This window comes from Micromesistius poutassou, assembly GCF_964030765.1.
Source record: "Micromesistius poutassou genome assembly, chromosome: 12".
NCBI classification, from domain to species: domain Eukaryota; kingdom Metazoa; phylum Chordata; class Actinopteri; order Gadiformes; family Gadidae; genus Micromesistius; species Micromesistius poutassou.
Window position 1 is genome coordinate 2,735,773 of NC_140282.1, and position 72,089 is coordinate 2,807,861.

Sequence of the window (72,089 nt, forward strand, 5' to 3'; positions counted from 1 at the left end):
TTACGCTAAACATTTGAAGCACGAGTGTAGTTAGCAAAGTTTGAGTTTATTATCATTTTTTCACTTTTATTATTTTTAAGATTTGTGTTTATTTGAATATCAATCTAGGAGCGTACGTCTCATGACATGGACGTTCTCCTTGGTGATTGAAAGATGAAATCAAAAGAGGGAAACAATAATAAAAAGATTTGATGCTTTGATTAAATCCATACAGAGCAGGACTGGTACCCTATAATTGAGGATAATTACAGAGCGACCGAGACACATGACATGTTAACAAAGCTGTGATCTTTCTTTCGGAGCTGAAAATGGCTGAGGTAATATTGTCAAAGAGCTGTACGGCTCCAACACAGACATGCTGCTAAGAACACACACAGACACACAGACACTGAGAACGATCGCTCGCGCGCACACACACAGACACGCACAGACACACACACACACACAGTTTGCCAGACACCCCTTCAATGGGAGCGGAAACCTTAGCCGTGGCGCAGAAACAAAGTGGGTAAAACTGGAGGGAGAGTTAAGAGGGAATCAAAAGGAGAGCGATTTGGAAATTCAAGGGGATCAAATGGTGGCTTTATTAGGAGTTGGAGCCCCGGGGCTGGGCTGCTGAAGAAAGCCGTGTCTGTACCGGGGCCTTACCTGGCCAGGTCAGGTGAGACAAGCCAGTGAGAGGGAGCGCTCAGGCCTGGAGGAGCCTTCACACCATCAATTAAAACCTCAGAGGTCGCTGCGGCCCACTGCCTCCGCATAGTGCCCTGCTAATGCCTTTCTCCGCAGGTACAGTGAGTAGAGGGGGGCCCGGTAACAAGATGCTGATGGAATCACTCAGACGCTCTCTCAGAAGGTGCCAGGGGCGGGGGTGCGGGCGGGGGCGGGTGGGGGGGGGGCTGTGATCATCTCGTCGGTACGCCTGCGTTTTGCAGTGGCGAGCATTCAAGAGGCTGGGTGGGGTGGGGTGGGTGGGGAGGGGGGGAGGGGGGGGTGAAATGAATGGCGGATGCTATGCTCGGAGCGGTGAATGCAGGTGATAACAATACGGGTCAAAGATTATCTAGCCTCTTGCTGGGGCATGTGGAGCAAATCCAATTTGTACAGCAGGGGTACGGAGTGGGAGGCAGTCAAAGAAGAGATCATCACGTAATCACAGAGCGCAGCTAAAGCTACATCGCCCCACTTTCAGACGGAATAATGGCCTTAATTACATTCTTTTCCTCCCCCCCCCCCCCCCGCCATCCCACCTCAAAGTAAAAAAAACAACATGGATGACAATTTGGCATTGGAATTCCGATTCATGCTAGCTCTCTGCCAATTTAGCTTTTTTATGTTTTCCGGTTGCCAAGACAAATCATATTAACATGATTCTTAAGAATACTAAAACCTTTTTGGCCATGCGTCAGACTCCTCCCGGTGCCAGTAAACTTCATTAAGAGGCGAGAAATGCTTTTAGGGAAACCTTGCCTCTATCGCAATTATGAATAAGTTCCTTCAGAAGCCATCCCCACCCACATTGCCTCCACCCTGCCTCCGCCCTGCCTCCGCCTCCGCACCCCGTCATGGGTGGGCTGAGGAGCGAGGGACTGGCTGGCTGCCGTGCAGACCGATCACTACCTTGAATGGAAAGCAAGCCGGGGAGCCCGTCTCAAGTAACCGCTTTGTTACCCAATAAATGTCGCCGGCACCAGGGTTCACAAAGGACCATTTGTCGACATGTTTACAACATAAATGCCTATAACTATGGCGATGAAAGCCCTCACACACAAGAGGGGGGAAAAAAATATATATTTTGGCCCCCGCGTCGAGAACGGGTAATTTGAAGAAGCCTGGGATTTTGTCGTCGGCGTGACATCAGACGGACGACGACGCTCGGTAGGAGGAAGGAAGGAAGCGGGACGGAAGAGGGGCACAAAGGAGGTTCTGGCTAGCGCCGGATCCGAGGAGTAAGGTGAGAGGATCGGAGCGCAGCCGTTTCAGGAGACTCTTGTTCATGTTCCCTTTTTGACGCGTCATCAAATCCGAATGCCTGCACCCCGCCGCCGGAGACGCGAAACAAAGAGAAAGAAAAACAATCATCCCCGAGCCGCCGTCTCTAATTAGATATATCTTTGAAAAACAACCAAAAAAAAAAAAACGTTAAACCAAGAGTGATTAAAAGCTGGCAGTAGGGACGGTGGCTCTGGGCTCCCGTGAGCCAGAGGGGAACACCACAGGCCCAGGGATATTATTTAATCTTCAATTACACAAGTTCATCACTGCACTTATTTGCGAAGCAAACACTCCCTAACCAGCGGCGTATATTCTTCGTCAGCCCGGATACGTGGGATCCACAGAGACTGATAGGGAATATAAAACTATGCACAAAAAAACACAGCAGACGTTTGGCAGTGGAACCAAAACACGGTGCTTGACGTCAGGCTAAGAGTGAACGAGCCAGGAACAAAAATGAATGAACTTATTGTATAATCAATTCAGAGAAAACATTGCATCAAATTGTGTTTGAATAACTAATCCTTTGACTTTCATTGACGGTACTCTGCCTTTTTCAAATAAACAAAGCCCTTTACACTGCCTGAACTGCCTGCTAAACCTTGGTTGAAAGGATAATAGTTTAGCATAACCCCGTCCATCGCAGACCAAGTGTCACTGACTGGGTCAGCTTTCTTGACCCTGGGACAACCAGACAGCAATTAATAAGCTTCTGTTGGTTGTGATGTGCCCTGACCTATTACCAGCACTCAATGGTTCAATACATGCATTTATCAGACAATAAATCTATCTGCAAAATGTGTGTGTGTGTGTGTGTGTGTGTGTGTGTGTGTGTGTGTGTGTGTGTGTGTGTGTGTGTGTGTGTGTGTGCGTGTGTGTGTACGTGGCTGCGCGTGTGTGTTCCGATGGTCAACACGCAGGCGATACAGTATCAGAACAGGAAGTCGGAAGTGGAAGGGGCTACTTCTAGTCAAGGGGCTTAAAGCGGGCTCTCCTTCCCACATCCTCATTAGATAACAGCCACTACTACGAGTGTTGAAACTCGCTGGCAGCCTATTAGGACCTTTTCATCTGGGCTGGCCCCCAGAGGCCCCTGCTTGAGACAGCTCAATGAATGGGAAAGCTGTTGAGAGGGGCCAAGTAAGGTCCGGAACGCTGTCTCCTTGCTACTCCATCACTCAACTCTCCCCCCCCACCACCCCCCTACCCTCCGCCTCCACAGGACATGCCACACCAATCAGCGGAGAGCTCTTTAAAGAAATCACCCGTACCTGTCCCAGGCGATTGCCGGTCGGTTCCCCAGCTCCGGGTGATGGGCAGGAGGCCTGGGTCGGCCGGGAGAAAGGCCTCCGTTTCACAGGGGCCATTAATCTTTCTGTCCCCTCTCTTCCTGACACCTGACCCGGGGCTGCCCGGCGGACGGAGGTATAGGGAGTGTGGGCTCCTCCCTGGGTTCATGAGATATGATCACAGGGCTGAGACGCAGCACCCGCCGGGCACCCTGTCACCCACAGGAAGACACATTGGGGGTGAACGTGGGTGGAGGAGTGATGTACAGCATACTACTACTACTACTACTACTACTTCCACTACTAATCATTATCCACCTTTTTCCGCGACCGTTCTATTTCCCATGATTCATAGTGGCCCGTCGGTTTTCCATTTCCGGTCGAGTGTTGTTTACATAGCGGCTAGCACATTTCCACCGCTAGCGCATATCTTGAAGGCTACGGCAATAGTATTAAAAGTTATATATTACAATATTATTTCAAAATGGCAAGCCGACGGTGGCTACACACCGAACTCATCGTCTCACTAAAGTACTACCAGCTACGTATTCTCGCTTCAAACCGGAAATGGGAAACCGGACTGGTTGTCATGGCGGCGTGCATTGTTTAGCCTGGATTAAGGTGGATTGTTAGGATTTAAATGATATAGGTGGAAACACACACACACACACAGCATATACATAGTTTAAATATAGTTTTATATATACCAGCAACAAAATGAGTTTCAATCATTTTCAACGTGCAAAGAGCAACGTACGCGCACATGCCGGGCACACAAAGTACCGCAACAGTTGATGGCATGATCAGAGAGACAGGAGTGAAACCCAACCCATCTCTCTGAGCCCCTCACCCCCACCCGCACCTCCACCCCGACCCAGAGTCATCTGTCATCCCACGACCTGGGTTAGGTACCAACCACTCTCAAATAAATCATTAACACAGCCATGCCCCCTGAAGCACATACACACACTCATTTTATTCACACACACACACACACACACACGTATCTACAAACAAAAACCAAAATAAAAAAACCAGACAACTCAACCCCCAGCCCTCGTCGCCCTGTTGCGTGTGATCATTGCAACATTAGAAAAACGATGCGTTTTAGGAAGAGAGGGGAAGGCTTGGATCTGAGGACCGGCGTGTAAACATGGCGCCGCGGCTGTGATGGCTGACAGCGCGTCGACGCGTGCTCGCGTCGCAGCGACAGGCTGAGGCTCTGACGGCTGTTTAGAAGAACCGCTTTGACAACAACGCCTGGTGTCACTAAGCAGGTTTCGGCGCATCCCCGCAAACGCCGCCTTTCCTCTTGACTTTATTTCCCCGAAAAACGGGTTCTCAAACACCATTTAACCCCCCCCCCCCCCCCACCACCACCCCCCACCCCCACCCCAACGGGTGGCTGCTCTCAACGCCCTCGGGGGACATTTTGATTTCACTTTTCACGAGAGGCACCGCCAGCATTTATATACTTACACTGGATATAGATAAATATATATATATATGTATATTTATGTATCTCAGTCATCATCTGCTCATCCTTCCTGCGATGGGGAGGAAGTCTCACTGCCAGGATCAGAAGAGGGAAGAGACTTGGCTGAGCCAGGGGGTCGGGGTGGGGGGTGGGGGGTGGGGGGGATTAGGACCCTAAACTCTGCGTCTGGTGCTGCTTACTGAGCGGTCTTGACAAGAAGAGTGTGGTTGGGGGGCGGGGGGGGGGGGGGGGGGGGGAATGCCGGGTCACAGAGCAGTTGCTCAGCAGGCCTGCGGAGACGGGTGGCCCCCTTTCTCCCTTCTTTTGGTTTTTAATCCCCCCCCCCCCCACCCCCCTTATTCAGGTCAGACTCCAGTGGGGTTAAGAGGCTTGAGTGTGGGGCTGCGGGGGCCATGGTGGCTGCAGGGACCGTGAGGCTGGGGGGCCGTGGGGGGGGGGTGGGGGTGGGGGTTGGCGGACCGCTCTGCTCCTCCAGGAGGCCACGGAGCCGCTGCCGAGCAGCCGGCTGGGGGAGTGGGCTCCTAATGAGGCTGTTTACGCACACACCCCCCCCCCACCCCACCCACCCCCCGCCCCAACGCTGGGGCGTGCCGGGAAAAGAGCAGCGCTGGCAGCATCTGTTTGTGGAGGAGATCCTCCTCGGACACGGCCGTCAACAAACCATTGTTCTTTTCGCCAATGTGTGCGATGCTCATTTCGTGGTGACGTGTTGGTTTAGAGCGGTGAGAACGCTGTTTATTCCTTTAAAGCATGACGTTGTGTCACTTGAAGGCAAACAACAATGATTTATTTCTAAACGTAGGGCAATTATATGTATATAGCGAGTACCGAGACATCCCGACGTGAGGTTTGGAACGACGGCGGGAGCAGCCGCCTGCCGTCTCCTCTTCCATCTGCAGCGGCGGCGGCGGTGGCGGTGGCGGCGGCGGCGTGTCAGCCCCCCTATCACAGCCCTCCCGGAGGTGCTCTGGGCTCTGGGCTCTCGCCGGGCACAGCCAGGTAAACAGTGTTAACAAGCTGGAGCTTTCTGTGACCCAGCTGAACAAAACCGTGCGGCTTCCACACTCTCTCTCTCTCTCTCTCTCTATCTATCTATCCATCCCGCTCCTTTACCCGCTGAAACCACCATCACTCTCATCCCCGAGACGAGGCATCCGAGCCGCACACTCTCCTCTGATTCCTCCCCTGTTTGAACGCGGAGAGAGGCGAGCCCCGTCCGTGGGACTTCAAAGCGGTGGTGGGGAGAGAGACGCACATGGCTGCTAATTTCTCCGGGCCAGGCCTGTGAGGGGGGGCGCGCCGCACCGCGCTCGGATTTGAGGCTCTCTCCCCCCGCTCACTTCAAAGCGGGGAGGCACCTTAAGAGGTCGAGCCGTGTTTTGACGTGGATCGGCAGAGGTGAGCGAGACTCTGGCCGACGCTGCAGACGCCTCAGAAGTCAGGCTCGCTCTCTTTAACCCCCCCCCCCCCGCACCCCCCCCCACCCTGTTTCGCCTCCCCTACACACACACACAGGCTCACACATATCCACACAAATACACACTAGCTCATATGGACAGATCTACACTGACTCGCATGGTTGTGTATACCCACACACACACACAACTAGGCAAACTCATATGGACAGACAGACAGACACACACACATAGGCTCTTAGGGACGGACACACACACACACACACACACAGGCTCTCATGGAAACACACACGCACAAACTCTCACTCCTCCCCGTCTTGACAAAGAAGAAAAACAAGAAAATTCAATAATGCCTTTGAGAGGCAGGATTACCTGAGGAGACGCTGCTCTGCTATGCCGTGAGTGAAATCTCATGTGCACCCCCCCCCCCTCCAGCTCTCTCTCTCTCTCTCTCTCTCTCTCTCTCTCTCTCTCTCTCTCTCTCTCTCTCTCTCTCTCTCTCTCTCTCTCTCTCTCTCTCTCTCTCTCTCTCTCTCTCTCTCTCTCTCTCTCTCTCTCTCTCTCTCTCAGCTTGGCTAAAGACAGCCCTCAAAAAGCACATCAAAACTCCCCTTTGATGCCATGGCAGGCAATTAACCCACGAGGCCGGAATTACAGATTGCGGGCGATGTGACACATTTTGGATGGGTGGTGTGGGGGGGGGGGGGGGGCTCCTTTAGGGAGGGTGGTGTGTGGGGGGGGGGGGGGTGCTGGGGGGGGGGGTTGGTATTGTTTTTGTTTGTTTGAGCGCGCGCGGGCTACTTCTTTAATGAAGTGATGCGGTGGTGAATTTCAGACAACCCATTTCTGTCAGTTTGAAAAGTAAAGTAGGCTAAACCTCCAGAGGAAAGGCCAGCTCCACCGCAGGAAGTGTTTGCACTCGATTATTTGTGCTCTTGCTCACTTCTGAGGAACAATGCTGCGATACAGACGGAACAAAGGGAGACGGCGCTCCCTGCGCATTTTAATTAAGTCGTGGGCGCAGCAAACGCCGCGCGCTGGATCCCAATTTTTCCCGAATGCGTTTTTGTGTGTCACCCGCCCGCTCCCACCGCCGAGCTGCTTTGCATACAGATAATAATTAGGCTGTTTCTTGGAGAGGCCCCCATTGGACGGAGACGCATGAAGCGAGTCAACCGGTGAGGATGCGGTGAGTGTATCACACCACCACCACCACCACCGCCGCCGCCGCTGGGGGGCGGGGGGCGGGGTGTAATACTGTATAGTGTACAGACCTGTGTGCTCGGAGAACGCCTCTATCGGGGGGGGGGCGGTTGAGGGGGGCGTGTCTCGGGCAGGGGCCCGCTAATGTGCTGACGTGCCACACGATGCACGCTGTGACAGGAAGAGACCTGTCGATATATAACGGCGAGTGCCCCCCCCCCCCCCCCCCCCCCCCGGGGTTGTACTACAAAGGAGATTTCATTGGACAGTGTATTTGTGTATATTTGCATAACGCGATCTGATTGGCAGACGGATCCGTCGCTGCCTGAAAAGTTGAACATTTCTCAACTTTTTGACACGGACAAAACGGACGGACCCACAATGCATTTCGAGAGCGACCCACGCAAAGTCAATGAGATCCGTCAACAGGCACACACCAGGGGTCCGCCTGCGCTGAGAGCGGAGGGCATCATTCTGGGAGCTCATCAGTGTGTGTGTGTGTGTGTGTGGGGGGGGGGGGTGGTTGTACAGTTGTATGTTCACCGACGTACTGTACATGTTAACACATTCACAAACAGACAAAAAAGTGCGCCCACACACACATAACGTGTATGCATGCAAACACACACTCTCCATGCACACACTAGGGTGGTCAAGATGTCCCATGTGCGTTTAGGTAACATTGCCACATTATTGCTGCGTTAAAGTGGAACAGTCTTCAGGGCTCCTCAAGCCTGGGGTCATGACCCCATGTGGGGTCGTCCAAAATGCAGATGGGGTCGTGGGAGATTTTAGTTTAAAAAAAATGTATTGACATATTACGGGGCTAGATGTAATTATCTTTAACATTGTGTCAAACACGTTCCTAGTAGGAATATTTTGAGCTATTGCGATATTTTAAATGTTTGTGTAGTGTCAACCCTTAGACACACACACATACACACACACCAAAAAAACACTCTCTCTCGTCATACACACACACACACACTCTCAATATATAGACACACGATCGCACACACAAACACTCTATTTATTGACACACACACGCTCAATCAATACAGAATGAGAGGTTGCCAGGTGAGCTGTGGTACTCCGGGTCTGAGACCAGTGAGTGGCCCTGGCCCTCAGAGTCATGGTGTTTTAATCCTGCCTGCGAGCAGCCAGGGCCTCTGATCTCAGCGAGACGCTGTTCCACAGAGGACCGCGTCATCGCCCCCCCCTGGCAGGCCCTGACATTACACAGTGATTACAAGCAACTCAATATTGTACGACAGCCCTCTTCCACGTGAGGGACTTACAATCATGTTTCATTAATTCAGCTTGAATGAAGCGTCGTTTTAAGCATCGAGGAGCTTAAGATTTATGTGAAATTAATAACATAACAGATGTCTTCACAATTCTGCCCCTGTGGTAGGAATGACAAAAAAAATGCCTTCTTGTGAAAAGACGAGGCAGAAGACGAAGGAACAATGCCAAGGAGTTTGGAAGCTTTTTTCCTTTAACATCACACATGTTCACACGCCGGTGCAGCAGTAGACAGATTTGTTTCATGTATTCTTATATAAGTCTACCTTTTAGCTTTAATAAAGGGCACATCATTGGAAACGTCATGTTTCATATTCCAAGAGGATTTCATCACCCGGGGAACTTAACTGAAACATTTGTATGCATACATTTTTTTTATTTTTTTTTATTTCTACGAGTTGACATTACTTATCAGCTATTCTTTTCTTTCCTAACAAAATGTATCTGTGTTTTTGGAAAGTGTCTGCGCACTTTGTTGGAGCTCGGGGAGCCCCCGCGCAAGATATAGCCTCGGGCCAAAACCACTGCGCTTGCCTTTCCCTTTTGTACTGGTTGTCTATCCCTGCCTCGACTACATAGAGGGACACCAGCTTCACAGCCCACTCCGTCTTGGACTGAGAAAACAGAAGGAACTGCCCTCCCCAGGTGGATCTGCTCTCCCCAAAGCCCCCCCCCCCCCCACCCCCCCCTCCAACCAACACAAGCAGCCGAGGGGAGAACGCCTCTCTGCCTTTCAAAGACCCGAACGGGGGAGGCTGGGGGGGGGAGGGTGTGGGAGGGGTGGAGATAAATCATTCAGGTTGAGCTTTTTATTTTTTTGTGCCAATATGCCACAGACCTGCGATCACAATCCTCTTTTCTCCCCGCTCTCTTTGTTTTGAGACTAAAGCGTCTCGATGTGACAGTGATGCTGTTTTTTTTTTTTCATGCAGCTCGATCACCTTCATTCTTCAAATATGAAATGACACCGTTGATGTACTCGCTTTAAGAAAAGTGGAACTATGAGATCTCGGAATGGTGCAAGAGGATGGTTATTTGACAGTTGGGGGGTGGGAGGAGAATATGAGCAATACTATTGGACGCCAGGTATATTTAAACTAACTTAATTCACAAATGTATCTTATTGTTGGTGTGAAACAATTTTGGTTCATTGAAACTATAAAATAAGAGAGGGGGCCATTCTGGGAAACAGTAATAATGTTTAATAAATTATGATTAATACACATTAAAATCGTAGAAAGGGTTAGCGACTATTTCAAAAGCCATTTTACCAATGATTGGTTGTCATTTGTTCTGTACTTAATTCAATCACATAAATTTGCCCAAATCAAATGAACTATTCAATTTGACAATTTCAATCAATCAGTAAAGAGTTTTTTTTGTCATGCTGCATATTCAGTGTTGGTCGCGGACGTGATCATTACGCACGGCTTTGTGAGTGAAATCAGTGATATTCCTGTCAATGCACGCCTGCTCACTTGCCAGATGCATTCGTTTAAAGAAATACAATGGAGACAGAAAAAAAAACAATAAAAGAAAATCAGAGTTATTAAATTGGATATTGAGGTAATACATAATCTAACTTCAGCTCGACGGATCCTCGAGAAAGTCTTTGTTTAGCCAGCGAGAGCTGAGGCAAACCTTGTAATTGAAAAACCAATTTTTCATGGGAGCTGGGTCTATGCATAAGTGTATGGGGGGGGGGGGTATAAAAGGTGCACGGGTGCATTCATGGTTATGACATTATTCTTTTTTTTATTAATTTCTACAATAACAACTGTCTGCCCTATACCGGGATCTAATAAAGTCTAAAGAAGAAGAGGGCTCACAGAGTGTCAATCAAACCACTTTCTCAGTGTTTAATTCGCCGGGCTAAGTAGCTCCGGTTCTGCCGCGGCGCTGCTTTACACATCAATGGTCACGTTTGGCCTCCGCTGTAAACACGCCAAACCGTATCCCATCCCTCCGCTCTTAACGCATGGCTAATTCTGCGACGTTTCCGTTTTAGAGAGACATCGGGACAAAACAACTACGACTGACGCGCAACTTCTCGCGCTGTACGCGTTGGCGCGCCGCTCCGCTCCAACGCTGCGTCTAGGGCGCACTTCACAGGGACGCGCATCAAAGGAATGCGTCTGTACCACTCCACCGCCGTTCTACGCCCGGGTCTGACAGTGAGGCATTAGGGGTGGCGGCGGTGAGGGTGAGGTGGGGGTTGGAGGTTGTGGGTTCGAGCACGTCTCTGCCGCTGGGTTCATTTACTAATAAATGGGGCTGGGGGGGGGATGGGGGAGGTGGGGGAGGGGAAGGCCTGTGTTGGTGGAGTTGGCCCCCAGGCAGCAGAGGAGGGGGGGGGGGCTGGGTGATCTTTAAAGATGCAGCAGGCGGAGGGGCATTGGCCTCTTGCCAGCGCTAACTGTACTTCTCCCAGTCGGACGGCTGAGAGGACATCCATCTCCCTCTCCAGCCGACAGCCCGTTTATTCCCACATTCATTTGTCATGTCCCCAATCAGCGCGATGAATAGAAAGCTGCCTCCGTGATGGATGGGGTTTCTAATTAAGACCAAAGAAAAGATCGCCACTCAACTTTAGACGCTTCCCACACACACACCCCACCCCCCACATTTCTGTTCGTCTAATAAGAAAGGACCCACCTCCCCCCGTCATGTGCACACACACATTAACACACACACACACACACACACACGCAGACACTCACGGTGATGAGTTACGTGTTCCGCAGCTGTAGCCAGTCAGCTGTAGGTCATCCGACAGACAGCTCGGAAAGTGAAGTACAACACAACGGAGAACAGGAGCGGACTCTCAGGGAAAGTGAGGAAGAGACCGAAAGAGAGTGAGATGCAGACAGATGTTTGCATTGTATCTCTGCATCTATGTGTTCATATGTGTCTGTATGCTTGCAAGCTTGTGTGTGTGTGTGTGTGTGTGTGTGTGTGTGTGTGTGTGTGTGTGTGTGTGAATGTGTATGAATGCATGTGTGTATGGGTATGTGTATGTGTATTTTCGTGTGTGTGTGTGTGTGTGTGTTTTCGTGTGTATGAGAATGTGTGTGTGTGAGAAACAGCCATGTGTGTGTGTGTGTGTGCGAAGCAGCTTCTCCACCACCATCACCCACCGCGATGCATGTGTTTGTTTGCTGTGTTTAAAACAAAGATCGCATGGCATAGAGAATTCCATCTGAAGCAAGAGCCCCTCAGAGATTAGCTATTCAAAGGCATGCAAATGACACCACCATGTGCTGCTGTACAAGGGGGTTGTGTTCATTTTGGATCTGCACTAATTGCTTCATTTCTAAAATAACTTCTCTGTTGTTTACCAGCACCACGCGAATAAAGACTGTGTACAGCAGAGCTCCATTGTATTTGAATGCATTCAAATTCTCCATTTGTGTGTGTGGGTGTACAGTAGGTTTATGATGAATTCTCCATAAACCCTCTACGGAGAGGGTCTACTGGCTATGTATGTAAGGCATCTTGGAGGACACTTTCATTACAACAAAGGTGCATTTTCACTTGTGACACGTAAAATATGTTGGTGATTTGGTGATCGTTTTGGATATAGCCCAGTGATTAAATTACATTCGCAAACTCATAGCCTAAGGGGATCTATCCAAAGACGCGTTTCATATTTCTTTGGTTACACCACAACACAATATCATACAAGACTAGGCATCACAAACCAGGATACTCAATAATAATATTAATAATCTAAATAATAATACAGTTCCAAACCGAAGAGTGCGCACCAGAGAGTCTCGAGTAAACGCATCGCTTAACATTTATGCACAGGGACAACGGAGGGATTCAATTATCTCAGTCAGTTTTGAATACCGTAGATTCAATTACAGGTAACAGGCTTTTTTTTTTTAGGAATCATCATTATCGCTACCCCTGCAGTGCTGTTATGATGTAGAGTACAAGTCACTGATGCCTGGCCGTTTAAACATCACTGAAAAGAATCAATTGCTTTCAATGTATGAGAGGGCATCCATGCATGAAAACATCTCAGCCCCTTTGGATAGGGTGTCCATTGCTAAACATCTCAGCCTTTTGGATAGGGTGTCTACTGCCGAACATCTCAGCTATCTTTTGTGAGGGCTGGCATGGCAGGTTTTACTATCTGTATTATACAAAACTATGGCCTTTGGTTATCTTCTAGGAAAATTGATGCTATAACATTTACATAATATAATAATAAAAAAATCATATGAATAAATACATAGGCTACATACAAAGTTGTACCTTCCACAATGTCGCAATAGTGAATGTTTATTCTACTGCAACTATTATCAACAAAAACATTTGATATATTTTATTGAATAAAAGCAAGTACAGTATATTTTTGTTCAAAAGGTTAAGAACACAGCCCTATGAAACCAACAGATAACGTGATGGCGATTTTCAATCTCTCAAAATACCCCAATATTGCCTTAATATTTTTCACCCTGTACATCATATAACCTGCTTTGCCTATAATCTTCCCCAAAAAACATCCTTCAGTTTTACATGAGGAATAACAAGTGTAATCCAATGTTTGTCGGGATGGCGCGTTATCAAAACATCATCCCCCGGCCAGGCGCCTAAGTCCCTTTTCGATGTCCGTCCTGAGTGGACAAGTGGTGTTCATCACCGTCCAACAAGGCGGGGACAAGGCTCGGGGCTGCTCTCTGGGCTCCGTCTGAGGGCCAAACCCCTGTTTTCACGTCCTTTCCCAGTGTAAACACGCTGTAGACATGCAGTGGCTGCAGCTCGGGCCCTTGGTTAACACTTGTACCCTGGTTCCTCTCCTGATCAAACAGGGAAAGTTATTGATCGCTACACATCTCTGACATCGTCCGAACACGTATAGAACACCGTGACCTTGAAACGGGCCGGGCCAATTGTCATGCAGATTCCCCGAGTCCCGTCCCCATCGCTGGCCGGGTCCTGTCTCGGCCGACTGCGCCTGTGTGCTCCGGCGTGGGCTATTCCTTTTAGCTGGGGCGTCCTGCATCGTTCATTATTAGCTCACGTCTGTCAGGCAAAACAATGAATAGACTGCTCAAAATTGATGACTGTATAGAAGTGCATATGAGGAAAATGCCTTTCATTCAGTGCCCTACTCTTGGCGTAAGAGGTGACAGCCATGATGGATATGACACTATACACCAGATTTATCTTGAAATGGAATAATTAGGCTGAATGCATGGCTGGTGGTCTGCACACATACTGATAGCTAACAGGGCATTCAGTGAGATAAGGGAAAGGGGGAGGATGTACCGCCAAACCCCCAAGGCCTTGCAGCCCATGGCCCCCGTTGGAAACGTCCACCCCTATCGAAGAATGGATTTTCCTCGGTCAAGGTTAAGGTGTTGGTGTGGAGTATGCAAAGTGGCACTCTGAAAGTGTCCCCCCCCCCCCCCCCCCTCTCAAGGGGAGAGACATTTGCCTGGTGACCTTAGGGCAGCTAATATGAGGCTTTAGAAGGAAAATTGGCTCATAAGACACCACACAACCTTCAGATGAGGAATAAAGAGGCAGTGGCTTCCACCGATCAATGCTACATTACAAATTGCCTCGTGTACTGTATTTTCTCCTGGACGGTTGTTCTCTAGACAGAGGATCCGTTCTCGGAGAGACACAACGGAGGAGCATCAGAGAGTCGGTTTGTTTTTGTCTTCTACACATCTCCATGTTTTTTTGTTTTTCAACGCGGAGGTGGGACGTAAACAGCGGCCATGTAAATCGCTCAGTGTTTCAATAGAACGCGTTTCCATTACAGGTCCCGGGCTCGTCGGTTCTGCTCGGGGAACTGAACAAGCAGCTTTACATGCAGCACTGCCTCTATAATTGAGTGTGCATTTCCCAGACATCAAAACAGTCTGAATCTGCCAGCGAAGGACCCTCTTTTCATTTTACATCGGTCTGACTTCAGATGGGCTTTGCAGTTTTTTTTGCGGTTTCTCATCGTCAGGAGGGAGGACACAATTTCAGAAGTGTCGCGCGGTGTTTTGTATAAACACAAAAAAGAATTATCCCCTTTGCGCGGCGGAGGCGTGAATGAATTTTACAGGTATCCGTCATTCCGCTGTCAATCCTTGCCAGAGGATTTCACACACGGCCGGTGTCGCGGCGCCCCGCGCCTGCTCGCTTCTTGATTGCATAAATACTGGCTGCGCCACAGCGCACTGCATCCAATTCCACACCTGCTCAGACATCTCTTGCAAGTACACGCACAAGCCATCAGCGGGAAACACAACAACAAGTACGCCGAAGTGATGCATAGAGGTGTTGAGTGTCGGGAAGAGGGAGGGCGAGACGGGGGTCTGGTTTGAATCCTTGAGTGGCTTACTTCCCCATGCTAAATAATTAGCCAACATGCTGTTGCCTTTAGGCACTTTCAGGCATTAGCTGTGTTAGAGATGCTTGAGCAGCACCGTGTAACAGCAGGTACAAGCAGGGGGAAAACACAAGGAAAAGGTCAGTGCCTTTAGCTGAGAGCTGTGTACATGAACGAACCTCAAAGCAGTTTCCATGTGTTTATTTTTTCATCGCTTTTCCTAGTTTTATGCTGAAATTACTAAAGGCTTAGTTACACCCACGCTGTTGTATTACAGCATAATGAAAAAAGCACCAATCCTCACACTGTGATGTGCCATATCATTTAAGTAACGTTCAGGTATGCACCGATCAAAAGCAGCTCTAAATTAAAAGCTATATAACCCCGAAAATGTGAGAGAAAACGTCTAATGCCTAAAAGTCCTCCTGCCTCATCCCTATTCATCGTCTGGAGTCGAGGAGGAAGGGTGTCATGGCGGCGGCGGTTGGTAGCTTCGCAGCGCCGGGACTTTGATCAGCTGATGGAGACAATGCAGCTGTCCTCAGCCCCTGTGGTTGGGGGTTTACCTGCTGCTAAGTCAGGTATCGCAGCTCTGGGACCCCAAAGAGGCTTTTAGCCGGCGCTGGCTCCCGCTGACAGGAGTCACGCGGGCTGCCGCCGTGGATCGGAGCCCCTGCTGGGTCCTCGGAGCCTTTCATGTCGCGCTGTTTTTTTTGGGGGCTGTGCTGCGTGCTCGCGGGTGTTCCTTAAACCAGCGCTACAACCTCGGGCTTGATCCCCGACGCGTCGCGAAATCTACCTCTCCATGAATCTCTTGTAGCACACTTAATACCCGCGAGAACATGGCGCGCAACGACCCCTCATCTCGGTAACAGAAAGGAATTTGGGAGGAGATTAATAATATGAACAGTAATATTCCCCTGGCGGCATCTCTGCGCCGGGATTACAGGGCTCTGGGGTGATTACCGGCAGGGAAGAGAGGTTACAAGTCCAAACAGAAAAAAATACGAGAATATGAAAAAGGCAAAAAACTTTTCATCTTCACCCAGGGCACAGGGATAGCCTACACACATACACAAAAGGAAACACACGTTTAATATATAGGCGTTTTGTCTGCAATAGTTTCTTTCAAAATGTGTTTTTATTCTTGTGTTTTTAAAATGTGTTTTCATTTTTATTAGGATGTTCGGGAATGTTTTTTCCAGGCCTATTGCTTTTTTGGCTATCGCCATGACAACGTCATTCTAGCAGTCTGTTAGCTGAGCTATCAGTTATCAAAGCACACCTCATAAAGATCTGTTTATTCGTTCATCGTCATGTGAAAATGTCTTTGTAAAGACTGCAGTATCCTCCAAATGTTCTATGGGCCACGTTGGTTCCATTTTGATTCTAAACACAAGCGGCCGTCTTGGTTCTAAACACTAGCTTGGTGGATGCAGATATGAATGCAGAATTCCGCATTCCGTTCCTCCATTGAGCTAGTGTTAAGAACCAAGATGGCCGCTTGGTCAACAAGTCCCATTGCTCTCTCTCTCTCTCTCCATTCCTCTCGTGCCTTCTCTTCAGTTTCCAGTGAAGCCCGTTGATGGGCCACTTCTATCAACATCAACATCATCGTCATTGTCAGGAGGAGGAAGAGGAGGAGGCGGCCTGCCCCCCCCCCCCGCCCCCGACCTCTCCCGCCCGCAGACGGACGCAGGGCCGCGCGTGCCAAGCGAGTCCAGGAAGCACCCCCTCCAGGAACCTGTCTTAGTAGGGAAGACTCAGCAATTTCCTCAGCACCTCGGGCGTGGGGGGATAACACAGCCCGCTCTGTGGCCATGTGTAACCAATAAGCCCCGGCTAACGAAGGCCAGGCCAGACAGGGCAGCGCTGGGATTAGAGCGGGAGGGGGGGGGGGGAGAAACAGGCCTCTCATGTCTGAAATTATCCAGAGGAAACCGGCCTGACACGCCGGTCCTAGCGCTCAGCGGTGGTGTTCAGCAGAGAAAACAACACTGGTTCTGTTTAGAGTTGAGCCAGGATGACAGAGGCTCGCGCCTGCGAGCACTGGAGGGTGAAAGAAAAAAAAAAACGACGGACCAGCAGGACATTTCCCCCTACTTAGTCTCCGGTTCTGCGGACTCTGTGGACGAGCCGGGAGGACGGGAGGAGGAAGGAAGCAGGAGCAGCTCCGTGTGGAGAGGCTTTCTCTCCTCCCCCCCCCCCCCCTTCCCCCGCCGTCTCTTATCCTCCACTTCAAACCCCCCCGCCGATAGAGGGTCTGTGTGTTGGCTGAGGTTTCCACCGGTGTGTTTGGCATCGGCCTGCTCCTACAGTATGAAATGCAACCTTTGTTGTTCAGCATCCGTTAGAAGGACCACTATTCACGGCACTAGCTCTCAGTGTTATTCTCACCGCGTGGTTGGTTTGCTGGCATTTTTGTCCGCCACTCAAACTTCTTTTTAGTAATTGAATTAATGAATCCATTTCCAAGCTATTTACAAACAAATCTGAAAATTCCACTAATGCTGCATGAATATTGTCTATACTTTGTGTTGAGTAGTTATCACTCCAAGTTCATATGAATTTATAGCACAAATAGGGTTCAGCATTAAAGCATAGTATGCCCGTAATCCATCAAAAACATAGTTATTAGGTTACAACATTACATAAAATAAAAAACAATACATATATATTTTTTATTGTATTTTTTATTTACACAATATTAATACAATATCACATACATACATATATATTTTTATATTAATATCAAGTCCCTGTCTCCTTTACCACGGTGGACAGCCGTGCAGATTGCTCATTTGAATTCAAACAAAATGGCTCCTGGAGGCGGCCAAGGCGTGTGAAATTAAAGGTGAACCCACGACCCATTATCTAAATATAATTTAAAAACATCCAAAGCCATATGTCTTCAGATACATCATTATTGGGATAATGTGCTGGATGAATTACCCTGCAGACCAGAGCTGCCTGCTGGGTGACCAGGGGAAATGGTAGAGAGCACACGGCTACTGGGGGGGGAATTAATTTTCATTTCCCCCTGGCTGTCCTCATCAGCGCGCTTTTATTGTGAAGGAGAGCTCATCGATCCTGATGTTTTATGTTTCCTTTTGTTTTTTTTACAGAATACAGAGCCAATCCAGGACCACTAGGGTCTGATGGGATCATGTAATGGTACTAATATGGTCCGTAGATTATCAGCCAAAGCCTGTCCGAAAGTAGGACATCAGAACACATGGGCAGTTGTAAAGAAAGGATTTCAGAGACTAATATTTACTTTTGCTTTAGTGCTATTATATAGGTGTCAAGATCAACATCCCATCAAAAAAATTTTTGTGATCTGTGTGGCTCACAGGTTTTCTGCGTGGGACTTTGTGGCAAAACCATCTGTTCTGAATATGAACCGTGAGGCCCGATAATCTGCATTGATCCTCCAGCCATGGAATTTAATCAGATTTGAAGGAGAGATATCTACAATTTAATAAATAACTTATTACGCATTACAAAAAAAATAAGTTTTATCGGTGTTCAACAAACATGCTTACAAAAAATACAATTTTATAAAATATCACATTACAATATACTAAAAAATCCCACGATAAATTCTGTCGACTTCAAATTGCAGATACTCATTTTAAAAGGGGAGTCTTTCAAATGCCTGTTCTGCCTCGGCTCCAAAGATGGGGCGTTATGGATGCAGATGGAGACTTCAGATACGCTAAGTGATATGAATGCAGGACTGGAGAGGCTGCAGGAATCAATACAGCTTTCCATTTGCATCACTTTGATGGCGCACGCTGCGAGCGGGAGATTAAGCAACACAGGCCCTGCCTGACAGGCCGATCATTAACACTAGTTTGCAATCTGTCTGTGTACGTCCACAGCCTCTGTCTTTACACGAGGGGGCTCGCCTTGGGGAAGACAAGTGTTTCTACATAAGTGAATTTAAGAGGGCATGTGTAAGACCGCAGCTGGAGCAGGGCCCAGCGGTGAGGTGAGCCCGGAGTGTGTGTACGGTGACAGTTAGCTCATCAGTTCAGGACTTTAATCACCGGTTGACCTCGACTTAAGCAATGAAACAAAGACTGAGCTCAAACCGTTCAATTTCCGGCGAAGAAAGAAATTAAAACAATCATCGGGTCCTCGTGGCAAAAGATGGAGGAAAACTGGGTCAGCCGCGGCCATGTGGGAGTTTGACCTTTGGCCCCTGGCCTCTCAATCCAAACAGGCCTTAATAACCAGTCAGCCACACCATCGCTCTGTCCTCTGCTCGCCCGCCCACCTACCTCTCATCCACAGGAGGATAGCTGTTCTTAAATGATTCAACATTTGCTCAGTACTCAAGTTCAAGTTATTCAAGTTCACTCAGTACAACTTCATAGCCCATCGGTGCTGACACACCATGAACTCAGCGTGAGGGGCCTCCTGCACACACACACACACACACACACACACACACACACACACACACACACACACACACACACACACACACACACACACACACACACACACACACACACACACTAAACAATGCAACCCAAAGCAGATGCCATTATCGGTGGATGGTCATTGTCCCTAATTCATTAAAAATAGAAGATAATATGATGTGGTGGATTAGGGCTTCATTTCAGCTCCAATTGACTCTTCTGTCAATGTTAAAACACCTGCCCTATCCTCACTGGGATCAGCAGATTAATCTTGGTCCAATGTAAGACACAGATGGTGGGACAGAGAAAATTGGAGAAACATGGAATATGAATACATTTGTCTTGCGTAATATGAAATACGATTCGTCTATTGCGAAGATTATAGCCCGATGCATTAGCTGAAGCTTATGGCTTAAAGAATAGGAATGCATCAGTAAATAGGGAGAGGTTAATTTCTTTAAAGGCGTAAAAAAAAAACCTGCCAGCAAATCACAGAATAATTAATTATCCTTCTGAAAATGTAATATAGATTTACCCCATGAATCAACTCATAATGAGGACATTTTAGCCCTGCATAACAGCATTGTTGGAACAACTTGTACTATGAACTCATTTGTTGTCACATTACTCCGGTGGAGATGATATATCCACTTGGATCCGTTGTGTGCCAGCGTGTCTACACAGGGATACACCACCACCGGACGACTCCACTTATTCTACCCGTCAACTCTCACAAAATGATTCCAGTAAACATCCATCCAAGGCTGTGGCCGCGAAAGACCACATCACACACGCTGCCAACAGGTCCTCGTGTTAACGAGAGAGGGGAAGGCGATACAATCATTCAGGGCAGCACTGTTGCTGCCGCCGCCCCCAAACGGCCCGTGGGCCTCAATTCCTGGCAAAGGTCCTTTCCAATATCCTGCAAACATCCCTGTTTGGAAGGGGGTGTCGGGCGTGCGTGCTGTGCCGTGTGGATGTGGGCGACAGGGGGGCCTGTGGGCTACAGGCAAACCCCCCCCCCCCCCTTGAGGGCCAGACGAAGATCACAGGTAGCGGCAAACGGAGACGGCGTGGCTTCCATTTCCACAACAGTGCCTCATACATCGACACTGGTTTTCGGTTGCCGTGCATAACCGTCCACACTCGGCCCCTTTGAGGTTGGAAGCCGACCGCGCTGATTCCGGTAGTGTGCGATAGAGAAAAGGTGCCCCCTTAATATGGAGAAACAAGGTAACCTACAGTACTTTCAAGGGGTTCCAGCTGATGTTTATTATTACTAGGGAGAAGGGGGGGCCCCGGTTAGCTGTGAAAACAGCGTCATAATGGTGGGGTTGTGTCATTGGAGCGTGCCAGTGTATTGAGGGGTTATGTGTGCCTTAGATTTGTTCTAAAGGACGGCTCTGGGGGCTTGCTATAGGGCAACACAAACTGTAATTCTACTCTCAGGGACTAACAAGGTGACCGGAGGTCAAGGCAAGGAAAAGAGAGACAGCTTTATCGAATCATGCTACTTCACCTTCCGAGGTGACACCGAGGTTGTTACCGACAGGGAGAAGGAAATTCACTTTTGTCTGGAATTTGTGCAGGTCCGACCAAGCCATAATAATGCCCTATTGAGCTCTAAGGGTATTACTTCTTTCCAGGAAGCCGCTGCAATACGGTGAATGTCAGGATTCGTGTGAACCATTTCAGATGTGCCAAGGTTTGAATCAAAAAGAAAAAGAAGAAAAAAAATAAAAAATACCCAACTCATATTAAGCCCAGCTGTTGGAAATCGCTGTTTGATGTTAAGCACGGATCCAGAAGATACAGATCAAATCAAATTCAGGCGGTTTGTCTGTACACACGCCCGAGACAGATTAAGCGTGCTTACCTGGGCTATATTAGGTTATTTCTGAATGAGGGTCAGCAGAGCTTGCGGGACAAGCTGCACAATCTCTCACATGTGGAGCTTACCGCATGGACCCTTAGCTATGTGGGGAGATCCACGTAGCATGCAACACTAAAAGACGCATTTCATTTCATTTCTACGACTGGCGTGGAAACACAGAACTGACATTTTTTTGTAGAGGGAAAGGATTGGTGCAAATCCCTAAAAGTCGGCACTTGTTATCCAAGATGATTGGACCTAAACTAATCTGAATCTCAACGGCGGGTACTATTCAGTACTTACACCCACAACGTTTTCAAGTGTATCGTCAAAACACTCACATTAGGCTTAAGCAGCACATAAACGCTCCCTTCATCCATCCTCGAATAAAAACAACCGGTAGAAACAGAAAGAGTGACTACACCAAGAGATCTACACCATCCCGACATGCTCCAACCACGTCACGCCTCGCATGTGACGGAGCTTCTTTCAGGGGCTGTCGTCGTGCGGCAGGTAGACGGGGACGTCGTCAGCAGCCTTTCACTCTCTTACGTCATGCTGAGGGTGGAGGACAAGTGTTGCCAGATTTCGCCCAATCTGGCAACACTGGTGGAGGACAGGGTGAAGCTATACAGCACGGAGGGTGGAGGGTGGAGGACAGGCTGGCCAGATTGGGCGGGAAATCTGTCCCAATCTGGCAACACTGGTGGAGGACAGGGTGCAGCTATACAGCACCGCCAGGTAGCTCCACTGTCACTACCACCGCACCACCCATCTTGGATGGGCCTCTTAAATTAATTCCACGGCCATATATGCTGTATACCGCCGCGTGGCGAGGTAAAGGAGGTAGAGAGGTCTTTCAATATTTTAGCATTGCTGAGAGCAATCCAATGTAGCTCTTCATGTTTCATTGACACGTCCTTCCACACTTCCATGGCTTGGTGCGTGTTCAACCGATTGATTCACTTTTGCTCTGTGATTTAAGCATCCAAACACGCAGTAGCAGACTTTGCTTTGGTAACGCGTCCTGAGAAGCGTCGCACTCTGGAAACGGAAGCACGAGGAGAGACTGGCACTAGAAAAACAAAGTGCTGGACTGACCCAGAAACGTACTAATCAAACGAAGAGAGAAAGCGAGGGAAACAGGTGAATCAAATCAGGGGGAAAACAACATCACAACTGTGTTGCGAGTTGTGAAGTGGTGGACGCGTGATTATTTCCATTTGCTGTTGCCAGCCTCCGCCGCGAAGCAGAGCAGACTGTCTGCGGAGTGAGGCAGGGGCCAGCCCAGCCCCGTGTCCTATAAACACACACAAATCATTTACATGCTGTACTCATCAAACGCGCCTCTTCCCCGTCCCCGCCGAGATTCGCTGCTGATCTCGGCTTCCAATCGCATCTCGGTCTAACCTTTGCGACTGCCAAGAATGTGATTAATTTTTTAAATACAGCTGTTGACCTATTATTGAGACGGAGTGGGGCCACAGGAGACGCGGCTCCGCTCTGCTATAATGGAATGCATTATTGCATCAGTGTTTACACGGGCCCACTTGAAGAGGAGCCGCCGCGAGAGTGAGAAGAAGAAACGCTGCTGAATAAAAAGCCGCTCGCCTCGGCTGATGCTGTGGGCCGCGTGGATTCAAATTGTCAATCAAAAACTCACAAAAAAACGTACATCACAATTTTGTCCTGTTTTGTCTTGGCAATCGCATTCGGCGGGTACAAACGTGACACAATGAGCAACAATAATTACTAGTACCCGGACATGTTGGCGTCGTCCCGTGTCTCTCTTGGCACGCTCATAAATAAGAAATGGGCAAGATAATGGATTTATGTTCAATAATTCATCGTCGGAATGTTTGAAACGGAGCGATATAATATTTGTCGCAGTTGTTCTGTAACACACTGCTTAGCCAAATTAACTCTTCTTGAAACAGATTTATTGACGCCGTTGTTCGACGGATTTATTTTGCCGGCAAACGTCGCTTAATCATTCCATCGAAGTGCATGCGACAAACATTTCTGAGAGATTGATTCTAAACTACGCCGTGTCGAACTCAATTAGCGACAGTCGCTAACTAGCTACTTGGGTATGCGTGTGTAGCCTTACTCGACACCCATGCAAGACTCCAGCATACACAGCATGTGCCGCCTCAAACACACACACACACACACACACACACACACCAGCAAGGAAGATGGCGGAGACATGAGATGGCGGGGACATTAGCCATTCCTGGCCCAGATAAAAGCCAGATACCTTTATTTGGTTTGATGACCCATCAGAGAGCCCCTCACTGGCCCCAGACCCTATGGCGAGCCTGAGGAGCCCGAGGAGCCAGAGGACAGGGTATAAGCAGGGGGGGGGACACCGTCCAGGGCCAGGGTCTGTTCAGCTGGACTGCGGTCAATCGCCCGGGCCTGTAGATCCACGGCCAACTGGAATGACATGCCACCACCGGCCTTTATGTTCAGAATGTCCAACTCCTTCCCAGAGGGGAGGGCTGCATTGGCACGCCTAAAGATGTCACTGATGGTAATAATTCATGACATGAGTTGGTATGGCTGGCGACCAGAACCACCATATTGCAGTGTGGCATTTAGTTGCATTAGTAGTACATATAGCGTTGACTTGGAGTCATTAAACTTATATAGACAGTGGCTGTAATGATGGTAACATACACAATTCATAATGCCTGGGTGTAAACACAGTGATACACTTTAGCTAAATGGATGTAAAACATTTCATGAAAATATGATCATGTTTAAATAATCCATTTGCTCTCCCGAACAAACACAAAGGAAAGAGACACAGTTCGCAATCAGGGAAAGAGGGGCGACATTATTGGATGACACACCCATGCTCTCTCTCTCTCACACACACACACACACACACACACACACACACAAACAATTGTACGTGTGGATACACACACACACACAAACAATTGTGCAATTGGATACACACACACACACTCACACAAACAATTGTGCGATTGGATACACACACACACACACACACACAAACAATTGGTGCATGTGGATACACACACACAAACAATTGTGCGTGTGGATACACACAGGCACAAACAAACACAAAACACCCTAGGGAGCCCCGCAATGAACGCACTTTAATTCAAACGGAGCCCTGCCACTCAATGGGGGCAGAGCGAAGAAATCAATTTACATGCAAATCCAACTATATCATTTCAATCTCCCCGTGCCTGTTTGCCTTGCAGATTTGCATTTGTATGCATTAGAAGGGCATCACGCACGGCCCAACTTCTGGCATCTCCACACCTTCTCTCTCCTCCTTTTTTTCTTTTATTATTTGGAGAGGCAGACCTATGTACATTTAATGGGTAGACTCTGACTGTGTGTGACTGTGTGTAGGTGTGTAGGTGTGTGAGTGTGTGTGTGTGTGTGTGTGTGTGTGTGTGTGTGTGTGTGTGTGTGTGTGTGTGTGTGTGACTGAGTGTACGTGTGTGTGTGTGTGTGTGTGTGTGTGTGTGTGTGTGTGTGTGTCAGTGTGAAGGTGTGCAGTGTGTATGTGTGTGTCAGTCACAAGATGGCAGCATGTACATCAGTGCATGAAATAAATCCCCTCTTTCTGACATGCTCTGGATATTGTTGTCTGCAACCAGCAGCAGCCCTGCCACTAATAAATTAACTTACTCGGACTAAGAGTAGGAAATTGCTTTGCAAAATATAGTACAAAATCATTTCTGTGAGCTATCCATCTGTCAGATCAAAACTTTGTCTCTTTTTATTTAAAACTCCTTTCTTAGGCGCTGCGGTAATCTATGATGGAAGAGTTAAACAAAGAGATGCCAAAACGATTTAAAGTAAATCATGTTGAACTTGGTAAATAAAAAAAGGCGGAAAAAGGATCAGGGAAATATACTGATACAATACTTGATTCAGCCACCAGAGGGTAGCAATAGTGACGGCATTATTCTATGCCTTCACACAATCTTCTATGCCTTAACACTAGTGAACATCTTAAGTAACCCTTAAGATGTCCACTATATAAATTGTACATCCATGCAAATTAATAACCAAGAAAATATTTACATTTCGTGATTGTAGCTGTAGCCTACATTATTTCTTAATAAATCTTTGAAATAATATTTAATAGGCTATTATCCATAATCTATCATATTTAACAGTTACGGATTTTAATGTTTTATAATTGTTATAACATTTTTAAGCTTAGTGCCAGTTAGTTAATTATTAGTATTTGGATAGTACTTGGATTGAACCGTACAGTAAAGGCTTATAAATCATACATTTGGTTCCCTTCAGTGGGACTGCTGGCAGGCTCGATGAAGTCGAGTTGTAACACCTTTCTGCCGCAAGGTGGCAGCATTTACCTTAATATCGCTCTGCAAATAGTTGCTCTACTGGCTGTAGCTGTTCGGGGGAATAACATAACACTCACGTAAATACACACAAGTAAAAGGTACATTACAATGAATACCAGACTCCAGCTGCTATGTTGAACTACAATTGAACGTATATATCAACTGAAATGCCTCCATCAAGAGGCTTAAGTGTTTTTGATACCATTGAGATATTTTTGCAGATGACAGGTCCCCAGGATAATTTATCAGGAACTTGGTGGGTGCTAAAGCAGTTGACGATGTAGACTAAACTTGTCAGGTAATGCTTAAACTTACATTCAACTACAGCAGGAATGAGACAATGTCTCAGCTGTGTGTTCTTTCTGCGTAATACGCCAGCAATGTCTTCTGTGTGAATAGTAAACCCGTTGTATTTGTGCAGCCAAAATGGGCTTTGCTTCAATAAATCCTAATAATACACATTTTCTTGTGCCTCGGAGCATCTGTGTCGCTTGAGTGAAGCTAATGTTTGCATCGTGATGCTTGACCTACAAACGGGGCGGAGGGGAAGACCTGCCACAACACAATGCACAACATTGCACACACTCTGGGCTGCACGACTCCTACTCCCCGACCTGGAGTCTGCGCAGGCTCCCGATTGCGAAATACTCAGAGGAAAGTGCATGTGCAAGCAGAACTGGAAAAGTGCATGGATCTGAGGTTAAGGATGTGCCGCTAGACAGGAAGAAAATTTTATCTTCAGAAGGAGCCGGAGGCTGGAACCGCAGTGCGCGTCGTTATTTAGTTTGTTTACCTACATAAGTTCTCCTTAGTCTACAGACATGGGTATCCCTTCGATATTTAGTACGCATTTAGTGTTATTGTTGCAATGCATTGCCCTTTACAACGTGTATGCTGCCCCGTCGCCCATTATCAGGTTTCCAGGAGACGACAGCACCCCAGGTACAGACAAAGAAGTTGCTCTGGTAAGTAATACTTTTTTATTAGGCTATTTTGAAAAACCTTGAAGCGACGCATGCACAACATAATGCTAAAGAATTGCACTTAGTGGAGATTTCCATTTAGTTTTTTCTTCGTGCAAATAAATATATTTGTACATGCACATTTTTTTCTCCAGAAATACTTGAACAAGTTTTACGGATGCCCTCAAGACAGATGCAACCTCATGGTGCTGAAAGACACTCTGAAGGAGATGCAGAAGTTCTTCAAACTGCCCGAAACGGGAGAGATCGACTCCAAGACGGTGGAGATCATGAAGAAGCCCCGCTGCGGTGTTCCAGATGTGGCCAATTATAACTTCTTCCACAGGAAGCCCATGTGGCAGAAGAACGCCATCACGTACAGGTCAGGACTTTACTCACACTTTTCACATATGGGAAAGGATTCGTTTATATGCTTGAGTTCAGAGCAGGATTTTATTCTTAGGATTCTTTTTTTAACTTGAAGATTTTGCATGTAATTGCTGTTAGGGGAGATTAATGGTTTTGACCATGTTAAGCCAAATTAGATTTTCCAATAGATAGTTGTTTTTTTTTACCCAACTTCTGTTTTCTTCTATCTATAACTTCTTATGTTATTGTAGTCTTTTGTAGTCTTTATTGTATTGTAGTGTTATTGTAGACTCTCGTCCTGCATAACAAACTCCTCCCACTTTCCAAAGCCTTCACGGTCTGCTGCTTGCCTTGTGAGATGGGCGCAACATCACCTATTCTTGCTTTTTTAAAGCCATTGCATCGCTGTTCTTGCTTACACAAGGCTCTCCGTTGCACAGTATCAGGCAACTTGACCTGTGCTGTGCGAGGTCAGTGTGTTTGAGGCCGCGCTTCTGTGATTCTAGAACAATAACGACTAAGGAATTCAGGGTGCATGTTCAGGAATGTACAGAGTAGACAGACAGACGTATATCAGAGTCAGCTGCTGACCGCGGCTTCAGCAGGCTGCTCTCCCCCGCGACTCAAAGCCTGTTATTAGACCCTGCCGGCTGGGTCTGTCTGCATAAACACATGACCAGAGATGTATAAATGTTGGGGTTTGTTTCGTTTTCTTCATAACACAATCCCATAGTCAGACTTTCTGTTGTAAAACATCTAAAATCTTCTTAAACATGCATGTAAAAGGTTTCAAATGCATCACATAAACATAAAGAACATGCATAGATGACTCCATAAAGTTCCTCCTTTTAGAATTGAATTAGGAGGAAACATTTCTAGACTGAGACTAACAGTCGATTTACATGCCATGATCAAAGTATTTGAGTATTCAATTATGTTATTATTAGATCACGCACTAAACCAACCTCATGGTCCTGTAATGACACTGCTAACGTCTGTTTCCTTTGGAGACCGTGCATGTCAGCCTGTGTGGTTAAGCCCTTCACCCGGGTCTTTATATCTGCTCCCTCAGGATCCTGGGACACAGCCCGGACCTGGACGAGGAGACCATCAACGACGCCTTCTTCAGAGCCTTCAAGGTGTGGAGCGACGTGACCCCGCTGACCTTCACACGCCTCATGGACGGAGAGGCCGACATCATGATCAACTTCGGCCGCAACGGTACGCGCCGCCTGGCAACAGAGCCTGGGTTGGAAGCCAAAAAAACGGCGAGAGGGTGGAGTTATGCCTAGTTTATTCACATTGTCAATGTTCCGCAACGTTTTTTTTCCTGACTATGTGGCGAGCAGAGCACGGAGACGGCTACCCCTTCGACGGTAAAGACGGCCTCCTGGCTCACGCCTTCGCCCCCGGGCCTGGGATCGGCGGGGACTCCCACTTTGATGATGACGAGCAATGGACCCTAGGGGATGGCCAAGGTACTGCCTGAATGAGTGTCGGTTCTGATTTTACTCTTTGTGGTTTAAAACCACACCCCGCTGGAGAACCTGACGCAGGACTGACCTAACGTTCCACCACCTAACGTTCCACTGACCTGATGTTCCACCTCCCTACCACGACCTGATGTTCCACACCTCCCTACCACTACCTGATGTTCTCCATCCCCCCACCTCCCTACCACGACCCGATGTTCCACACCCCCCTACCACGACCCGATGTTCCACACCCGCCTACCATGACCTGATGTTCCACACACCCCTACCACGATGTTGCAACGCTCTTCCCGTTGTGCTGACTAATTCTGATTCTGATTTCCTGGCAGTGGTGAAGGTCAAGTTCGGCAACGCAGACGGGGAGTTCTGCAAGTTCCCGTTCCTCTTCCAGGGTAAAGAGTACAACTCCTGCACGCCGCAGGGCCGTGATGACGGCTTCCTGTGGTGCTCCACCACCTACGACTTTGACAACGACGCCAAATACGGCTTTTGTCCCCATGAACGTGAGTTTCAGACTTTTGTCCTGTTCCTTTTGGACAGAACCAGTGAGTTTGGCACATGTATCACTTGTTTATTGTTTACAATAAATAGTATCAACTGTTCATGTCCTGGGGGATATTAACTATTTTCATGAAGCCAAGCCACAATTTATAACCCCATGATTGGGTAGTTATCCCGATTTATTGGATTGTGATGCATTTAAAGTTTGAGACATTAGGCTTCATTATACTAGAATATTAGGTATGTGAAAGTATAACCGATGCAAGTTAACCCTAGCCTGGAAATCCAGACCCACAGCTAGAGAGCTGTAGGGTCTGGTAACGAGTAATGAAAATGGCCCAACTCGAGGGGCGGCACCAAGCATGCATTTGAAAATATCACTGCAGGCAAAAGGATAACACTACGACCAATCAGAAGAATACAAGGGGTGACGTATCCAGACCAGCGGAGCTAACCAATAGATAAGACTCTTGCTGTATCCGGTCCTGTGGCGTAACTATCGGTAAGCAGGTACTCTTACGGGCCCCGATCAATCAGGGGGCCCGTCAATCTTCGGAGGGCTCCACCCACTCCAGCGACTTCATCTTATCGCCCGGGCCCTGCATTTAGCGCTAGTTCCAAGTTTCAAATTGAGCTGAGTTGCTCCTGAGTTGCTCCCCTCCCCCCCCCCTAAACAATTCCACCCGCGGACCGTGTTATAATGTAAGCATTATCAGATTCTACAGAGTCTCACTCCGGCCAAAAAACAAAAATCATCCTGCTTACGGGCCCGTCGTTGGCTTGTTACGCCACTGATCAGATACACAGATGTGATTGGTTAATGTTCGGATCCAGGGGAATCAGGGAGTGAGTATAGTGCTCGTTCAAAGAGTGACTCACTGAGCAAATTCAAATTGTGCTCATGCGAGGACTCTGGGTTTCCAGGGTAAGTTAACCCTAGAAGAAAGACAAATACAACTTCAGAAGAATGTGTGTATGTACTGTATATAAAGATCCTCCAATACCGAGCAGCCTTCTGAACGTGTTCCTGCAGTGCTGTTCACCCTGGGGGGCAACGCCGACGGCGCGCCCTGCAAGTTCCCCTTCACGTTCCAGGGGACGGTTTATAACGGCTGCACCACGGAGGGCCGCGACGACGGGTACCGCTGGTGCGGAACCACGGAGGACTACGACCGCGACACCAAGTACGGATTCTGCCCAGAGACCGGTGAGTGCTAGATCCATCAAGATGTACGCATTTAACTGAATTGTACTGTATGGTATTTTACGTTACCTTTTGCTTAACCTCATACCACTGTCCCCTAGTAGGACATGTTTAAAACGTTACAACATTTCTGCGTTATATTCAGGTTTTTGTTTTTGTCATGGTTGTGTGTGCATTGTTGGTCAAGAAGTGTGTTTGAATGTTAACTTGTATTATCCGTCATTGTCTCTGGACGAATCCACAGATGTGTTCCAGTTCTGGTTTCATATTCACTTGTGGTCTACTGCATGAGATGACTTTGAATATTTTCCATCTGGTCTGTTGCATTTACTGTGGAGTGTAATATTTTGAGGTAGAGAGGCAGATACAAGGAGAGCGAGGAGAAACTAAGTAATTCCATTACGGTTCTCAGTTTGTAGTTCAACTGCAATGCAAGACGCTTGCCAATGCTGGGTAAGAAACAACATAAGACTGACCAAAACAACCACACAATACAATAACAAAGATGCCGGAGTTCACTGAGCACAAATAATCAGAACACTGAACCCGCCCAATCGTAAAAATAAAGTACCCCCATTTCTTCCTCCGGCATTTGGAAGAGTGTCTGTCAGTGTGGCACATCTATGTAGCACATTTTATCTTTGAGTCTCAAGGTTGGCAAGTAGGGCCTAGGCTACAAAATGGCTGAAAAATAACACATACACACACACACACAGTGGATTGAATCACTGAACAACCCCTATCAGGTTAACCCGATGTCCCCTCCGTGTTTCAGCCATGTCGACGGTCGGGGGGAACTCCGAGGGCAGTCCGTGCGTGTTCCCCTTCACCTTCCTGGGGGACACGTACGAGGCCTGCACCTCCGCCGGCCGCAGCGACGGCAAGATGTGGTGCGCCTCCACCAAGAGCTACGACGACGACCGCAAGTGGGGCTTCTGCCCCGACCAAGGTGGGGGACCGACGTGGCGTGTTTGAAACAAAAAGCGGAGGATAGCGATGCGCCGCTGGATTAGGCTCGGAGCTGCAATGAGCAGAGCAACGGTGGACTGAGTCAAATCACAGCCGTCCGCCGAGCACTTCTGCTTCTGCTAAATCATTTTGGATAATTTACAACATTTTAAAGGATAACTTATTATACATATACTTATTATACATACATATATTAGATGGTGCACTCTGTCCACCAACGCTAAGAATGTTGCGGATTGTGGAATCTCGGACAAGGCCAGACAGTGAATGCATTGATTTGTGTTGTATTTCTTGCTAATCAGCAGCAGCATTGTTACGCATGTCATTTAAAATCTTCACATTATTTGTGAATATCAACGGCAGTTTGACCTTGACGTCGTATTGAGACTCCAGACGGGAGTCGTTTTGGCACGTTAACTTGTGACGCCTCCCCTCTCCCAGGCTACAGTCTGTTCCTGGTGGCCGCCCATGAGTTTGGCCACGCCCTGGGCTTGGAGCACTCCCAGGATCCTGGGGCACTGATGGCCCCCGTCTACACCTACACCAAGAACTTCAGACTGCCCAACGACGACATCAAAGGCATCCAGGATCTCTACGGTAAGAAAGCAGGAATCTTTGTTTTTGTACGTCTCTTGGTAGCAGACGAGATAAGGAGCACTTGCAGAGATTGTGAGATTGATTTATATTTAGTCTTGTCTGTATTTATATGTATATAGCAAGCAATAGTGTGACTGTTTTCACTGAAACACTCATTTGAGGAGCCAAAGTGGACCCTTGTTCAAGGTTAAAAGTGCTGTACTTTATTACTTTTCAGACATTTTTTAATAACTTTTTGCGCCAAGGGTTGCCTTCTCTCGAAACCCAACCTAAGTTGCAGCCTAGTCAGGAATGCAACCTTTTTGACCAGGCTGCAACTAAACGGTTGTATGGCTGGAATACCTGTTCTAATCCGCCTGCATTTCAGTACAGGTCGATAGACAACAAGCCCTTGAATGCCTTGCGGCTGAATGCTTGTGTCGTGGTGACCTTGTCGTGTCGTGTGCTATGCATCAGCAGCGTATCTCTCCCTACCCCAGGAATTAAGGCCGGGGGAGATCCCCTGCCCCCCACCCAGGGCCCGGTGACCCCCATGGACATCTGCTCTGAGCCCGTGGTGTTTGACGCCGTGGCTCAGATCAGAGGAGAGACCTTCTTCTTCAAGGACAGGTAAGGCAGCCCGACAGGTCTTTACAGTCGACATGCATCTGAACAGTTGTCGTGATTCATGTCCAGCTGGTATGAATGGTCAGTAGACTGGGAAATATTCAGTAGTCTCATAGTTGTACTGTTACGATTAATTAATTGTGATATCTTCTTATGGCTTATTTAAATGAAGTAACTGTTAATTGTGCATGTATCATTTCCTAACCCATCAATAAGAGTTCATGAAGAATTCACAGTGAGAGCCAGTGCTTAAAAGTTATGTTTTTCTGTCTAATGTTTTTTTTATATTTCCACACCTTTCAAACTAAAAATCTAATATGTGTTCTGCATTGTCCTTGGACTTTGCATAACACTGACATGTGAATACATTCTCCTTTTCATCACGTTGCAGCCTCTCGCAGACCTCTCGATCCGTCATTATCATTCATAAAGGAGACATCCAAAATAAACAGGCGAGCGCACTCCTTTACCAAAAGAGTGAATGCATCCAGTTAGCTCCTCTGGCCTCACTCCCCAAAGAGTATTTATGAAGACCTGAAGCCACCCTACACAGCTTGAGCACAAATGCCCCTTAAAGATCGGAATGCTTCTCCCTTTGCCGTGGTTGCGCTCCAAGTACCTTGGTAAAAGAGCTTTCCATGGACATGGAACTGGATACGGATATTAAACCAGATCGGTATGTCTTAAAGTGAAGCTGAAGTATAAAGCTCTTACGATCACACGATGCACAACTGCTCTGCTCCAAGTAAGTCATGAGCAGGCTTGGATAAATTCACTTATTACTGATTTAAGGATTTAAGGGTACAGATGCAATTAACGCCAGTGAGCGGTAGAAGACAGTTGACAGTGATTCCAACATAACAAATCAGTCTTCAATCACACATGCAACTTTTACTCAAAGGCTGAAGACTGATGCTCTAGTACTACCGATATGGCTAACATGACATAAGAATAACAAATTGATCTTAAAGTGTTAAGGTGTTAGTTTAGTGTAGAATGGGAGTGTTTTAACTCTGTCCTTCCCCTGCACGCATTCGTTTCTTACCAACATTGTGATGGGATTGCTCCAGTCTAGTTATTCGCGGCTCGACGTCAACAAACAGATGTTCAGACTATTAAAAAAAAATAATAATAACTACATGGCTTCTCGGCTCGATCGGCTAGACAGTGGTATCAAGTTCGGTGAACTATGTAGATGAAGGTTTTGCTTGGCCACAAAGACAGATTTAATGTTATGATATGAATCAGTACTTTAAAAATAGTCTTTGCAAGTTTGTGTTGTACTTCCATATTGTAGTCAACTTGTGCTGGGTGCGGAATGGGGGGGGGGGGGTTGCTCTGTAAAGTCAAGATAGACCGCAACGTGAAGAGTTGGAGGAAAAATGTTTCTCTGGCTGGGTAACGTATCAGTAAGGGCCAGTTTCTCAATCTTTCCCAGAATGATTGTGTTTCCTGAAGCGGATACCCCTACATTCATTCATATTAACTACAGCCATGCAAATTATACACACTAAACAGACAATGTTAAATAGACCTGCAGAAACTACTGATGCCTAAAGGGTGTCACAATATCCAAATGATTGGAAAGCAAAAAGCTGAGTCCAATCTGCGTCAGTCACATTTCATCCTGATACTAAGTGTCCTTTTTAAACTATTTGAAAAGGGATTTTGAGACAATAGTTTTCCATTAGTCAGTGTTGAGTAGAGCTGCTAAAAGTGCCACAAATACCTTTTCCACATCGCTACAAGAAATCATACCAAAATACCAATGAAGATTTAATGACATTTTTGCATCACACATTGCTTAATTTAGATAATTATGAACACATTTCACAAGAGTTCTGGCAAAAAGCCAACCAAGACCAAATACAATTTGTACATTAGTTAGTGAGGACAAATATGTAAACATTTTACACTGACTAGCCTTAAACTGAAATGGACACCGGGTAGAGACCAAGGGACAAGTCTGATTTCACGTTTAGCTAAAGCTCACAACATTGTTGTGACAATATTACGGATGGTTTGTCATTTTAAAGTTTGAATTAGTTGCGCATTTAGTTTGCGAATACAGTTGGGGGACTTGGACAAGTTTAGGAGTTATTATAGAGATTTTAGCGCAAAAGGTACAGCATTGTATATATGGTTAAGTTAGAGATGGTCAAGTTTAGGCTTCTGGTTGGATGGAGTATTTTTAGGTTCTAGTTGGTCTAATTTAGAGATTATTATAGATTGCCACGTTCAGGCATGCGGTTAGAGATCGCCACGTCTAGACATTCGGTTAGAGAGCGCCACATTTTAGGAATTCAGTTAGGGGTCGCCATATTTAGGGGTCGCCATATTTAGGCATTCAGTTAGAGATCGCCACAGTTAGGAATCCGGTTAGAGATAACCGTATTTAGGAATGTGGTTAGGGATTATTATGTTTGAGTTATAGATGGCCAAGTTTAGATATTTGGTTAGGGTGAAGGTAAGGAGTGTGTTTAAGATCAGCCAGGTCCCTTTAGTCTCTCCCCTCAAAATACAGGTGTTATAGTACCATAACTCAGCCCACAGACATAGTATACAGGAATACAAGTAGGCATATCCAGCGAGGTCACGGGTCCGGTAGACTGCCGTAGATCCACTTGTGCTCTGATGGATTGATACAAAAAAAAAAAGAAGTCAGTTTCACTAGTAAACATTTGGTGTAGAAGACACGTATATAACCAGGTAGACCTGGGGGATGTTCCCAGCAAAGACCATCTGACACGTTTGATGCTCAAGAGATAATGCAACTTTGGTTTAATACATTTAGTCTACCTTCAAGTACATATTTAATCACAGCCATCCCAGGGCCACTCGTCTGCTGCTCCTCCATCTGCTCCTCCATCTCCACCTGAAAAAAAAATATTTCAGCCGAGAGTCACAGCAGAATAAATGGAGTCAACACATGCATCAGGCTGCAACCATACATCGGTGTATGATGAAAATAATTAACATATCAGCAGTACAATAAGTGATATAATCAAAATAATGCAAGGTCTAAAAAAACTTTTATCTAGCAAGAATGGTTGCAGAATAAATGAAAATCGGGGGCCAATATAGATATTTTATATTCACCATCTTCCTGGGGTCACAGCATGGAGCTTCTGAGCCGCTGAACTGCTCCAGGCCTTGGATCCATCCACAGCTCCGTCTGGGGTTTAAAGAACATAATTTGGTAATTCACTGAAGGCTTTCATCCAAAGAAACAAGGTGATTAATCAATTTCTTCATGCTGCAGGTGCAGGTTTGGCAGCTTGTTCAGTAATGACTTTGGGAATCAAACTCTGCATATTCTAGCTGGTTGGTGACTACTAGCCACTACAATGTTTTACATTACAACAACAACAACAACGTGGATTATACAGAACTCCCACCTTTTCTAGTTGGGGAGGGTTAGAGGGAGGGGGTCTTCACCTGAACCTCTCCTGGAGGAGGATGGCGGCGTCACAAAGCCAGTCAGCGTCAGGACCCCCAGCGGAGCTTCTGAAAGTTAACACATTGTTCTATATATCGTTAGGTAGTCGTAGAATACGTAAATACTCTTATTTCATCAATGCAAAAGCTCACTTTGATTTATCTAACAATTTATAATTGCATTACTCAATCACCATTACTGAAACTAGACCTAGTGAAGGAAAATGCTTGTTTAAAGTATACCACCACGCAAACTTATGTAGCAACATTTCTTTTAAGACTTGTACCCTTGAGGCTGCTAGTGGCAAAGGCAAGCCAAGCAAGAACCTAAGAGTAAAGCTCTTCAGTAACTTAACCTTTTTTACGTTAAGCCTTCTGCTCCGGGGCTCCCTTCCACAATTTTGAGTTACAAACTAAATTACACTCTAGACCTCAAACAACTCTGCTGGGAGGTTGCCTTCAGAGTTCAATGGAGCCTTTACCTCCCAGGTGGAGAACTTCAATGGCGTGGTCTTCTGGCAGGAACACCAGTTGATCCGGAGAATGCTCTGGCACCATCAGTGGTGAAACACTAGTTACAACAGACTGAAACAAGCAGGGTCACGAGTCACAAAAGATAATTCATGATAATAGTTACCATTTCGGGACATTTTGAAGTCTTCCGTGTGCAGGGCCAGTCTGGGAAGGTGCTTCTCCAGGAAACCTGACAACCCAAAGCAGTAAATTGTGAACACGCATTTGGCCATCTTAAAACGGTTTTAGTTTATCCTTTAAGTGGTACACTACTTGCCTTTTTCGTCAATGCTTGTACAAATCTTCCAAATGGTCTTCTGTGAAATTGGCAAATTATGACAAAAATAAAAGTTTCATATTTAAATTAGTGCTACTGTCGCTGATTTGCATCTTTCGATTGTTAGGGTTGCCAAAGTTCTAAAAGTAAAGCATGTGTACCAATATTAGACTACAAATACAAAGTTCACAGTACAGATGCGTTCCATCAAACCATTTACAATTACCACAAACCAGTTGCATGTTTAGAGGATCCTGCCAGGGGCAATATACTGTTCACAATTAATCAGGCCACAGTAAACAAACAAAAAGTAGATTAGAACTAAGTGTTGTGTGCATGTGTACATCAGCATGTACAACAGTAATCCATGACAAAGTTTCCAAATTAAAGCATGCCAAAATGATACTTGGTTCACAGAACCAACCAACATGGGACAAAACCTTAACACACCCAGTCAGTCCGGTTTGAGGTAGAGACCGTCAACTGAAGACATTGTGATGCACTACCACCAAACAAGCTCGGCCAGAGTGGGGCCTTAAGTCAATGAGGCACTGCACATGTGGTCCTTTCTAATCCAGGGGATGTCCTTTGAAAACCAAAACAAGTTACAAAGTAGCACACCATCGATGGCAGTCACGATACCTCGTGATGCCATTTTTCTACTTACCTCATCTATGAATCTGAGTCATAGATTTTGAAAGAAAAAGCTCTGTGGGAATTTGAGAAATGTGCAATATACATTGACCGGTAGTTGATGTTTGACCCTGTTGAAACCTGCAATATACATTTACCGGTAGGCCTAGTTGATGTTTGACCCGGATGAAACCTGCAATATACATTTACCGGTAGTGATGTTTGACCCTGAACGTTTCAGACGCAGTTGCCATTTTCTGACGTCATGGCCAATTAAGCCCACAATGTCGTTTTGTCACCGAAGTTGCAGCAATTTCTTGGTCAAAGTTACCAGCGAACACATTGCCTCGTGTAGTAGGCCTAGTGCAGGTTACACAAGACGGCCTGTCGCAGGGTTTATAGTAAAGTCATATACAACAATGCATTAGAAACACATGGTACAATCAGCCAAGCCCGCGTTGTTACCGGCGGTAACAACGCATAAAGAGACTGTTTGGAGAAAGAACAGGGATAACCATATATTGTGTCTGTGTGGGAGGAGATGGGAAGAGTGCTATCACAGCATTGATAACCTGAAGCCAACAGCCCAAACATCTCCAAACAAACCAGCGCGTAAAGGATCACATCGGGGGACTGAGGACTCACTGCGGGGTTCCTGGTCGAAGCTCTCCCGTTGGTGGCCACGTTGTCCGGATTGTTCAATGAGAGGCGCACAAAAACACGCACACGCAACGGGTCCTGATCAAATAAGTTCAGCAGCGGACGAAAAATAAGTAGGCCTACGACGCAAACTCGTTCAGCTACTCCCAGACCTCAACTTTCGACGTTCACACGCGTATCCACGCGCGGCTTTAAGTAGTTACGCAGGTGAACCAATTATTTAATATTTAATAACGGATTTGTTCAAATGAATGCTATGCTTTTGATCAATGTCCCACCTCCCAAATATATGTTATCTACGGAAGGTGAGGGTAGAATGTATATGATCAACGAACACATCTTTATTCGGGTTTTTCTCCTTTATTTGAGACTACCAAATGTATGGTTTTGCCTCAACTGAAGCCATAAGAACATTCCATAGCAGATAATCGGAGCATGATGAACATTAATAAATAGGCCCTACGGTCAGATTTCCTCATTGGTCCGCTGCCTGGAGATTCTTTGTCCAGCTTAAAAATTACTTACTTTTACTTTTTTTTTTTTTTTCTAAGTATGATCGCATGGAATGTGGCATCGGGTTGGGGCGGGGAGGTTTTTTTTCCACCAAACCACAGTCAATCCAGCTGATCATGCCACCACCGCTATCGGAACTTTTCAATCGGCTACATATCGGGCAGGCATATGGAATGACTATTACTCTAATCAGCCCAGCGCAAGGCGCACCAGCGCCACTCCACCGTGGAACCGCACAGCGCGGCGATTCGCCTATTGCGCGGAGGTGTAGCGCTCGCCCCCTCACACGCCTCTTATTTTTTATTTAACCTTTAATTTATTCAGGGATTGCCATTGAGAACAAGCTTTTCAATGACGCCATGTCATCACAACATACAAATAAATACAACAATACAAATGGACAATATATATAAACAGTAGGTCAAACAACCAGAAGAACATTTCAATACATATAAATAATACAATGATAATAATTACGCACTTATGTATGTTGTACGTCCTGGCACTTAATGTATGCACTTTTTTTTTTTACTTAGCAATGGGTTGCATCTTATCCTAGCAATCTTTGTTGTACACAGGGAATTGGTTAACCTAACAATTGTTAGTGCTTGGCACTTGGTTCTATGAACATTCTTACTCTACCGACAGCAATGTATTGTTTCTATCTTTATCTTTGGATAAAGCATCTGCTAATTGTCCTGAATGTAAATGTAAAATGACTGCGCCCTCCCTGGTTCTAATGACCTAATGGTCATGCCTGGCTTTTCTGGAAAACACTAGCCTGTGGGCTAATCCATACAACACAACACTGGATATATAGAAACCCGCCTCACTGCTAAATACTCATCAGTTGAAAACGGTGCCCTAGTCTTCAGTTTGTTCTGACTATCCGATCCCCGACCCCTGGCTCAGCAGAATTGAGATGTCCGACACATCTAGATATGATAGGTACAATGAGTAACCCTCGGGGAACCAGCTGAGCTCAGCAAACAGAAAAACAGTGTTTATCCGTCTAGAGGTTTCACATTACACTTAAGTAGTCTGCCTCCAAGCAAACCTGTGTCCAACCCAGCAATTAAATAAGAGCAACGTGTGGGTTTTCGATAATGTCATTAAAACAACTATGGTCATTCTAAATTGCCTCCTTTTCTTCACTACTGTGTGTAGCATCTCATAAAAAAAAATCTCTGAAGCAGACGTGCTGATGTGTTTTGTCTGCGAGATGCAGGGCCTAACTCTCTGGCCCCGGGTCTTAATGGCTCTGACACCGGTCAACAGGGCACTGGGAGTGTAGATGTCTGTTTAGTGTCCCAATCCACCTAGGGCCTGTCGTAAGGACCTCCTTTTCTCATGAAGAAATTGCAGGTCAGGCAAGCTGAGTTTGGGGAGCTGTTGTGTTTTGCAGTTGTGCATTTGGAAATCCGGGCAAGATGACTCTTGTTCCGTTGGCGTCAGCAGCCCTAACCATAACGAGAACCAGATGCTCATGAATCAGAGCATTGTGGCCTTGGTTTGGCCACTAAAGTGCTACTCCTCTCTCTCTCTCTCTCTCTCTCTCTCTCTCTCTCTCTCTCTCTCTCTCCCTCTCTCTTTATATCAATCTCTAACTCTAACTCTCGCATCCCCCATCTCTCTTTTGTTTAACTCAAACTCTCCCACTTTAATTCCCCCCTCCCACACTCACACCCACAGAGCTTGTGTAGCTCTGTGTCGTTGCCCCGCCTCTCATCTCTGTCCTCTCCCTCTCCCTCAGGTTCCTCTTCAGGTCTGTTAACTTCAGGAGCAAGCCAACAGGCCCCATGCTGGTGGCCACCTACTGGTCAGACCTGCCGGCCAAGATCGACGCGGCCTACGAGAACCCTCTGGAGGAGAAGACTGTGTTCTTCGCAGGTACGGTGGACAGACAGCAACACACTAGTAGAGGCTGTTCCTCTGTGTCGATTAATTTTTCTTGCACGAGCATCACATTTGTTTTTTTTGCCGGGAGTAGCTTGGGGGGAAACAGATGCAGTTCCATTACAGTGAAGTCATGGAAGACTTTTCTGCACACTCACATCGCTGGGAAGGGTCTTCCTGCAAAGGTCCATAGTTCATAGGAACGTTCGTGCTGGAAAAACGTCTTTGTTTTGGCCGATGATAGTTCAGATGGTGGGTTCAGTCCCAGTCATCGACAGAATGACCGGGACTTCATCTGTGGTTCATAGTGCATAATCTGGATTGTAGGCTCAACGCATCTTGACTCAGGAGTAACAATTATTGCCTGGCTCGCCCACGCAGAAAACAGACTGCTCCCATTAGATGTTCTTTGTCTGAGTTTCATCCCTAGTCTGTAATGTCACGTATTTGATTATATTTAGTTTTCCCTCTCCAGCTGCCATCTTGTTACTCATACACAACATACTTCAATATTGTAATTATTATTTCATCTCTCAGTGTGTGATCCAATATATAAAGCATAAAAACGACTTTTGCATGAGCCGAAAAACATAAATGTGGATCTATGCGTCCAAGCGCCTCAATGTCTCTGACGTCGTGCGTCTAACTGCCTCATGTTGTCTGTCGCCGTGTGTAGGGGATCAGATGTGGGTGTACCGGGCGGAGCAGCTGGAGAGCGGCTACCCCAAGAGTCTCACCAGCCTGGACCTCCCCTCCGACGTGGCCCAGATCGACGCCGCCTTCAGCTTCAGGAAGAACCAGAAGACCTACCTGTTCAGCGGAGACAAGTTCTGGAGGTACCGTACCTGAGATGACTCCCGGTTCCCTCGGGCAAATGTCTGTGGGAAATGACGTGGGGTTTTTGAATGATCGTACGTAACAAACTCTGTAGGTGGCGAAGAAGTAAAAGCTGCGTCACGTTTTGAACTACACCCTTTTTCCATCTAGTTTCGACTGGGTTTTTGGATTGCCGTGCCGTTAAAATAGTAAACGATTATTAATGCTACTTTAACGGCAGGAGGCGGGACTTATTCTTCAGAGGTCTATTGACAACACAACTCAGAATAAAAAATAGTTAATTATAATAGAGGGTAAAAATAGAGTAAAAGTAGATTCTGTGGAGGCATCCAACACCATCTGACACAGAGTTTCGTTGTATATTAAAATCCTGAAGTTTATTTCTTAGCTCCAAGTGTACAACATTTCTTCTAGGGCTGCTCACCGCTAAAGAACCGCTCGGCTCAGAACGTCAGCCCTGCGTGAGGATCTCCTCTCGCCTCCCTCTCTCCGCTTCCCTCTTCCTCTTTCTCCAGTTACTTTTCAAAATAATAGTCCTTGCACCTTTTCAGTGCTACAATAGTTGCACTGATAAAGATATCAGTGCAACTATATCAGTGCAAGATAAAAGTAGTCTCTGTGCAGAGAGGCCACCCAACACAACAAGCAATACAACGGTTGGAGTGCTGCAGTGAGCCCTGATCAGTGGACACACCTCTGTGTTTGAGCGGGGAAACGTCCTTGAGGGCACAGCTGCAGATAGGGATGCAACTACTCCCACGACCAACCATGTCTTATGGACATTTTCCGTTACACGTGCGACTCACGCAACTCACTGGAGTCATTGTCTCTCAGTAAAATGGGGTTAGACTTGTAGATCGATCGTAATAATACCGTGTGGTTCCGGTATGTAGAGGGGGTTGTCCTACCAATCCGATATCCTGTTATGTATTTTTGTCTCCAGATATAACGAGGAGAAAAAGAAGATGGATGCCGGCTTCCCTAAACTCATCGCTGATGCGTGGAACGGCATCCCCGACGGAATGGACGCTGCCTTCAGTCTCAACAATATCGGTAAGACACAGAAAAAGAGTGGGTGGGTGAAGATGAAAAGCTTTAATGAAGTGTGTGAGTGTGTACAAACATAACACACACACACACATACATCAAGAACCTTTTTTCTAAACAAAGAGTACATTTATGATGCAGTGAAGACAATATACAAATAAATACTAAAACTGTACTTAGGAAGTTAACAAGGTCAAGATACTTTTCTACACCTGACTTCCTTGTAGCAGACCCTGCACTGGACAAACGCCCCAAAAGAGCATTTTCAAAACATGGTGTCTGAACGTGATGAACAGAGCCCTTATAGAGAACCAGAGCAAGGCTAGCCAGAGCTAGCTTCAATTAGCATATGTTGCCTGTGCCAGTTCAACAGCAACAAACAAGACATTCCTTGCAGTCTAAATCCACCCCCCCCCCCCCCCCCCCCCCCCCCCTTCATCAGGCCTGGCGTCTTGCCACTAACAATAAAACTCTGCTGGAGCCCAGAGCACTGCTAGCCTGGCTGATCCCATCTCCACAGAAACCATGTCTTAGGAAGTGTGTGCATAATCACATGAGAAGGAAAAACAGGAAAAGGGTGCGGCCGCCCAGCCTGATATCACCATCGCAGATAATTCACCAAACACAACCATTTGTTTTGTTGGTTTGTTTCCTAAAGTCATGTCAGCATGAGTTACAGTATAAGGACTCTGGCAGGACACTTTTAGCTGAGACACACTGAGTTGAGGCCTATGAAACGCAACATCAACAATTTATTTATCCATTACTTCTACTCTTCCCTTATTATCCTGCAATACATTGTGTAAGCATAAGACGGCATAACAACACCTGCAGCGAGCAGTCGTTTGATAGGGTTGGACGTTCCTTGTCATCTGTCCGATCCACATGTGATGTCACTGCCGACTGGACATGTGCGCTGGCTGAGGTCAAAGAGTAGAAAAGGTTCCTCCTTTGCTACTCACCATCACTATGTACGCGTCATTAAGCAGAAGGTTTAAGGGGACTTGCGCTGAATTCAGATCCTGAATTCAGATCCTGAATTCAGATCGATTCAGGAGACGGTAGGGGGGTCAGACATCTTGCCCAAGGATGCCTCCGGATAGGTGGCAGACATTGAGGATTGAACCCAGTGAGTAACACGTCTCTCGTCTTGGTCTTCGCCAGATTACAGTTACTTCTTCAAGGGCGCCCACTACTTCAAGTTGGACGACAGCAGCCTGAAGATCGTGAAGCTGGGCGACATCGGGAAGGACTGGCTCGGCTGCTAAACCCTCATTAGTCATGCATTACGCACAACCGCCCTTCCCGCCCTCTGGCCTGTGATGACCTTTGTTGTCACGGTAACCCCGGAATGGCGCAAGACACACACACACACACACACGCGCGCGTACGCACGGCCACGATTGGGCCTGGTAATTGCAAGGCCACATGAGAGACATGTTACCGTCCAGTCCATATAACCTCGGCCTTTAGCTTAGTAGAACGAAGCTGTCGCCTCCTCTCATTTGCTGTCCAGGCGACTGGATATGTTGTATTACTGTGTGATGTTGGATACTTGTTTGTTATGCCGGTGCATTTGTAGCCCCTGTTTGTTGTTGGTTTGAATTTGTGACATTTGTTTTAAAGAGGATAAGACATCAGGTATGTCTACAGTACATTGATGCTGGCAGTGACGTATTGTGTGTGACATTTTGCCGTTGTATTGCAAATTAGGTTTCTGAAGAATGTTCCAAACCATGTGTTTTTGTGATCCTGAATCTTTTGATTGTGTATGAAGATGGATTGGTTTCTTTAGAACGTGTCAGTAAGTGTTTGTTTTGTTGATTGTGTAATGCTTTTGAAAAAGGAAAGAATTTGCACAATGTGTTTTGACCGAAAATGGTGCTTTAGAAAAATCGCTTCTTACATAGTCCTACATATAGTTTATACTCCAGACGTGTATCTTATAAACCTTACTTTTGTTCTGAAAGCCAAAAAATTGTATTCATAATCAATATTTAGTTTGGTTAGCACTTTGTATAGGAATTTAAGGGAAATTGAAACATGGAGACCAAATTATTAAAATGACTACGATTTCGGTAGGCATAGAGATTAACGATTACAAGGCACAGGTTGCTTTTACTAGACTGTATAGGATATTACAATTTTTTGTTGTATAATGTCTTCAGAGTGCCACAATGCAAGGAGGAATCTTTATTCCATGCATTTCCTATCTAGGGAAAAAACCCAATCAGTATACATTGTTTTGGTTCTGTTTTGCTTTTGCACTTTGTCATCTATCATCATTAAAGATGAATGGTCAACATAATTGCGTAATTGCGTTGTAACGTCAAGATGTCCTTGTTGGCCAAAAGTAAACCGATATCTGGAGAGTATAGATAGAAAATATATAGAACAGTAGTTAGTCTTGGGAATATGCAAGCTGGAAAATAAGTGCTGAAGAATTAATCTGATACAAACATATGTCTGATGATAGGGCGCCCTCTTCTGGACACTTTTCAGCACTGATTTGTAAATCTTGAATCAATAGCGTAGTGATATGTCCTTGAAGCAGATTACATTATCTTCATCATTTATCACTAGTTCCTGTTTCTGGAATTAAACTATGCTTAAATACTCGGATACAAGAGGGGGCAAAAGACAAAGGGAGACACACTGACCATTGGTAGAAATGCAACTGTCTCGTATCCATATGCATATATGAAAATATTTTTTATATTCGAGTTTATTTTTTTAATTTCAAATGTTTAATCGCCCATCGTGGAAACCGCCTTCATTAAACCAGAAACCAAAGAAATGTAAAGAAAGGCGTCTCGAACCCGAGCCCAGATGGTGGGCGTGGCCTAACACGACCAGTAGACGCACTGGGGTCGTGCCAGTCCTGGGCCGGGACGCGCCTGCATTACGCGCCGCAGACCAAAACATGAGTAAGCAGGGCTCCTATCGAGGAAGTAACCTGCAGGAAGACCCTCAAATCGGCCGTATATGGTGTCGACTTCACGCGTTTTAATCCGCCAGCCGCCAAAATGCCGCCGCAGAGAATATTCGCTCTCCCGAGGCAGCAGTCGCTGCTTCTGCCCGCCGTCATTAATCCATTCGTGCAGGAGACGAAATTGAGTAAGGCCGATATCATAAAAGTGAGTATGTTGTTGAACCGAATCAGTCGTGCAAATATGTTGCAATACGACCGTGCTCGCATTTAACCCATCAATTCGCGTCATGTCTTCACATTGAGCCATCCTGCGTGCGGCTCTTTGTTGATGTTAAAACGCAGGTATGCTTCTCTGCAGCCCAGGGCCGTGCAGCCCCGCTGTTATCAACCGAGGAGGAATTCCGTGTTTAAACGTCTAGTAATGCGTGCAGTGCAAACAAGAGCAACCATTGTTTGGTTTTCCTAAAGCTCCAGGCGATGTGGATTATCAGACGCTTGTGAGGTGTCGGTTCCAACCAGTTCTCCGTGTGTTAGAGACCTTCAGCATGAATGAATGACCTAACAAGTCTGACTCGGTGTGTGTGTGTGTGTGTGTGTGTGTGTGTGTGTTTGTGTTTCTGTATGTTGTGTGTGTGTGTGTGTGTGTGTGTGTGTGTGTGTGTGTGTGTGTGTGTGTTGTGTATTTATGTATGTGGGTTCTCGTTTCAGTGTGTCCTCCTGGGTATCTTCCTGGTCCCTATCCGAGGGATCCTCCTGACCTTGGTGCTGATGATCACCTGGCCCGTGGCCGTCATCACCACCTTCAAGCACCCCCTGAAAGGCTCTGTGGAGCCCATGACGGGCTGGAGAAGGTAACCGCAGGGATGTAAACAAAGCAACACAGGGGAGCCAACCGTCTCACACATTAACATTTACATTTAGGGTGTATGTGTCGCTTTTATCCAAAGCGACTTTCAATACTGTGATCAGAAGAAAGAGAAACAACAATATATCGCTGACACTACAGTAAGGATGTTCATAGAATCAAGTGCCAAGCACTTCCAATATTTAGGTTAACCCATTCCCCGTATCCGACAAAGATAGCTAGGATAAGATGCTACACAATGCTAAGTACTATTTTTTATTGGCAGGACGTACAATATACATTAAGTGCGTAAGAGGCCCATGGGGGGGGGGATAAACGGGAAGGCTATGCTGAGTATAGGTGAACTCTGCGTTGCCTCAGCGTTCAGAGCCGAGCTTCAAGCAGCAAAACTATTGTACATTGGAAGTAATCAAATGCATATTGAAGCAGATTAAGGCAACGTCGTTAACATGAAACACAAGCCACGTTTTAAGGCAAAACAATTATTTAAATAAAATGACCCATATTTACAGAATATTCTGTTCCCTGTAAGATCATTTCAATATACTGTAAGGATCAAATAGCAGAAACGTTTACACATGGCCCAGAACATCTGTCATGGACAGCACAGAAATCTGTCTCTCAGGAAGAAAACATTGAATTGCATCGTTATGGAAACATATTCATGTTTAGGTCCTAATCGTTTAGCATGAGACACCACTATAGGTTGTACAAAACCTTACATTTTGAACCAATGTATGTTGAACATGTATCTTAACCTGCAGTTACGCTCCCATCATAGCAGAAACTCCCTTCATGTTGCGTCACTTCGGTCTTTTATTGCTTCGGTGTTTGGTAAGGGCGAAGGACTTGCTCAAGGGGGAATTTCTGAGGTCCTCTTGTGTGTTGACTAAGAGGTATAACAAACCCACTATGAAACACTGTGCATGATTACCACCTCTTTATCTACATGAAGTAAATCACATTGTTAGTATATCAAATCAGTCTCATTCTTGTGGTTGTCCAAGCAAAGCTCAATGTCATGTCCTCACTTTATTTATTATTAGTATAATGCCGTCGTTTTTGTCATGTTATGCAGATATACCTCACTATCACCTCTGCTTTATTGAATACTACATAACCTTTTACTATTTAGCAGACGTAAGAAGCTTATCCACTAATATTTATATTTACATTTATGGTATTTAGCAGACGCTTTTATCCAAAGCGACTTACAATTAGTACATTTGTCAGAAGAAAGTGAAACAACAATATATCGCTGTCAGTCAGTGCAGTAAGGATGTTCATAGAACCAAGTGCCACGCACTAACAATCACTAGGTTAACCCATTCCCCGCCCGCCCCAACAAAGATAGCTAGGATAAGATGCTACACGACGATAAGTGCTATTTCTTAAGCGCAAGGACGTACAACATACGATAAGTGCCGTACATTAAGTGTCAGGACGTACATCATACAATAAGTGTGTAAGAGGGGTGGGAGGGGGAGGCTGTGCAGAGCCTAAGTGAACCCTTAACAAGTGAGTCTTTTGCGGGAGCTGGTGAGGGACTTTGCGGTCCTGACATCGGCATTGGAGCTCGTCCCACCGTCGCGGTGTATATATATTAAATATCTATACAGACGTATGCCTGACGTCTGTCCCCTGTCCCCCCTGTGCCCAGGTTCATGTGTCGCCGGGTGATGGCTCCGCTGGGCCGGGCCTACTACTTCTGCATGGGCTTCAGGGTGGTGGTGAAGGGGAAGCAGGTGAGCAGCAGGGAGGCCCCCATCCTGGCCGTGGCCCCCCACTCCACCTTCTTCGACGGGATCGTCTGCATCGTGGCCGGCCTGCCCTCCACCGTGTCGCGCGTGGAGAACCTGGCCACGCCCATCTTTGGCCGTGAGACATTCTCAGCGCCTCTGCTGTTCTTACACTTGGTGTGTGTGTGTGTGTGTGTGTGTGTGTGTGTGTGTGTGTGTGTGTGTGTGTGTGTGTGTGTGTGTGTGTGTGTGTGTGTGTGTGTGTGTGTGTGTGTGTGTGTGTGTGTGATGTATGATTATGTCATTGTTGTGAGAGCTTCGTCTTCCTTCTTGATCACCACTAATGTCCAAATAAGGAAATTGAATGTGTTCGAGACCTTCAGCATGAATGAATGACCTAACCAGTTTGACTCTGTGTGTGTGCGTGTGCGTGTGCGTTTCCTGACACAGGGTGCGTGCGTTGTCTCCAGCCGGTCCTGGTGTCCAGAGAGCGCACCGACTCCAGGAAAAACACCATCCGAGAGATCGAGAAGAGGGCCAAGTCAGAGGGTCTCTGGCCCCAGGTCTGTCTCCCACACACACGCACGCACGCACGCACAGACAGACAGACAGACAGACAGACAGACAGACAGACAGACCCCTCCCACACACAAACACACACACATAGACCCCCCCCTCCCACACACAAACACACACACATAGACACACACACATAGATCCACACACACACACACACACGCAGTGGTTTGCAGAAGGTGGGTTAAGAAGGTTTAAGGAAGCTCTGTGACAAACAGGATGTGGTCATTAGCCTCTCGAGCCTCTAGCCGCTGATCACAAGCACATCTTCCTTATTTAATCTTGGTCATCAGCACAGAAAACATTCAGTGCTTCCGTGCATGTTGATCCTCGCCTCCATGTGAAACCACTAAACCATCACTCAATCATTTTCACTATCTGAAATGTGAAAGGAGAATGTGGTCTATATTATTTTGAATATGTGCTTATTACAACATACGACATCTGTTTATCTGATCATTTGTAAGTAGGTTTTTGCATGTACGGTAAATCCATAATAGTATTTATATGGAATACTGTTACTGATATCCTAACGCTGCACTTGTTAATTACCAACATTAATAATGTTTTTCATCCGTTTCTAAAGGTCCTGATATTTCCAGAAGGAACCTGTACAAATCGCTCTTGTCTCATCACCTTTAAACTGGGTATGTTTCATTCTACTTTCATGAAAAATCTATATTTATATTCTGATTAAAGCCTTTTATGGAGAATTTACTGCATGTACATTTAGCATTTCCTTTTTTTCCATGTTTTGAGTCATACCGTGCAAAACTTTCGACTTCCATGTGACTCTGGAGTTGGGAAATGAATCAGTTTCACTCTCGTTTTCACCAGAGCAGAGTTCACAAAGACAGTACAGTTCCACACCAAAAGCGACTATACAGAAAGGCAAATGACAGGCACATTAGACACGTAATCTATTTGTGTCCGCGAAACCCTTCTCTATTTACTCTAGCACCCATGGACCTTGTATCCTATCGGAGCATGAGTCAGCCTCATGCAAATCCACAACACATGTAGGCAAAAGGCCACTAATGTGGTCTGGAGATACAATGGCTCTTTTATGAGCCAGCTCTTGGAACAGTGTAGCTGTGAGCTGCACACATGATTTGTTCTGACACCCAGTGAGCTGCACATTGTTAAAGCAAACAAACGTATGGAAATATCTGTGGCTTATGCTTAAATGTATGGAAATGCATGGAGATAAAGGATGCGGCTGGGCTGGTGTGTCGATGAGCATCCTTGTGTGGTGGTGTGAATGTGTCTCTCCTCTTCTCACCCCCTGTAGGAGCCTTCATTCCTGGGGTCCCTGTGCAGCCTGTGGTCATGAGATACCCCAACAAGCTGGTGGGTCTTGTTTAGTTTCCGACTTCATGTTATATTGATGACCCAACCTGCGCATGCATTAGATCTCACAGCTACAGGGCGTGTCCTCTGTGTTCCCATTCACCTTAATCACCTTCAGATCTAGTTCTTTGTGAGGCTGGATGTTTAGCCGGTGAATTTAGCAGTAGAACTTGTCTGAGCATGACTCGACTTAAGACCTACGTGGTAAGCTGCGTTCAACATACCTCTGAATTCACACTGTGTATTATCGTAGGCTGATTATTGTGGGCTGACCTACAATAACGTTTGTGTGTCCTCTCACACGTCCTCTACCGATGGCCCCCCCCCCCCTAAATAAAAAGTGACTCTTTTTCTCCCTCTGTTAGGACACGGTGACCTGGACTTGGCAAGGCTTCAGCTCGTAAGTCTGACACCGGCAAGGAACGTTTATTGTGAAGTCCTCAGACCTACTCACCCTGTTCTCATCGTTTACATTTTCATTTATTGAATGTTTCTCTCATGCATCTCGACTGTTGTGTGGAAACAAAAGTCTTTACTTCCTTATGCCAGTTCTCCTTTAGTGTGAGAGGGGGGGGGGGGTACATAAGAAGAAAGCCATGATTGTATCGTATTTGTGAATATAAAAAAACTGCATGCTTGGGTTTGTACATAGTTAATCATTTAACTCCTCCAAATCCTGTATGTGTACACATATAGGTGTTTCTCAGTTAAAATATTAACTCGCCTATTTCATGTTTCAGGAAGACCTTGCTTCTTCTGACGTTGTGTCAGTTGTACACCACCGTGGAGATAGAGGTACAAGGCTTTTACATTTTTCACTGCCTCTCCCTTTTCTATTCATTAACTAACCTTCATTCTTCCATACTGACCTTTGTTCCTTGCGTTGTGGCAGTTCCTTCCTCCCCAGATCCCCACAGAGGAAGAGAAAAAGAGCGCGCCCCTGTTTGCCAGCACGGTGCGCAGAGTGATGGCCCAGTGAGTGGTTGGTTCAAGTTCTCCATGTGTTGGGAAATATGTGCTCTAAAAGAACGGCCTTGCCACATGATTGTAGTATGCTGCGTCTCTCTGATGTTGGACATGAAGATGTTTTTGTCAATATAATCAGAGCAATTTAGGCTGAAAATATAATGTTCTTATTTCTAAATTAAGTCCATCAAAAACTCCTGCCGATCTACTTTTTAACGGGATCTAGAGATATACATTCATTCAGTCCTCACCAGTTTAGAACCAACAGTGTCAAATGTTTTTGCTCCGTTCCTTTAAATCTAAATTCTGGTTCCTCTAGCGTTCTGTCTGAAAAGATCCTAACCTTAATACACGACTCTTGATGTGATTCGCCAACGCACACGTCATGTGACAGACCCCACGTATGAATAGTTCATATCATGTGTCATGTGCCAGCAACAGACCCCATGTGTTAAGAGTGAAGAGTGAAGAGTTCATGTCCTGAGTTGTGTCCCAGGGCCCTGGGCGTTCCTGTGACCGACCACACGTACGAGGACTGCCGGCTGATGATCTCCGCCGGGGAGCTGACGCTGCCCATGGAGGCCGGCCTGGTGGAGTTCACCAAGATCAGCCGCAAGCTCAAGTAAAGGCACCCACCTCTTTTGTCACGCTTTACCTTGTGTTATCATGCCATTCAGGCAGAATGACATGCTTGGATGGGCGTATTACTGGCCTGCGACAGCCACAGATACCTGATTAGTTTATTTTTATTCATCAGAGCATTACACTTTTTGATTGATGTCGGGATGTAAAGAGAATTTCAACAAATATGAAAATCATTTTCACCGTGGACACAAAACCCTATCTCAGCAGCAGTGGGTGCATGTGTCCTGTGGGTGCATGCGTCCTATGGGTGCGTGCGTCCTATGGGTGTGTGCGTCTTATGGGTGTGTGCGTCCGTCCAATGGGTGCCTGTCTCTGAGCCCTGTCCTCTGTCCCCCCCGCAGCCTGAAGTGGGAGAACGTGCAGAAGGAGCTGGAGGGCTTCGCCGTTATGGCCAGCTCCTGTAAAGGAGGCCGCATCTCCATCCAGGAGTTCGCCGGCTTCCTCAAGCTGCCCGTCAACCCGGCGCTGGAGGAGCTGTTCGCTCTGTTCGACCGGGTGAGGAACACACGGAGTGTGTGTGTGTGTGTGTGTGTGTGTGTGTGTGTGTGTGTGTGTGTGTGTGTGTGTGTGTGTGTGTGTGTGTGTGTGTGTGTGTGTGTGTGTGTGTGTGTGTGTGTGTGTGTGTATTTCTGCGTTTATTAGTAAGTAGAACGAACACTAACTTTGCCATCAACACATGCAAATATGTATCATAAGAAGCAGAGGCTTCCAATCGATAGTCCTATACAAAAAATCAAATTTTTGTTTGTATGTATTGCAAGTAGGATTGCTGTTAAATAAACAAACGCTTGTGTGATTGATGTGCGTGATCGAGTACTCCTACCACTTGACCTTTGACAGCCAGACCGTCTAAACAACAGCACATCCACCCACACACTCCACCATGTCTCTGTCTCTATCTCCCTCGCTCCGTCTCTGTCAGTGGTTTTCTCTGTCTGTCTGTCTGTCTGTCTGTCTGTCTGTCTCTGCCTCTCTCTCTCTGCCTCTCTTTCTCTTTCTCTATCTGTGTGTGTGTGTGTGTGTGTGTGTGTGTGTGTGTGTGTGTGTGTGTGTAGCCGCTCAGCTCGTTGCTTGCGTTGACCTTTGACCCTGTGCAGGACGGCGACGGCACCATCGACTTCAGGGAGTACGTCATCGGCGTGACCATGCTCTGCCGCCCGGCCAACACCGAGGACGTCCTCCGCATGGCCTTCAAGGTGAGCCAATGAGTAGATAGACCTGTGTGTGTGTGTGTGTGTGTGTGTGTCCCTGTGTGTCCGTGCAGGAGTGTGCGTCTGGTAAAATTAGCATCTCAAGAACTTTACATTTACAGAGTGAAATACTGTGGTGATAAATATTTGTAGATAAATAATAGATATTATAGATATTATAGATATTTTCCCATTTTGAGAAGAAAAAAATGCAATTGAGAAATCCATTTCTCAATTTTAAATGCTGCATGGTTCTAGTGGCGTTGGTTTTTAATATGGGACCACCACAGTTAAGTATTTAGTTATTTTAACCAGGGACTGACGCTCAGTGACAGACTCTGCATATGAAAGTGATCAACAAAAGTGATTGTGAGTGCTGGAACAGAGCCCCAGCGTATGCTAACCCAGTCCAGAGGAACAGGGAAGGCATTCTCAGACTCCAGCGATAAGGTCACGTCAACAATGTGATCCTGTCTTTGTTGGCGTACTCAGACACGGGCCACGTCACTCTGAGCCCTCGTCTTCACTTTAGACCCGAGGAACAGTGTGGGGTTTACACTTGTTTGTTTGTGGGCTTTTTTCATGTTGGATTTTTTTTGCAGTTTGTTGTCTGGTGATGTCATTCATCTAATTAGCCTCCACACTATTCTCTCTCTCTCTCGCACGCTCGCTCTCGCTCTCTCTCTCTCAATGTCTCTCTCGCTGTCTCTCTCTCTCTCACGCTGTCTCTCTCACTACCTTTCTCTCTCTCTCTCTCTCTCGCTGTCTCTCTCTCTCCCACCCACTTCCACACACACACCTCCATCGCCTGCTGCTGAACTCCCCCATCTCTCTCTCGTGTCTGTGAGCGCCCCCCCCCCCTCACCCCACCTCCACGGTTTATAATCCCTACACCCTTCCCATCTTCCTTGTCTCCTCCAATCCCAGCTGTTCGACACGGACGAGGACCAGCGAATCACGCGGCTGGAGTTCTCGGCCCTGCTGCGCTCTGCGCTGGGCGTGTCCGATCTGAACATGACCAAGCTCTTCAAAGAGATCGACGCCGACGCCTCGGGATTCATCACGTTCGGTCAGTGCAGGCCTGCTTCTGGCTGGGCGGTGTTCCGCTTATCAAGATCGGGTGGAGGAACCTCCACCACGCTCCAGGGCTGACGGATGTCGGCTACAGGAGATGAGATTGTGGCCATTCCGGGTTTCATTTGATATTTGTGTCACTGACTTCAGTCGGTAGTTGTGTATGATTTTTAAAACCTGGTCTGTATGTTGTACAGTACGGATGAGAGGTTTTGGGTATTGGAGAGCCGGGCCGGGATTCTAATTCTGTACGACAATATGAGGCTATATCTGGACTCTTGGTTGATGTACGTTATGGTCATAACTAAAGTGATAAGGGTTTATCTAATGGGTTCTCAATACAGGGAATCGTGAACTCAACACAATGGTTCGTCACATTCTCTCGTCTCTCAGTAAGGCAGTTTAATTAGATTTAGAGTAAAATTAAATAAAAGCACCAATAAAAAAATAGAATAAAGTACCAGAAAATTTACCACAGGTTTTTTAATCTATTAAACACCTTTTATCAAATTGTTATTCATATTCATATTATTATTATTATTATTATGATGACGGTGTGAGAGTGTCGAGGTGTCCCTGAGCAAGACGCCTCACCCTAACTGCTCCCGACGAGCTAAAGTGAGCCTGCTGTCGCCTCGCTTGGATGACACCGCCGTCGGTGTGTGAATGTGTGTGTGAACGGGTGAATGTTTGGCGATATTGTAAAGCGCCTTGAGGGGCCACTGGTTAGGAAAGCGCTGTATACATGCAGTCCACTTACCGTGACCTCGTGTTTGTGTCCCTGCCAGCCGAGTTCGAGGCGTTCGCCCTGACGCACCCGGAGTACGCCAAGCTGTTCACCACCTACCTGGAGCTGCAGCGCTACCAGGCCCTGCAGGGGTCCGGGGACGAGGGGCCTGAGGGGCCCGAGGAGGAGGAGGAGGAGGAGGCGGCGGCCTTCCTCCGGGGGCCCGGCCCGGCCGACCAGGGGTCCGACAGCACCTCGGACAAGAAGGACGACTAAGCTCTGAGTTTGTCCGAACGGGGGGGGAACTCTGGGACTCTGGAGAACCCGACACTCCCAAAGTGTGACATTGTTCACCGACGAGTAGCGCGCGCGCACACACACACAGACACAGACACAGACACAGACACACACACACACACACAACACACACCCTCACCCCCCCAAGACCGGTCCCTTTGCACTAACTAATACTCTTTCTAGATTAGTGCGTTTGTCAAAACCGTTTTGGGATGACTGGGACGGTGTAAACACAAGAGAGGCCAAGTGGACGGACGCCTGCACATCCCGGGGGATGTCACGCGCCGCTCTTCCTTAACAGTGTTCCCAGAGCGTCTCTGTGTCCTCGCCTGTTTTTTGTAGTGCCTTCGAGAGATTAGTCCGAGCCACTGCACACCGAACAGCGCTCCCATAGGGCTTCGCGTGGGCTTTTTCTTTCTCCCTCACTAAAAGAACAGCGTTTCAATGGGGGGGAAGGGCGGTAGAGGGGACATAATAATAACAATAATAATGATGATGATGATGATGATAGCATGTATTCCTTCCTCGCAGATGGAGCTTCATCCAGGCTAGCGGTGTCCTGTGTGTGTGTGTGTGTGTGTGTGTGTGTGTGTGTGTGTGTGTGTGTGTGTGTGTGTGTGTGTGTGTGTGTGTGTGTGTGTGTGTGTGTGTGTGTGTGTGTGTGTGTGTGTGTGTGTGTGTGTGTGTGTGTGTCCACACAGCGATATGCGTTCAGTGCACTACTCCTCACGTTGCATGTCGGTCGTAATGTGACCATCTCCAGATCCCTATTCAAGTCCATCTTTTACGTTTTAAACCTCACCAGCACAATATATATATATATATATGTATATATATATATATATACCACTTCCGCCACTGTCGTTGGTTTTCATTCACAGACTACTATGACATTCACCCTTTTAAGCTTGGTGGACGTTACAATCCTGTGTAGATAACCGAGAGAGAAAAATAGAACAAATAAACCACATTGCCAAATATTTGTACGTAAGCATCCTCTTCTTTTTAAGCAGTGAATTAATTAGCATGTGCTTAATTAAGGTATAGCCAATCAGGCCCAGTAACCCCGCTGGGTACCGTGCTTATGCTACATGTGCAGAGGGAGAGAGCGCACACGCTGTGAACTCTGGGCTTGGTTTCTCTTCCCGTGCTCAGGGAGACAGACCTTGTTAGACGGCTGTATAATTAGCCAAAGGTTTTGTTTTGCATGTGTTTCTATTTGCATTTCTACCGAGGAGTTGTTATTCGCTGAGGCAGCAGAATGGCGCGCTGGCTTTACAGCTACAAACGCAGAACAGCGTCTGAAAATAGGGCAATTTGTGAGCAAAAAGGCAGAGCCACTTGTTTCGCATGTTCCACGGGGCTCTGGTTTTAGATTAACTCGCAGCATTGCTATTAATTTAGCGGGTTGCAAGGCAATTATGTGATTCTTTTATTTTTTTTGTTAACACAGCAAAGTTTGCTTTCTGCAATGAAAAACAAGCGTACCATTTTTAGCTCTCTCCACTTGTGTTTGTGTCACCGCAGGGGAAAACTTGTTACAGGAGTTTGGGCAAGTTTGTAATTGGTTTTAATGAGGCTTGAAATGTATGCATAAATGAAAGCCCCCTTCATCTTCAGTTCTGTAAACCGCCACCAGGTGTCACCAGTCATCTGTTTCCTCGTGCATATGTTTGTGCGTGATTCAGAGATGTGGAACATTTTTATATATGGCCATTGGTTGAAGGACCCGGCCCTGAATTACATCCTCTTATGTCTCCTGATCTATTGCTGGACAGAAAGAAAGGATAGATTGTGGACTTTTGGCACTCCTGTGTAAATTAGAGTTTAGCAGGTCATTATATCTGACTCAAACACAAAGAGCCTACTCCTAAAATAAAGGGCACAAATTGTCTGATTTATTTGTAGTTTTTCTAACCGCAATAAAATGCTCTTTGTCAAAGTCCTGGTCTCTATTATTTTGTTTTCGTTCGGAGAACGAATTACATTGCATACATATTTTCATGCTATTCCTTGTATACTCCACCACCCTTTCCACTCCCTACATAATACCTCCAGATATCACTCAGTTTAATCAAAATTCTGGAATGTGGTGTGATTATTCATTATCACAGAAAGTCTTACATAATATAGATATCTAATAATTACAGTTCAACCACTAACCATCTTTACAGTAATACAAGCACGTAATCAATGCCTTTAAAGGCTTTCATAAAACCACTGATATTGTATAGGGGCAAGGGTTGTTTATGTTATATTTAGAATTCTATGTTATAGCCATATGTGCATATGGTTTCCTATCACACAGAATCATACATAATCAAGCTTGAAATATATAAAATATCAACATTGGCATTACTTTTAGATATATTGACGTGGACATCAATTACGTTTGAATGTGCGCATTATCATAACTGGCATTGGAAACACTTTGTTATGATTCAATGTCCCGATGCAAGGTGATACAGGCCTGCTACTTACTGCGCATCCATCATCTGGTGTTTGGCTGGTCGTTGACCCAGCAACCGCCTGCCATGAAGTCTGAGTGCATGAGCTTGCACTAAAGTCTAAAAAGTACACACGTGTCCCCCAACGCATACACAAACAGGCATACACACACACCTACACACACACATACTTACACACACGCATGCACACACACACACACATACACAAACACGCATACACACGCATACACACACATATACACACACACACACACACACACATACACACACGCACACACACCTACAGTACGTTGGCTACCGGTCCTCCAGATGAATGATGCAGACTGGGGCGCTTCATTAAAAGCCTGCTGTTAGACAGCTATTACCAGCTGTAATGTCCACCTTCAATTTGTTTTAACCTTTAACAACGTGCGGGGCCCGCTTTAATGTTAATCACAATTGATGAGATGGCAAAGAATCAATTAGGGCCACGTCGCCGCTGCTGCCCTTGTTTATCCCCGCTCACCCGCCGCAGATCTGTCTCTCCTCCGCTGCACTTACCTGTCTCTCTGTCTGTCTGTCTGTGTCTGTCTGTCTGTTCATGTCTCTCCCTCTCTCTCTCTCTCTCTCTCTCTCTCTCTCTCTCTCTCTATACTAGCTCTCTCTCTCTCTCTCTACACTATCTCTCTCTCTCCCTCTCTCTCTCTCCCTCTCTCTCTCTTGCTGTATCCATTGCGTCCTGCCTCGGGGTGATCCTGTCTCTGAGGATTGTGGGCGATATGTGTCCCTAATCACATTTTCTCTCCACAGGTCCAAAGAGCGAGAGAACCAATGAGCAGCGTCCAGAACTGAGCGAGGCTGTGCACCGACCTCAGACACATGTGTGTGTGTGTGTGTGTGTGCGTGCATTTGTGTTTCATTCTATATGTGTGTGTGTGCATTTGTTGCTTGTGAGTCCTTGTGTGTGTGTGTGTGTGTGTGTGTGTGTGTGTATTTGTGTTTATTTTTTGTGTGTGTTTGTGTGCACATTCATGCTTGTGCGAGTCCTTGTGTGTGTGTGTGTGTGTGTGTGTGTGTGTGTGTGTGCATGCGTGTGCGTGCATAAGTTTGTGTGCCTGCGTGTGGGTGGGTGTGCGTGTGCGTGTGCATCTGTGTGAGTGTGTTAATCAGATAGGGGGACTAACGGCGGAGGAGTCAGGAGGTAAAGGTCAGCCCTGACAGCCCGGCCTTCTAATTGATGCGCTGATCAACTGCTTCCATTTTACAAGCGAGCTGAGCTAACCCAAACACGATGAGCATGTGTTCTGAACAGCGCTCCGAGAGTGAGAGACACGCTGAACGTACGTGCTTTGACCTTTGGCTTTGCCTTTCCAAATTTCCCTTAATAGCTCAACACACAATATTAACTAGCACAACATCTCACCGATAAAGTGTGATGTATAGTCTCAAAATACGTGGTGTTTCGGATAGGAGGTCTGTAACTACCGGTGGGGGGGGTCAGGCAGGGAGGACGGAAAGACACACCGTACTGAAGTGAGGGGTATTCAACGTAAACATAGCTTCTATAAAACTCTAAAAATAGTACTCTATTTTAATCTCTCCTTCACTAGGAGTTTATTTTGGAAAATAACAAACCCAAAGTAAACAGCTCTTTCCCAAAGTAAAACCCAAAGGAGTTTATCTCCACAACTGCAAGGGATGTAATATGTACTCTTGGTACCAAAATAAAGATAACACCTGTGAGATGGTTGTGCAATTGAAATATTCAATGTTGATACGACTTGGTTGGAGTGAATAAAGCTAGAACACAGCATGAGGGGAAGATTATTAATTTCCACCTGAACTGAAGTTCATGTTTTAGATTGAATAACATCAGTTTGTGGCCCTATAGTACGTTACTGAACACCTGGTGAGTAAGGCCATTAGAGGCGACCCATGATGGAGATGTTGACGCTCGTAGATTCAGGACCTGAACAGAGTTCCTGAATGAACTGTTAGAGGTATGCATCACGGCAGGCCAAGCCTGAAGCCTGCGATGAGATTTATTGCAGATACTGGACATAACTCTTTCATTCCTCAGAACACCAATTAGACATAACACACACACACACACGCACACACACACACACACGCACACACACACACGCACACACACACACACATACACACACTCCAAATCTTTCTCTCTCTCTCTCTCTCTCTCTCTCTCTCTCTCTCTCTCTCTCTCTCTCTCACACTCACTCACACACACACACACACACACACACACACACACACACACACACACACACACACACACACACACACACACACACACACCGGCAGGCTGTGGATGCCCTCCTGGACTCCTGCAGGGAGGAGAACCCGGTGCTTAGACACCAGAGTTCAGGCCATCAGGGCGGCTCCATAATCTCATTGTTCCCGCTTCCTCATCGCAGCAGAAGACACCGTGTTGATTCTCTCTGGTTTTGTGTTATTCCTGGTGGAATGTGATTGTGCTGGGTTTCCTGTGTGATGGTTGGCGGGGGGGGGGAACAGTGAAGGTCTGGACAAGGGCACGGCTCCTCCAGCCCGCAGCCTCACATCAACCCTCCGCCGCGGCCGTCTGCACGCGGCCCCTTGTTTTCTCCTCATTGTTATCGCTGTTCTCACGTCTTTGGGTGTCTGCCTGTGTGTGTGTGTGTGTGTGTGTGTGAGAGTTGTCTGATTTGTGTGTGTTTGTGTGTGTGTGTGTGTGTGTCTGTGTGTGTATGAGGAGATATGTGTGTAGGCGTGTGTGTATATGATAAGTTGATGTGTGTTTGCGGGTATATCTGTGTGTGTGTATGTGTGTGTGTGTATATAATAAGTTTATGTGTGTACGCAGGCATGTGGTGTGTGTTGATGTGTGTTCAGGTATGTCTTTATGTGTGTAAGGTGTTATTTGGATATGACAAGTTGATGTGTGTGTGCGGGTGAGTGGTGTGTGTGTGTGTGTGTGTGTGTGTGTGTGTGTGTGTGTGTGTGTGTGTGTGTGCTTGCGTGCCCATGGGTGACTCTCCTCCAGATGTCCATCTGAGGGGTATGATTTTAAGAAGGCAAAGCGTTCCTGTGTAACAATCCACGCTGGGTCATCTTGAGGTCGGGGGCAAAGCTTGGGGCCTTTTTGTCCACTCCTTTCTGCGGAGCAAAAGGGATTCATGCAGATTGGATCTGAAGGGCTTTCATATTCATATCATGTCCTCCCCTGAGAGACCCCAGCGGAGAGCCGAACTGAAGAGGGACCCGTCTGGGTCAATGCCATTTACTAAGACTATTTGAATGCGCCAATTTTTCGGACATTGTAATTCCACTTTGGGCTTAATCTGATCCATTATCAGATCAAGACACACACATTTGAGTGTCATGGTGTTAGACCCACCCAGGGGGGACTCTGAATGACGACGGTCTGCCGCTAGTCTCATCATATCCACATGCTTCTCATCTATTCGGTTGCTTTCTTTCTTTTTTTGGGGGTATTTTCAAACTAAAATGCAAATATCGAGTGAAAATGACACCCTTCAATAATCCCCGTATAATGGTCAGAAAGGCACATATCCCACACAGGTGTATTTAATACAACTTGTCAAACTCTTTGTCCGAAACAAGGTTGAAGTCTACATTTGAATCATGGAATTGTTAAATTAAGAATCTGTCAGCCATTGATAAACTGCACCACACTGTCAGAATAAAAGTAAGTAAGAAAAAAAGAACGTACTCAGAAACCTCAACTATGTAGCTTACTTCTAGAGCCCTGTAATGGCAGACCATTACCACACCTTTTAGACAGCCTGGGAAGTGGTCTGAGAGGGTCCATCCAGACAATGACGATAACATATGTTAGTGTTGGACCAGCAGTCCATCTTATCCTTGGACAGGAAGCCCTGAAAACTCTAGAGTTACACCCCTGAGAGTGTTAGGGTGAACAAATTCAAAGCATGGACCAAAAGACATTCCCTAGTGCAGGATTAAGTGGATCCTCTCTGATATGCATTATATATGTTTGACATTGTCTTTGTTAATCATTAGGAAGATAAAAAAAAATGTGTTTCAAACAATTGTACAATTTTTCCTTACTTTATTGTATTTAAGTGTAACATACAATAGTTGCATGTAAACTTTGATCCTAATAGGCTACATATGTATGTTTTCATGAGATTTACAGGTTAGGTGTTTACAATATTCATACACATCAAATACTTTGAAAACTCCAAACCGTTAGCATTGCGTTGCATCTTATCCTAGCTTTCTTGTTGTATACTGGGAATGGGTTGACCTAGCAATTTTAAATGCTTAGCTTTCTATGAATAACTTCACTGTACTGACAGCGACATATTGTTTCTCGTTTTTTACTCTGATAAATGGACCTATTATTAGTCGCTTTGGATAAAAATGCCCTAAATGTTAATATGCTGATGTTCACGTTCCTTTTGTATTTGTGTCATAACATCTATGTTCTAAAATATGTGTGTGTGTGTGTGTGTGTGTGTGTGTGTGTGTGTGTGTGTGTGTGCGTGTGTGTGTGTGTGTGTGTGTGTGTGTGTGTGTGTGTGTGTGTGTGTGTGTGTGTGTGTGTGTGTGTGTGCGTGTGTGTGTGTGATGTACTATGTGTACACCTGTGCAATCCAGGTCGTTTTATCATTACAGTTACTATAAAGTTAGCAGTGGCATAGCATAGAGGATCATCCTAATACATTGCACCAAAAATGAATGGCTTACAGTCAAAAGTGAGTCTGTCTCGCTTATTTCAGTCAGTCATGCTTCACAATGTTAAGAGATTTCCCAGGTATTTTACATGTATGCACACACCTAAAACCTGTACTTTTTCAATAGGTTATCATCTCTGTGAACTGCTGTGAATGTGCAAATCAACAGACATTGTTCAATATATCACAGTGAGAAAGAGAAGTGTGCTGTCGGCCTTAATCCCAAGGGTGTAACAGTAGGGGCGAACACATATGAATGCCATGATGTTAATCTGGCACACTTGCAGACCTTAGCTGGAGGAGCTACTCCTGTGTCATCTCTGCTCTGTGATAAAGGCCTGATGCTACTGCTACACGTAGCATCAGGGTATGTATACAGCTCTTTCCAGAGGGCCGTGCTGCGGCGGCAGTGAGACGTTTCAGCTCTCATTACGGACGTCTCCTGAGACGGAGCTGGTGGAGGAGGAGACGCGGCTGAGACAGGGACGCCCTGCAGCCAGGAGGAATTAATACTGCGACAAACAAGGGCCACAACAAGTGGGCGATGAGGTGAAGGTGGAAACATGGCATCCCGGTGCCTCCTGAAGGTCACTGATGGAGGATGTTGAATGTGGTATTGTCGAGGGATACGAAGACGTGGTGATCCATATCATTGGAATGTTCCACAAAAATGCAAGGAAATGTGAATGAATACAAAATTGTTTGTGAAAAGCAGCTGAAGTTTGATGATTCGAGTCTTAAAACAGAAAGTTATAAATTTGAATTTAATCAAGCACCATGCCTTCATTAATATGCAATAACTATGTACTTTAAACAATCAACATTAACAATAGGTGAACAAACACAAAATGACGGTTTACATTAGATCTTAGTGTGGATTGCTGATTTCTTTTCTTGTTATGCTATGTTTTTGTGTCAATGGTCTCTTTGTGGTTTAGACCCCAGGCAGGAAGAGTAGCTGATGTTTTTTCCTAGTAAAATCCTCAACAAGGTATCCAGATATAGCCTTCTAAGTAACCAGACAAGGTTGAACATGTAACGTTAGTAAAAGAGACAACGGTACATCTTCTCTTGTTATCTTTTCTTGTTATTTGCCTTCCAGTTATTCAATCTTTACAAACAACCCACCCAAAAACAGCCCTCTTAAGGTTTTATAAAGCCAACACTGGAGAGCTTTAAAATGACATTCATTGACTTTAATGGCTTGAACTGATCAACCATATCTAATAGAAATCGTTGCCCCTGGCAAAAGTTGGTGTAGAATTGAATTTCCCATGGAACACAATGCTTTTACCGCTTCTTAGAAAACTGTAATCAAATCTTCTCTGATGGAGAAGAAACAGATAAACAAAGTCCCAAATGAAAACCTTTCGTGAAAAACATAAAGTTTAACAAAAAACTACAGGTAGGCTACATATCGATTTATTCTTATGATTTCTGCTAGGCTCTGTGTGAGCTACATGTTTAATGTTTTGTCTATTCTTCAATATCGTTGTTAAAGTATTTGGTAAAAAAAAATCTTTCATGAAACACATATAACGTCATTAAATTAAACTCAGGAACTAATGCTTTAGTAACTAGTTAGCTCATAGGCCTACGTCGGAAGCATCCCTTTGTCGTGCATTAGGCTAGAGAAGGGGAGTCATCACATATCGTTTTTCCCCGGGGCTGAAGGGACGTGTTCCACATCTGGGCTTCCACCAGCCGCGGATCGACGTGCACGATCTGCCTGCAGGACTGCACGGTGAGGTGGGACGCTTTGTGCCTCCATCACACACCGGCGGAGAACGGCTCAATATCAAACTGGACCAACAAGTTTTCAATTATAAAACATCACGTGGAAAAGAGAGCCAGAGAGAGAGAGAGAGAGGGAGAGAGGGGGGGGGGGGTGGGGGGAGGCAGAGATGGGAGGAGAGCAGCGAGAGATGGAGAGAGAGAGCGAGGGAGCGGGAGAGGGAGGAAGAGAAATATAGAGCGAGGGGAGGCAGAGAGAGAGAGTACTGGTAGAGGCAGATAAAGAGAGAGAGCGCGCGCGAGAGAGGGGCGAGTGGGAGAGAGAGGAGAGTAATTTAAAAGAGCGCATTTCATATGGGCTGCAGAGGGGAAGGCGAGTGTTGAAGTTCCTTCATAATGGGAAGTCTTTCCTCAGAGGCAACAGGACCACCGCGGCAACGGGTCATGGAGACGATCCCCTAGTCAGACAAGTATGGACTTTTTACGCTTTTAGGGACTGAAGTTGTACGGATAACAATGGCTTATGCACTTGCTTATAACTTTCTGGAAATCGGCATGATTAGCGCATAACTGTTTAGGCCTACTATATTGATCAGAACGCGTTAGATGGTTGTTGCGTGTCTTGAGTTTTGAGTCTTTCTCATGGACACCTGCTGTCTGTGGCTTGCGATGAGATATTTATGTATGATTTTCTTATGATCCAGTATTATAGCGTAAGTTTAAAATAAAAAAATGTCAAGTCTTTCGGTTTTGTGCGGAAATAGTGCAGCCACTTTCCCCTTACGGAAAACACCGTAAATGCATCACAATCATCTTCTCGGTATTAATCTAACGTGGACCGCATCTGTTGCTTCACAACGGCCTCTGCCCCCCGCTGCTTCTCCTCCCCGTGCAGCTCATGTGTGCGCCGAGCATCAACTTCAGCTCCCGGGGAAAACAGTCGCAGGCGGAGTCGGCCCGCGGGATCTCCGTCCGCCGCGAGATCATCAGCATCAGCACCTGCATCACCTCCTCGGGGCCGCGACGGCACGAGGCAGGCGTGAGGTCGGCGTGAGAAGATGAACATCCAGGTTGTGCCAGAACACAAACTGTCCTCGGTCGCTCCGCTCAAGCAGTACAATGTGGAGAAGAAAGAGGTGGAGTTGATACTGGTGAAAGACCAAAATGGGGTGCAGTACACCAGCACCTCCATCGTCCCCTCCCCTACGAACCACGTCGGACCCCCGGGGTCATCAGGAGCGGACGAGCGGGAAACCTGGGGGAAGAAGATTGACTTTCTCCTGTCTGTGATTGGCTTCGCCGTGGACCTGGCCAATGTGTGGAGGTTCCCTTTCCTGTGCTACAAGAATGGAGGAGGTGAGTTCACTTGACCAAGTTTGCAATCTATATGATAGAAAATGTGTTTTAAATGTAGTTAATATAGTCACATTTATTTTTCCGTCTCTGATGTTAAATATAATCAGTGGCATCTCAACACGATGTGAAACTGCTAAATGATAGAGCGTTGTCAGGTGTCTGTCACAGCTTGTCTTGTGTTCATAGACTCACGCTCAAAGTGGACCAGAAGTTGGTTGTTTAGATATTCGAAAAAATGCATGCAAACAAATCATTCATCATCATCATCATCATCATCATCATCATCGTCATCCTTAGCCTCATCCTCATCACCACCATCATCATCATAATTGTCCTTGTCATTATCATTCTTTAGCAGAATATTTGTATGTACAGTTTGTGTCATTTGTTCGAATAAAAAACAATGGCACAAACACTTAAGTTATGTTGTACGACCATATGTCAGAGTTCCCCTTTGAACCAGTGACGTGGACATTGTTACCGGGCAGGAAGGCTCACGTCTTACCCAGTATTGTCCCTGATCCAAACGAGTGTTCGGCCACACAATGCCTGTTGTACCGTCTCATAACCCTCTCGTCTGACGCCATTGAAACACTTTATTGATGGCGGTAAAACACCCAAAATTCAATGTTGTATTCTTTGCCCCCAGGTGCCTTCCTGATCCCTTACATTCTGTTCCTGCTCATTGCCGGGATGCCTTTGTTTTACATGGAGCTGGCTCTGGGTCAGTACAACAGAGAGGGAGCAGCCACCGTCTGGAAGATCTGCCCTGTCTTTAAAGGTGGGTACCGCACACTGCAAAATCTGTAGACTCGGTACCCCCAGCCCATTCTGCAGGCGATTTGAATTCGCCCTGCAGAAGGGTCTGGAGAGAAGCAATACATTTCTTTCTGCTTCCAATACGCTTTTGCGGGAGCCAATCACCGAGCTGGTTTCCCCCCCTGGCGCGCTATTGGCTGGTTTAACACAATGACGCCAGGGAAGCGACGGCAAGCAGCCAATTGCGTACAGAGTTATTTGAATTAGGCCCATTGATCACACCTGTTGTGCTGAAGAATGTGACAGCAGCCTCCCCGGACCAACGTGCAATCTATGATTGAGCTTGGTCTGGCAATAGCCAGGCTCGAAAATCTGCCCTGTCTTCAAAGGTGGGTACCGCCCGCGGTCGTACACGGCCGCACGCGCTGCACATGAGTGCGCAGAGTGAGTTAAAGGGCCGAAGGGAGGGTTTGAGGATTGTTAAGAATAAAAAACAGTGTCCATCTCCGCTCCCTCCCTCCCTTCGTCGCTCCACAGTTGAGATGATGACGCGGTGTGCTTGATTGTTATGGACGGGCAGGATGGATTCCCTGAACCAATCAGAGAAAAGATGCTCTGATTGGACAGGAATGAGATGGGAGCGGTCCGAAACCGAAAGTGTCTCGTATATAGAGGTGGCCATCCACAACTAGAAACACACATTCTCACAGAGCATTTCTCTCACACATCATATCTATATCTATATCTATATCTATCTATCTATCTATCTATCTATCTATCTATCTATCTATCTATCTATATATATATATATATATATATATATATAATGCATTTAATTGGGAACTTTGCCAGACACACACACATTCTGCTGTAGAGAGAGTGAAGTTGTATTTAGACTATTGAATATTGTAGTAGACTAAGTACAATATTGTTTTTTGGTGCAACTTGGCACAACTTGAAATGCCATTTACAGTGAAGGTGAATTCAAAACATATCAATCCAGACGACCTAGTATGCTAACTATAATATATCAATGTTATGAATTCAATTATGTTTACATTTTGATATGTGAAATGCAACAGCTTTTTAAGATCCTAAACATCGTGGCGAAGGGATGTGCCTACACACATTGAAGAGAGAGAACTAAAACAAAAGGTTTCCTCCCTCCATGGGCGCAGGCGTGGGCTACACGGTGATCCTGATAGCCTTCTACGTGGGCTTCTACTACAATGTGATCATCGCCTGGTCCATCCACTACTTGTTCGCCTCCATGACCAACGAGCTGCCCTGGCTGCACTGTGGGAACCCCTGGAACACCCCCAACTGCACCGTGCCCGAGCCCTTTAACGGCTCCTACTTCATGGACAACAGGACGTCTTACGTCAAGAACAAGAACACACCTGCTGCAGAGTACTATGAGTGAGTAGTGCGTCCGGATCTGTGTGTGTGTGTGTGTGTGTGTGTGTGTGTGTGTGTGTGTGTGTGTCTGTGTAGGGGTGTGTGTGTGGGAGTGTGTGTGTGGGTGTGTCTGCATAGGGGTGTGTGTGTGTGTGTGTGTGTGTGTGTGTGTGTGTGTGTGTGTGTGTGTGTGTGTGTGTGTGTGTCTGTGTAGGAGTCTGTGTGTGTTTGTGTGTATTTGGGGGTGTGTCTGTGAGAGTGTCTGTGTGGGTGTGTCTGTGTAGGGGTGTGTGTGTGTGTGTGTGTGTGTGTGTGTGTGTGTGTGTGTGTGTGTGTGTGTGTGTGTGTGTGTTCTCTGCTGCAAACAAAAGCAAAGCAGCAGCTAAACACACAGGGAAATAAAAACACACCCAGAACTGATTGTGTGTGAGAGGTATTTGTATGTGAGAGAATTGCAGGTTATGAAGCAATGTTTTAGATTTTTTTTTATGATGCTTGGCTGTTCTTGAAATTCTGGCAACTCACTTTACCATAAACATTTCTTCGCTTCTTTGAAGGGATGAAATCTCCTCTAGTGTTTCACTAGATTGTTACACCACACTGCAGTGGTTGTGGCTTGTATTTGTGAGTGAATGTTACTGGCCACTGTGGTTTACAATTCAATATTCTTGAAAAGTCCCACCCTTTCTGTAGTTCGATCGATAATATAATTACATTTCTAGGTAGAGCTCTGCAAGCCATAAAGAAAGACCACAGAGCATAACCATATTGGTCTAGCAGAATCAAAAAGGTTAAGCTATTTCAGGAAAGTGATGAAGACCACACTTTGAAACAAATTGTTTGGTTTGCTTAAATGCAAACTTTAATACGATTTCAAGTTTGTGAATATACAATTGAATTTGGATTATTATTGAGGACGACTGTTGCAAATGACAGAAGAGTAATAGGACAGTAGTAGTGATTGAGTCACAGGGTTCTTGTTGGCTAGCATAACATCCTACCATCCATGCATGACCAGCATCACAATGTTTTGGACCACTTCAAAGTGCTCCTACTATTACCAAACAAATCCTGATGGATAAAATCACATTCCAGCTACATTCTCCCCGTCATGATATCCTGTTTTGCTTGGATTTGTGTCATAATACGGAAGTAAGAATCTCATTTCACCCTGTCCTTAAGCACATCAGAAAATTAAAGATGGATAAGATAGGGCTATATAAATAAACATTTCACCGTAGCGGGAAACATGTTTGTTTCCTACCCAAGTTCTTTATGTGCACTTATTTTCGGCTCTACCTTTGCATTAGTTTCCCTCTAAATTTGATCAGTTGAAAAAATAACAAAACATTCCCTTCCTAGAAAGCACGGAAAAGCTCACATAAATGTGAAGTTCCAATGCTGTCCACTTGTGGTCTTCAGTGTACATTTAGTTCGTAACGCAAAAAGAGACGTAGGCTAATCCCTGTGAGACAACTGGTTTTGGCTCTGACCATGTTTAGACTTTTAGATGTTGTTTATGGGACATTTTGAAAACTGGTGTTTTTTAAGTGCATAAAAACATTTACATTGGCAGGGGATTTCTGCTCTTACTCCCAACGTGTATGTTAGACATCTGTCTCTTTGTCGGTTTTGTCTGTCTTTGTCTATGATTCCCCCTATACTGGTTTTTCTGTGGAACACATTGTCAATGGTATTCCTCTACAGTTTTAAAGAGCCATCTTGGAGTTTGGGTATGGTATCTTTTCCCTCCATGTCATCATACTTTTATACAATATGAACCACCGCTTACGTCTGTTGATGCAGGCTGGCTCAAGCTGTGCTTCTGGCCCTGCCTTGGGTCTGGAGTTGACAACTCGTCTGAACTGGTCTCAAATGTTTTACTGTCTGATCCTCAAGATTTAAAGTTCCTGAGCAATAACAACGGCTATGACCACTTTTTCTGAGAAAAAGTATGTTTTCAACTATGTAAAGTACGCTACTTTGTGTGTGAATTGGCTGGTAGGTGATGCTTTGGCAATCAAATGTCCATGGTGATATTTCTTAGTAATACAGTGTCAAGGGTCGTATTATGCAAGCAGAGGTCTCCATGTACAACTGAATCTGTTGACCACATATTGGCAAAGGGCATTCTAGTTCAGTACAGGACATTGAGTTCTATGCCTAGTGGACATGACATATCATAACAATTTTAGGTATGGTCACAAATGTATAAATAACAAACAATATTTTTGCAATTCAACATCTGGTTGTCTGCTGTTTTCTGTTTATATATAGTATAGCCAGCTTGGGAAGGTTGACTTTGTTGTCGACTTTAGGATAAATAAAACCTACACTAATCAAATTTTCATCAAAAACAGACTCTTCTCTGACCTATGTGAAACATCCACTCCCAAGGAAGGTATATTCATCCATAGATAGTTAGTTAGTTAGTTAGTTAGTTAGTTAGTTAGTTAGAATGGATATCCTCATGTGAGTCCTTAACAGATGGCCAACTGATTAAGGAACTCCAGAACTACTTTTCGGCTCTTTTTATTCAATGTCTGCATGGTCCTGGCTGCCATGAGGCTCTTTGAAGTCAATACAACCACCCGTGTTTGAAAGAATTATTTGTAGGTTACTTTGCGATACCAGAGAGTTGGAGATCTCGTGGCCCACCAAACGTCTCAGGATTTGTTAGTGCAAATTACTTGTTTGAACGATGATGAGAACGACCGCTGACAGACCTACGGCCACTAACGGACCTAGGACACCTTACGGCCCAACGTTCGTTAACGGACCTGCGACTCTTAGCTCTAATCTTCTATGAAATTGTCAAAATGAAATTGGAAAATTGCAAAATGAAACCCAATACCTCTTTGAATTGATTGATAGATTGAAGGTATGTGCTGAATGCCATCTATTGCATAGTAGGATGTGGGGACATTGATGAAAGAGTAGAGTACGTCTCAGCAAGTCCATTCATTTGTTAGGGAGATTTGAATGACTTGTTGACAAACCCATTCATTTGATCCCCTTGTTTCAAATTCTTTGAACAGTAATGACCACAGGCATGCATGAAGAAACATGATTGCTTCGACTCTACATGACACTTCAATCGATACATTCTTTATGAAGACATTCAAATTTTGCTAGCTTGACAATACCTTCCTAACAACCAAACCAGCTTATTAGCAAAAGCCATAGAGCCTTCAACACGGCACAGTGAAAAAAGCTAACCTCGCTGACTTATTTGGAAATGTAAACTGGTCCAATTCCTGCTTTTATTGTTGTATGTCCTTGACCTCTAACATACTCACACATCATCCCTTGGAATGGGATTCCAGACAAACACACACCCAGTACATGTTTAACATGTTTATTTTGGCAAACGTTATGTGATGAGACCAAAGCAATCAACCAAATCTTCAGGAGTGGCACTTTCTTTTTAAAACAAGGACAGAACGTCCAGTTTCTAATTAGTGTCATCCATCTTTCTCTCCCATTAGCCGGCACCTCCTTTAACGTATGACCCATGATGCAGACGGTGTTTCCCTAGCACGCCCTTTCATGTCACTAGTATGTTCTCCCCACACACCGGCTCTGGGTCTCCTTCTGCGTCTCGGTTCAGCTGTCGGAAGACCCACTAAAGCCCTCATTTCCTTTGCCGTTGGGCCCCTATTATTGGTTTCAATAATATCACCCTACATTTCTTTTGGCCTCAGAGCCCGGTCCCAATTGTGTTGAAGTATAGTAATTAGTTGTCAGGTCTCGTCTGGGGAGGCGGGACAACAGCTGTCACTCCACTGCCCCTCGATCACACACAAAAGAGCTAATGACACGCTTTGGATCAACATGACTAAGATGGTCAAGCAGGAATCTGCAAAGCCAAGAGACCCACATTTCCCGTTAGGGATTACTACCATCTAAGTACCATTTTGTCTTTTCACAGACAAACTTCTTTTGGGTTGTGTACACTTAAAGAGATCAAATCAAATTGATGAAAAAAAATTGTGTTTTGTATCAAAATCAAGTCTGAAACACAAAGCAATTCACTGGCACGGCACTCAAAACCCAAGTAATAATAATAAATCTTAAAGGTACGAGTGAGTTTTCTCCGCCCACCCCCTCCTCCACAGACTCAAAGGGGTTGCCAGATTGAGGACACTGAAGGAACACGGGAGCACGTTTCTTGAGTGCAACATTTTTTAAGCCGCTCATGGGGCATCCGTCTTGACATCCTTCTTTGCTCTAAGCTGTCTCCATGTTTCACAATGCAACTCCGAAATGTACCCGAGTTTTAGGACAGCTCTAGCCAGGGAGCTCTTTTGAAAGAGTCTGAGGCTGAGGTAGGTTGAATCTAGAACCATATCAGTTTATCCATTTGTTTGCTTGGTTCCATGGCTGCAGCACGCTGTCTTTGTGTGCCAATTATTTCCATATCTGGCAACCGTGGTACCCTGAGAATAGTAAATCACATCACACAGGCCAAAGCAAAAGCAAGCGACCGACCTGGAACGGAAACTTCAAAGGAGAACTCACTGGCTGTAGCATTGTTATCGGAGAAGCCAAAGTTCCTACTTATTTCCCATGATGACATATCATGGTTGTTTTATAATTGAGTAGAGTCAATGTGTTACATATTGTACCTTTAAGACTTAGCATATAACAATCAGTAAACCAAGAGTGAATCGAACCAAAGCTTTTGAATTCTGTGATAGACGATTTTCTATAAATAAGTACATTCCCATACATTACGATAAAGAAATGCTGATCTGTCTCCAACCTAACAGCTTGGCTGAGCCCCACTGCAACATTCTGCTCCAGTGCTTACGGAAGAAATAGCTCAACATCACAAATGATCACAGATCCTGCTGTTTCCTTTACAGGCTTTTTCCTAGAGAGGCGCTAACAAGAGGGCCATGGTGGAGGATATTTCGGTGAACTTCACCTTTGTACACACGTCATAATCTTGGGGGGCTGCAACACTTGTTCAGTGCAGACCCCCACTGAGACTGGAAGTAATATTTACCATGGAAAATCTAAACAAAAGCAGTGATGCAGGGGGGGCTGTTTTGGAGACCCACACAAAAAGTTTGGAAATCAG

At 46.0% G+C, this 72,089-nt stretch overlaps 3 protein-coding genes across 3 annotated transcripts in view; all 3 read left to right on the forward strand.

Annotated features, from left to right (window-relative positions):
- The first annotated feature begins 26,372 nt into the window (after positions 1-26,372).
- On the forward strand, positions 26,373-44,532 carry mmp2 (matrix metallopeptidase 2). Its single transcript, XM_084476044.1, has 13 exons — positions 26,373-26,674; positions 26,827-27,053; positions 28,113-28,261; positions 28,390-28,518; positions 28,863-29,036; positions 30,068-30,241; positions 31,014-31,187; positions 31,649-31,804; positions 32,284-32,413; positions 40,198-40,334; positions 41,017-41,176; positions 42,121-42,230; positions 43,389-44,532. Exons 1-13 carry the CDS (start codon positions 26,531-26,533, stop codon positions 43,490-43,492), a joined length of 1,968 nt encoding a protein of 655 aa, XP_084332170.1. The 5' UTR covers positions 26,373-26,530; the 3' UTR covers positions 43,493-44,532.
- Positions 44,533-45,111: 579 nt separating this feature from the next.
- On the forward strand, positions 45,112-56,521 carry lpcat2 (lysophosphatidylcholine acyltransferase 2). Its single transcript, XM_084476480.1, has 14 exons — positions 45,112-45,361; positions 45,865-46,007; positions 47,682-47,899; positions 48,211-48,323; positions 48,923-48,983; positions 49,628-49,686; positions 50,052-50,086; positions 50,427-50,481; positions 50,579-50,661; positions 51,149-51,274; positions 51,639-51,792; positions 52,395-52,493; positions 53,415-53,556; positions 54,350-56,521. The coding sequence occupies exons 1-14, from the start codon at positions 45,251-45,253 to the stop codon at positions 54,562-54,564; spliced, it is 1,614 nt and encodes a 537-aa protein (XP_084332606.1). The 5' UTR covers positions 45,112-45,250; the 3' UTR covers positions 54,565-56,521.
- Positions 56,522-63,869: 7,348 nt separating this feature from the next.
- The window catches only part of slc6a2 (solute carrier family 6 member 2), a 22,061-nt gene continuing 13,841 nt past the window's right edge, over positions 63,870-72,089 (forward strand). The window contains exons 1-4 of the mRNA XM_084475950.1: positions 63,870-63,960; positions 64,386-64,846; positions 65,496-65,627; positions 66,784-67,024. Coding sequence (XP_084332076.1) covers positions 64,549-64,846; positions 65,496-65,627; positions 66,784-67,024 — 671 coding nt within the window. The 5' untranslated portion in view covers positions 63,870-63,960; positions 64,386-64,548. The remainder of the gene's footprint in view (positions 63,961-64,385; positions 64,847-65,495; positions 65,628-66,783; positions 67,025-72,089) is intronic.

Excerpts from the sequence above, each read along its gene's own strand:
- mmp2 (XM_084476044.1), top strand. The coding sequence starts at position 26,531 with ATGGGTATCCCTTCGATATTTAGTACGCATTTAGTGTTATTGTTGCAA. Across the intron at positions 27,054-28,112 it reads AAGAACGCCATCACGTACAG|GATCCTGGGACACAGCCCGG; the intron begins GTCAGGACTTTA and ends CTGCTCCCTCAG. Across the intron at positions 30,242-31,013 it reads CGGATTCTGCCCAGAGACCG|CCATGTCGACGGTCGGGGGG; the intron begins GTGAGTGCTAGA and ends TCCGTGTTTCAG.
- lpcat2 (XM_084476480.1), top strand. The coding sequence starts at position 45,251 with ATGCCGCCGCAGAGAATATTCGCTCTCCCGAGGCAGCAGTCGCTGCTT. Across the intron at positions 45,362-45,864 it reads GTAAGGCCGATATCATAAAA|TGTGTCCTCCTGGGTATCTT; the intron begins GTGAGTATGTTG and ends TTCTCGTTTCAG. Across the intron at positions 52,494-53,414 it reads TCCTCCGCATGGCCTTCAAG|CTGTTCGACACGGACGAGGA; the intron begins GTGAGCCAATGA and ends CTCCAATCCCAG.